Genomic DNA, 72,089 nt, shown 5'->3' on the forward strand with positions numbered 1-72,089 from the left:
TCTGCGTTGATCCCCTCCTGCATTTTTCCCATTTTATAGAAAAGCAGGAAATTAACTTTCACCATGGTCATCACTCCTATAAGAATTTTTGCTTTTGCTTCTATCTGAAACCTAGAAGTGATGATCAGTAGAGAGGGTGGCGGGTAAGTAAGCTTTGTCCTTGACAGTATAGATGACAGGGTAGAGCTAAAAGGACAGCCAGGTGCTGGGTGCTGCGTTGGAGTGGATGGGCCCCAGGCCGAGTTCCCACTTGGTCCATTCACTCCCTGCCACCAGCTGCTTTTTATCTTCTTCCCTCCCTCACCTGTGTCCTTCCCCCACTGGGATGAATATGAGACAGTTGGTCAGAAGGTGCTCTATCCTATAGGGCAGTGATTCTCACCCCAGCTGCACATTAGATTGGCAGGAAGGGTTAGGCTCCACCCCGGAGGAGGCTGGTGGTAGGACCTGGCATCAGGGATGTTTAAAAGCTTCCTAGATGATTCTAGCTCCCACTGTGGTTGGGTGACAGTTTTCGGAGTGTATCTATGGATGACCTGGGTCAGAATCATAGGGTGATTTTTTTTTTTTTTTGGCCGCACCGCTCGGCCTATGGGATCTTAGTTCCCTGAGCAGGGATCGAACTTGGGGCCACAGCAGTGAAAGCACCGAGTCCTAACCACTGGATCTCCAGGGAATTCCCCATAGGGTGACTTTTTAAAAATGCAAATTCTGGGATTCTTAAACTTGAAACCAAAATCCTAGTAGTAAACACCAGTTTTGAATCATTCCAAATTACAGTCTGCCAATATCCAGATCTTGGTTTTAATGTTCTAAGTATTAAGAAATAACTAAAGATCAAAAAGTCTTAGAAGCCCTAGATTGATAAATGATTCAGTCACTAGTTGCTGTCGAGCTCTGGTGTAAGTAACCAGGAGCTACTTCTTAGAAAATGGCTATCAGGTCCCTAGAAATCCCTTATAGTTACAAAATCAGAGGTAATGTTTAATAAAGTGCTATGTGCTAGGCACTGAGCTTTGCACTTTATTTTTTTAATTAAAAAAATTTTTTATTGGAGTATAGTTGATTTATAGTGTTGTGTTACTTTCTGCTGTATAGCAAAGTGAATCAGTTATACATATACGTATATTCACGCTTTTTTAGATTCTTTTCCCATATAGGCCATTGTAGAGTATTGAGTAGAGTTCCCTGTGCTATACAGTAGGTCCTTATTAGTTATCTGTTTTATATGTAATAGTGTGTATATGTCAATCCCAATCTCCCAATTTATCCCTCCCCCCTCCCTTACCCCTTGGGAACTATAAGTTTGTTTTCTACATCTGTGACTCTTTCTGTTTTGTAGATAAGTTCATTTGTACCCTTCTTTAAGATTCCACACGTAAGTGAGCTTTGCACTTTAAACTACTATCCCATTTTACAGATGGGAAGCCTGAGGCACAGAAACATTAAGTAATTGGCTCAAAAACACATGGTAAGTAGTGTAGACTGGATCAGAACCCAGGTATACATGTAATAACAAAGCTCATGATCTTAACCATTACTCAGTTCCTACCTCTGTGGAACCAGGTTCTAGAAAAACTTCTCTTCCTCTTTACCCTGTCTTTATGGTGAAACTAAGAGGAATAAAGGGAAGCTATCAAGCAATTGAAACTATTGTTAACTTGCTCCATATCATTTTCTTTCCTTCTTTCTTTCTTTCTGTGTTGCTGTGCGCAGGCTTTCTCTAGTTGCGGTGAGTGGGCCTACTCTTCGTGGTAGTGCGCGGCCTTCTCATTGCGGTGGCTCCTCTTGTTGCAGAGCACAGGCTTTAGGTGCACGGGCTTCAGTAGTTGTGGCACGTGGGCTCTAGAGCGCATGCTCAGTAGTTGCGGTGCATGGACTTAGTTGCTCCACCGCATGTGGTTATTCCCGGACAAGTGCTCGAACCCATGTCTCCTGCATTGGCAGGCAGATTCTTAACCACTGCGCCACCAGGGGAGTCCTCCATATCATTTTCTATACGTCCTTCTATATGTACACAAAGCAGCCAAAGATTCCTGACGTTTTCTTCAGAAACCTGGAACTTATGTTTTATTTTCATTGCTTAAATTCTTTTATGATGTGTAGTTGTTCCTGCACTTAAACAGAAGCTCTGTTACTGCTTTCTTTGAGGAGCTACAGTACAACAGAATAAGCAAAACATAATCTGATTTTATTGCCCTTGTTTAAACCTGTTTCTGGGTTAAAAATCTGGGTGTGATCATGAGCTAACTTGATGTTCTAACTTGGGAGGTGACCGTGTCTGCATTAAGTTACATGAAAGAATCATGAACTGGAGGGGTCATTAAGGAAACTGTCAGGCCAAAAAGAAAAAAAAATCTGGGTGTGTGTGTTGGGAGGTGTGTGAACATGGGTGGGGAGGACCGCCATTGGACTCGGGGAGGGGTCTTACATTTATGAAAGGCCTCAAACACATATTGTTGATTTTATCTCCAAATCAGGCCATATATACGGTCACTGGAACTGTGTGTGTGTTCATAACATTAATTATTTTTCTTTATAAAATCAGCTTCATTGAGGTGTAATTTACATACAATAAAATCCAGTAGTTATGTGTACAATATGATGAATTTTGACAAACGTATTCAGTTGGGGTTTGCATTAATTTTTAAATGACAGCTTTATTAAAATATAATTCACAAACCTTATAATTCATCTATTTAAAGTGTACAATTTGATGATTTTTAGTATATTCACAGACCTGTGCAGCCATCACCATCATCAATTCTAAAACATTTTCATCATCCCCAAAAGAGACCTCCTACCCCTCAGCATTCACTTCTCATTTTCTCTCAACCCTCCTAGCCCTAGGCAACTGCTATTCTACTTTCTGTTTCTGTAGACTTGCCTATTCTGGAAGTTTCATATAAATGGGAACCATACAATATGTAGTCTTCTGTGATTGGCTCCTTTCACTTAGCAGAGTGTTTTTAAGGTTCATCCATGTTGTAGCATGTGTCAGCACTTCATTCCTTTTTATTGCTGAACAGTATCCCATTGTGTACAGAAACAGACTCACAGACATAGAGAACAGACTTGTGGTTGCTAAGGGGGAGATGGGGTGGGGGAGGGATGGAGTGGGAGTTTGGGACGAGCAGATGCTAACTATTACATATAGACTGGATAAACAACAAGGTCCTATTTTATAGCACAGGGAATTATATTCAATATCCTATAATAAACCATAATGGAAAAGAGTATAAAAAAGAATATCTATCCTTCTATATATATATATCTATCTATCCTTATATATATATATATATATATATCCTTCTATATATATATATATATATATATCCTTCTATATATATATATATATATATATATATATATATATATATATAACTGAATCACTTTGCTGTATACCAGAAACTAACACAACATTGTAAGTCAACTTTACTTCAATAAAATAAATTTTAAAAAATTAAAAAAATACAAAAAATAAAACTACCTAACACCTCAGTTAACTTGGAGACCAAAAGGTAAATATAGTTTATAATAAAGGAAAAAAAAATTCCATGGTGTACATATACCACATTTTATTTATCCATTTATCAGTTGTTGGATAGTTGAGTTGTTTCCACTTTTTTGGCTGATAGCATTAATTTTTTTTTGGCCACACCTCATAGCATGCGGGATCTTAATTCTCTGACCAGGAATCAAACCTGTGCCCCTGCAGTGGAAGCATGGAGTCTTAACCACTCGGAAGTCCCTGATAGCATTAATTTTTAAATTAAATTAAACAGATATCTTGATTTTTATATCCTCATTTAGGCTTTTTTCCCCTACACTATTTAATATGCTAGGAGTCTGAAGTGTCTTAGTCCTTTCTTGACTTCTGAGACAATCTGATTAAGTCACCACAGTGGGATTTACAGTTGTACTAAAATTATTATTTGGAGTTCATTCTCTTTTATAGCTATTTAATATTGTAGAAAATGCTTATAGAATTGTAGATATAGAAATATATATGTGCATGTGTATATATAAAATAAGGATGACAATATGATTTTACAAAGAGTTTTAATAGTTAATTTAGAAGGACAATAGGGTGGATTCTCTTTCTTTTCCTTTAAAAAATAATACTGGGGACTTTCCTGGTGGTCCAGTGGTAAAGAATCCACCTTCCAATGCAGGGGACACAGGTTTGATCCCTGGTCGGGAACTAAGATCCCACATGCTGCCAGGCAACTAAGCCTGCATGCCGCAACTACTGAGCCCATGCACTGTGGAGCCTGCGCACCACAACTACAGAGAAGCCCGTGTGCTGCAACAAAGAGCCCACGTGCCGCAATGAAAGATCCCGCATGCCGCAAGAAAGATCCCTAGTGTCGCAACTAAGACCTGACACAGCCAAAAATAAATAAATAAATAAAAATTTAAAAAATATATTGATATACAACTAAAATTGTTTTACTTTAGAGGAGAAATCATAAACTGCACTGATTATGAAATGTCATTGGAAAGTGACAGAATTGATCCAGTGACTATAACTTTTGAAGGACTAATGTGCTAATGTGACTTTGTTCACTAATATATGAATTAACAAATAGATTCACTTGAAAGTTTACATTTTTGACCCAGAGGGAATTTATATATTATTTTAAAGCTTTATATCACTCATAAATTATCAAAAATCAGTCATAACAGTGTTGACACTTTTGCTACTGATAACTGCAGATGCTGCACTTTTCATCCCTCAGACACATGGTAGAAGGGAAGTGCTTAAGAAATAGGAAAGTGAAAGTGGAAGTGGAATAATAGCTGTGATAAAAAGAGGACTCAAGAACTAGGAACAGGCATCATTACTTATACATCTTTTTTTTTTTTTGGTAATAAGTCTTTTTTTTAATTGAAGTGTAGTTGGCTTACAATGTTGTGTTAGTTTCTGGTGTACAACGAAGTGATTCAGTTCTATATATATTCTTTTTCAGATTCTTTTCCCTTATAGGTTATTACAAGATATTGAGAACAGTTCCCTGTGCTATACAGTAGGTCCTCGTTGTTTACCTATTTTATATATAGTCGTGTGTATATGTTATTACCAAACTCCTAATTTACCCCTCCCCCTCCTTTCCCCTTTGGTAACCATAAGCTTGTTTTCTATATCTCTAGGTCTATTTCTGTTTTGTATATAAGTTCATTTGTATCACTTCTTTTTTTAGATTCCACATATAGGTGATATATGATATACCTCTTAACTACCTTGCTTATACTGTCTCCCAGTAAATGAAATTTAATTAATTTATGTTCAACTGTGAGCTTTAGTATGTATTAGTGTATGTTTGTTTATATTTTAATAGAATTCACAAAGAATTATTTGCTTACCTTCATTTTTATTACAACACCCAAAGAATGATTTGTTTACCTACATTTTTGTTAGAATTCCCAAATAATTGTTCCTCTCAATTCCCAGAATACCTTTTTCCCAAACTGTGGTGGTGGAGAATAAATGATGCATGGCTGGATGGGCAAAAGGCACAATAGGGGAAGAGCAATACTAACACTAGAACAGCTCTGGTCGAGCAGGTCTGCTCTTTAGTTTGAGCAGAAACTTGTTACCTGTACTGGAGTCGGAACTGAAACATAATTTCTAGGCACTTTTGTGGTTTTCTAAAAAAAAATTTTAAATATTTAAAAAATATTTTTAATATTTATTTATTTGGTCGCACTGGGTCTTCATTGCGGCATGCAGGATCTAGTTCCCTGACCAGGAATCGAACCCGGGTCCCCTGCATCAGGAGTACAGAGTCTTAACCACTGGACCGCCAGGGAAGGGAAGCCCCTCTAGGAGCTTTTGAATGTTTTCTTTTGACAGCTTTATCGAGATAAAATTCACATATGATAAAATGCCCCCACTTACTGTGCGCTGTTGAGTGGATTTTATTCAAAAGCTGTGCAAACTGTACCACAATCTCCTTTTTTTTTTTTTTTTTGCGATACGCGGGCCTCTCACTGCTGTGGCTTCTCCTGTTGTGGAGCACAGGCTCCGGACGCGCAGGCTCAGCGGCCATGGCTCACGGGCCCAGCCGCTCCGCGGCATGTGGGATCTTCCCGGACTGGGTTACGAACCTGTGTCCCCTGCGTCGGCAGGCGGACTCTCAACCACTGCGCCACCAGGGAAGCCCCACAATCTACTTTTAAAACATTTAAAAATCATTGTAAAACATTTTTATCACCCCAAAGAAACCTTGTCCTCTAACAGTCATTCCCCATGCCCACTCTTCAAACTGTTTTCCAAAGTGGAGGCAGCCTTTTCATCCCCACCAGCAGCATGGAAACGTTTCTATTCTCCACCTCCTGGCCGATGGTTTAGAGCTTCCCACATAATAAAAGTGGCATTAATGTAACTGAAGGGAGGTCATGAAACCCAGGATGATTCAGACTTTTGACACTCCTCACAGATGCCTAGATCAAGACAAAATCAACTCGGAATCAATCCTTTTTTCCCAGGAGGTAGTCCATGATCCTAGGCTCTCAAATAAAGTGACAATTCAGCACCAGATAATTTGGTAGTGTCTAAGATTCAAATAAAAATTTGCTGTTATTACCTACTTCTGTAATTCAAGTAGAAAATATATCTGGGACTCTTTAATGAGGTATTTAAAGGTAACATTCAAAAAGAAGTTATTAGAGAAAAATAATTATGGGGGGAACAAAGGCAAGAGGCAGCTATTAACTGAAAATAAGATCAAACAGTTGTAAATCACTCTGTATTTGGCAAAAAATAGTACAGAACATTTGCATACATTTCAGGGGCAGGAAGCTTCTGTGTCAACATTAAATGTTCATAAATGTCAAATACACAATTCTGACATCCTATATCTGGGAGAATAGAAATTTTCAGCCAGTGTAGAGTTAAGGAAATAACAAAGACTTGGCATCATTTGAACCGAACTGAATGCCGTACTAGACATTGGAGCTTGAAAGTTTACCATGAGTGAAAAGTAGACTTTCAACAGTCCTTTTCATTTTCTGAAGGAAATGTCTTGGAATTTACCTAACTCTTCTTTCCCTTTAACAAAACAAATTCTAGCTTTAAGAGACATGCTATCCTTTATACTAATGATAATAGAACGTTGTTGAATAATGATATTTTATTATGGTTTGTTTTACTTCATGTTCTCCTTTCTTGTCCATGGGAGGTTTATAATATGTGGAATATATTTAATTTTTTAAAAAAGATCAACTTTTTTTTACTTCATTAGGGATTTTATTTTTAAAAAATTTTTAAATTTTTTATACAATTTTTAAAGGTTACTTTCCATTTATAGTTATTACAAAATATTGGCTGTATTACCCCTGTTCTGCAATACAGTCTTTTTTTTTTTTTTTTTTTGCGGTACGCGGGCCTCTCCCGCTGTGGAGCACAAACTCTGAACGTGCAGGCTCAGCGGCCATGGCTCATGGGCCCAGCTGCTCCGCGGCATGTGGGATCCTCCCAGACCGGGGCACGAACCCGTGTCCCCTGCATTGGCAGGCAGACTCTCAACCACTGCGCCACCAGGGAAGCCCTGCAATACATTCTTGAGCCTATCTTACACCCAGTAGTTTGTACCTCCCACTCCCCTACCCCTAAATTGCTCCCCCCTCGCCACTGATAACCACTAGTTTGTTCTCTGTATCGTGAGTGTGCTTCTTTTTTGTTGTATTCACTAGTTATACTTTTTAGAGTCCACAAATAAGTGATATCATACAGTATTTGTCTTTTTCTGTCTGACTTATTTCACTTAGCCTAATGCCTTCCAAGTCTATTCATGTTGCTGCAAATGGCAAAATTTCATTCTTTTTTATGGCTGAATAGTATTCCATTGTATACACATACCACACCTTCTTTTTTTTTTTTTTGTTTGTGGTACGTGGGCCTCTCACTGATGTGGCCTCTGCCGTTGTGGAGCACAGGCTCCGGACACACAGGCCCAGTGGCCATGGCTCATGGGCCTATCCACTCCGCGGCATGTGGGATCTTCCCAGACCGGGGCTCGAACCTGTGTCGCCTGCATTGGCAGGCAGAGTCTCAACCACTGTGCCACCAGGGAAGCCCTTCTTCCCATTTTTATATCAGGTTGTTTTGTATTTTTGGTTTTGAGTTGTATGAGCTGTTTATATATGTTGGATAGTAATCCCTTGTCAGTCATATCATTTGCAAATATCTTCTCCCATTCAGTAGGTCGTCTTTTCATTTTATTTATGGTTTCCTTTGCTGTGCAAAAGCTTTTATTTATTTTTTAAAATAAATTTATTTATTTTATTTATTTATTTTTGGCTGTGTTGGGTCTCTGTTGCTGCGCACGGGCTTTCTCTGGTTGCAGTGAGCGGGGGCTGCTCTTTGTTGTGGTGCGCAGGCTTCTCATGGTGGCTTCTTTCGTTGTGGAGCACAGGCTCTAGGCGCGTGGGCTTCAGCAGTTGTGGCTCACGGGCTCTAGAGCACAAGCTCAGTAGTTGTGGTGCATAGGCTTCATTGCTCCGTGGCATGTGGGATCTTCCCGGTCCAGGGCTTGGACCCATGTCCTCTTGCCTTGGCAGGCAGATTCTTATCCACTGTGCCACCAGGAGAGCCCTTGCTGTGCAAAAGCTTTTAAATTTAATTAGGTTCCATTTGTTTAGTTTTGCTTTTATTTCCTTGGCTTTAGGAAACGGATCCAAAAAATATTGCTGCAATGTATGTCAAAGAGTGTTCTGCCTTTTTTTTCCTCTAGGAGTTTTATAGTATCCAGTCTTAGCTTTAGGCCTTTAATCCATTTTGAGTTTATTTTTGTATATGGTGTTAGAGAATGTCCTAATTTTATTCTTTTCCATGTAGCTGTCCAGTTTTCCCAGCACTACTTATTGAAGAAACCATCTTTTCTTCATTGTATATTTTTGCCTCCTTTGTTGTAGATTAATTGACAATAAGTATATGGGTTTATTTTTGGGCTTTCTATCATGTTCCTTTGATCTATGTGTCTATTTTTGTGCCAGTACCATACTGTTTTGATTACTGTAGCTTTGTAGTATAGTCTGAAGTCAGGGAATTTGATTCCTCCAGCTCTGTTCTTCTTTCTCAAGATTGTTTTTAGCTCTTTGGGATCTTTTGTATTTTCATACAAATTTTAAAATTATTTGTTCTAGTTCTGTGAAAAATGCCATTGGTATTTTGATAGGGATTGCATTGAATCTGTAGATTGCTTTGGGTAGTATGGTCATTTTAACAATACTGATTCTTCCAATCCAAGATCATGGTATATCTTTCCATTTATTTGTGTTGTCTTCAATTTCTTTCATCAGCATCTTATAGTTTTCAGAGCACAGGTCTTTTACCTCCTTAGGTAGATTTATTCCTAGGTATTTTATTCTTTTTGATGCAATGGTAAGTGAGATTATTTCCTTAATTTCTCTTTCTGATATTTCTATGTTAGTGTATGGAAATGCAACAGATTTCTGTATATTAGTTTTGTATCTTGCAACTTTACTGAATTCATTGATGAGCTCTAGTAGTTTTCTAGTGGCTTCTTTAGGATCTTCTGTGTATAGTATCATGCCATCTGCAAGTAGTGACAGTTTTACTTCTTCCTTTCCAATTTGGATTCTTTTTATTTCTCTTTCTTCTCTGATTGCTGTGGCTAGGACTTCCAAAACTATGCTGAATAAAAGTGGTAAGAGTGGGCATTCTTGTCTTGTTTCTGATCTTAGAGGAAATGCTTTCAGCTTTTCACCATTGAGTATGATTTTAGCTGTGGGTTTGTCATGTATGGCCTTTATTATGTTGAGGTATGTTCCCTCTGTACTCGCTTTATGGAGAGTTTTTATCATAAAATGGATGTTGAATTTTATCAAAAGGTTTTTCTGCATATACTGAGATGATCATATTGTTTTTATTCTTGTATTTTTTAATGCGGTGTACCACTTTAATTGATTTGCAGATATTGAAAAATCTTTGCATCCCTTGGATAAATCCCACTTAATCATGGTGTATGATCCTTTTAATGTATTGTTGGATTGGGTTTGCAAGTATTTTGTTGAGGATTTTTGCATCTATGTTCATCAGTGATAGTGGCCTGTAATTTTCTGTTTTTGTGACATTTTTGTCTGGTTTTTGGTATCAGGGTGATGCTGGCCTCATAGAATGAGTTCTGAAGTGTTCCTTCCTCTGCAGTTTTTTGGAATAGTTTCAGAAGGATAGGTGTTAACTCTTCTTTAAATGTTTGGTAGAATTCACCTATGAAGCCATTTGGTCCTGGACTTTGGTTTGCTGGGAGTTTTTAAATTACTACTTCAATTTTAGTATATGTGCTGCTGAAGTGAGCACTAAATTACTGCTTCAGTTTCATTGCTGGTAATTGGTCTGTTCATATTTTCTGTTTCTTCCTGGTCCAGTCTTGGGAGATTGTACCTTTCTAAGAATTTGTCATTTCTTCTAGGTTGTCCATTTTATTGGCATAGAGTTGTTCATAGTAGTCTCTTATGGTCCTTTGTATTTCTGTGGTGTTGGTTGTAACTTCTCCTTTTTGTTTCTAATTTCATTGATTTGAGCACTCGCCCTCTTTTTCTTGATGAGTCTGGCTAAAGGTTTATCAATTTTGTTTACTTAATTTTTTATTTTATTTTATTTTTTCTTGGCCATGCCACATGGCATGCGGGATCTTAGTTCCCCATCCACGGATCGATCCCATGCCCCCTTCCAAGGGTGGAATGCTAACCATTGGATCACCAGGGAATACCATCATTATATGTATACTTGTTTTTGTTGTTTATTTTTTCAAAGAACCAGATTTTAGTATCATTTTATGATCTTTTCTGTTGTTTTTTAAATGTCTATTTCATTTGTCTCTGCTCTGATCTTTATGATTTCTTTCCTTCCACTAACTTTGGGTTTTGTTTGTTCTTCTTTCTTCAGTTCCTTTAGGTATAAGGTTAGGTTGTTTATTTGTAATTTTTCTTGTTTCCTGCGGTAAGCTTGTATTGCTATAAACTTCCCTCTTAAAACTGCTTTTGCTGTGTCATAGGTTTTGGATCATCGCGTTTTTGTTTTCATTTGTCTCTAGGTATTTTTAAATTTCCTCTTTGATTTCTTCAGTGATCCATTAGCTGTTTAGTACCATGTTGTTTAGCCAACATATGTTTATGTTTTTTGCAGTTTTTTTCTTGTAGTTGATTTCTAGCCTCAAAGTGTTGTGGTTGGAAAAGATGCTTTATATGATTTCAGTTTTCATAAATTTACCAAGAATTGTTTTGTGGCCTAACATGTGATTTATCTTGGAGACTGTTCCATGTGCACTTGAAAATAATGTATATTCTAATGCTTTCAGATGGAATGCTCTCTCTATATATGAATTAAGTCCATTTGGTCTAAAGTGTTATTTAAGGCTTGTGTTTTCTTACTGATTTTCTGTCTGGATGATCTGTCCATTGATGTAAGTGGGGTGTTAAAATCCCCTAGTATTGTGTCATGGTTGATTTCTCCTTTTATGTCTGTTAATACTTGCCTTATATATTGAGGTGCTCATATGTTGGGTGCATACATATTTACCCTTCAAGACTAGCTGGTAGGCCTGGCCCAGGCTCTTATCAAATTACTGCTTTTTCCCTGGATCCCAGTGCCTGTGAGATTCTGTGTTCATCCTTTCAGTGTGAAGTCTTTATTTCTGCTAGTCCTGTGGGGCTGCCAAAATTAAACCCTGGTGGCCTTCAAAGCCAAATGCTCTGGGGGCTCATCTTCCCAGTTCAGAACCCTCGGGTAGGGAGCCCGATGTGGGGCTCAGAACCTCACTCCTGTGGGAGAGCCTCTGCAGTATAGTTATTCTCCAGTTTGTAGGTCACCCACCTGGAGGTATGGGATTTGATTACATTACAAGTCTGCCCCTCCTACCTGTGTCATTGTGGTTCTTTCTTTATGTCTTTAGTTGTAGTGATGCTGAAAGCTCGACCTCTGTGCACCAGTGTCAGATCGAATCTCAGGGACAGGGTTTTGGGTGAAGTAGGAAAGAATAGCTTTATTGCTTTGCCAGGCAAAAGGGGACACAGTGGCGTCCCACCTTCGAAAACTATGTGTCCCAACCCAGGGAGATTTGGTGAAGAGTTTTATAGCAAGGGTTCAAGGGTGGGGTTGCTGATAAGACTAGGATGTGTACAGGGCCTGCACTCCTTTAATCTGGTCTCAGGTAATCTTTTAATGAGCTTCTCTGGTTCCTTTAATCTGGTCCCAGGTGGTCTTCTCTGGAATGAAGAATGCTGACATCTTCCATTTGTTGGGGGTTTTAGTTCTATAAATTGCTCAAAGATATTGTTATGTGTATCCCTTCAGGCTGAACCAGGACCCTGCCCCAAGGCTGCACTGTTGTTTCTTGGCTGCTCCGCCTTCGTCTCTGCATCCCCTCCCTTCCTCCTGATAAGCAACTGTTTGAACCTGCCCTTTGGGGCTCAGGGAAGGTCATGGAGGTCATTCCCTACAAGGAATGGGGGACAGAAAGGGTCCGTGCCCAGGAGCCCCACAGGGTCCTGCTCGGTTTCAGTAGAAGATCTTTTCTGATAGGTTCCAGTCATTTTCATCGATAGCTGTTCTGCAGATAGTTGTGATATTGGTGTGCTCATGAGAGGAGGTGAGCTCAGGGTCTTTCTCCTCTGTCATCTTGGCTGCTCTCCAGAATACATTTAATTTTTAAGTTAAAGATAAGAAATACACTTAAATTATAAGTTAAAGTTAATTTTGTGATATCCCGTCAGACTCTGTCGTGTGACGAAACTACCCCTAAACTACAGTGCTGTTCAAATTGTCTTTCAAAATGGCTTCTATTGTTTTTTCTTTTTTTTTTTTTTTTTTTTGTGGTACGTGGGCCTCTCACTGTTGTGGCCTCTCCCGTTGCGGAGCACAGGCTGCGGACGCGCAGGCTCAGTAGTCGTGGCTCACGGGCCCAGCCGCTCCGCGGCATGTGGGATCTTCCCGGACCAGGGCACGAACCCGTGTCCCCTGCATCGGCAGGCGGACTCTCAACCACTGCGCCACCAGGGAAGCCCTGGCTTCTAATTTTGAGTTTTATAAGATGTCTTGTCATGCAGAGTCTGAATTTGTTAACACAGGTTAAAAGATTCCAAATTCTCAAAGGATGTACTAGAATATACTACAATGCATGTGTTTCCTAGAAGCATATTTTTATACAGTCATATGAATACATTCCCAAACCTTTGAATATACTCATGGAATAAAACAACATGTTCTGGTACTTATTGATCTTGCTATTTTTTAGGGAAAAAACACACCACTTAGATAATATAAATGGGTTATTATTAGTGCCAGGATTTATTACAAAAAGTGTTAAAAGAATCCTATCTTGGGGCTATAAATACAGGCTTCTTGAGACACTTTCCTGTTAAGTTTCGGTGGCGAGTGCCATCTTTCTAATCTAATTTTCCTCTGGGAGCCTTGTAAGGTCTGCCCTCTTCACTGTACACAAAACCTATTAAGCCTTTTCCTGATTCCACACCCATATTAATCTTGATCCTCTTGTCTGAGCCCCCCTTTCATGGGTTTCTACATTATTCTTTGGAACGAACCTGCTTTGTGAGGGCTTCCACTCCTGCTCCTGCCTTGATTGCCTTCATTCCCTCTGACTCCTAAAGGTTTACTATCTACCCACCTCTGTGGCACTTAACTATATACCCTCTTGTGAGTGTATCTTACCTTCCTAATGGGGTTATAAGCTCCTAGATGGCAAGGGCGATGCCTTATATTCCTTCTGATTTCCTTTGGTGTCGAGTGCAATATAATTTAAACTGAAAGTGATCAAAAAGCTTTTTCAACGAAGATCCCATTTTTATAACACTGCATTTCTGTAAATATTAGGATAAGGGCTTAGTGGAAATTTCAGTTAATTTAGACTTTTTATGTACAAGAATGCCAGGGAAGGCATTTTATCATATTGGATCATAAGTTGTCAAGAAGGAGGATTAATAAGATGAAATTTTCAGAAAAAAAGTTATGGTGTATCTATATTTCCTGTATTTTGTGGTCATAGACTATACTCCTAAGCTTAACCTTTTGCCCAAATAGGATCAAGCAGGGTATGGATGGTTAAAATAATCAGCTTGAAATTACTGCATACTCACAACATGTTTATTCTGTTGCACTTAAAAGCAACAAATACCAGCTAACTTAACAAAATAATTTACTATGTTAGCTCATAGAATGAAATGGAAGGCTGGAGAAACCAGGCTTGGGTATCCCTAGGGAGCAAAGGTAGTAGGATCTGACAGAGGGTTTCTTTAATGCACCACCACTGGGATCAATAAACTCCAAATATTTTTCTTTTATTAGAGGATTTCACTTGAGATTCAGGATCCTGGGAGAGAGGTCCTACTGGCCTTGTTTAGATCAGGTTCTACTCTATAGGTCAAGATCAAGGAACCTTGATTAACAGTCCCACCAACCATCTACCCATGAGGAAGATCCGGGTGCTCCAAAGGAAATTGAGTACCATTACAGCAGGGAGGAAAGGCTAGTCTATTTGTGAAATCACCTTACAGAACATAGAATATCAGAGAAGTGGCAGGTGAGCGACATCTAAGGAATAGCGGAAATACAGGAGAAAGGTGTTGCCCTGACACAAAACAAGAAATCACTAAATGGTATTTTTCACCATGTTCTCTTCAGGCTACAAGTATCTCACACTATGTGACAATTAAAGGTCAGAAGCTCTTAGCCAACTCTTTATAAAAACTCGTCTTTCTAGTCTAAGTTGATATATATGGAAGCTTTGTATTTCAAAGGTTTGCTCTCCCAAATATTTACTGAGAGAAGAATTTCTCTGGCTCCTGTGCTATGTGTTGAAATGTCACCCAAGGCAAGGCAAAGCAAAACAAGGCAAGGCAAAAGTACTTGGTGTATAAAGGCATTTCTGTCTACTTCAGTTTGCAAACTGGCAAGGGAGATACTCCTCACCCTTTCACTGCCTTCCCCCTGCCCTCCAGAAAATACTGGCTTTATTTATGATTGTGGTGCTTTGCCTTTGTAAATGTGTACTTTTCCTGGAGTGCTGTAATTTGAAGATTTAAATGAAGGACAGTGTCTTATGCATTTGTTTTTATACAGCCTTTTAGTCTCATTAGGTGTTTCCCTATTGCTATCATATATTATCTAGTTTAGGAAATTAAGGCTATCTTTTCTTTAAAAGGTATTCTAAACAGGAATTTCAGAGTACTACATTGTCATTGGGAGGAACAGAATTTTATTATTTACTTTTACAAGAGAGTAGGTACTGGAGAGAGTAAACTTCTGATGAAGGGGCATATCTGAACACTTCAAAGGGTTTCGATATTTGGAAGTTTAGAGTATTCTGTCTGCTAACACAATCATGTGGTCTGGGAGACTGGATTTTAGACTCCACAGTTTTGTGCACAAATTGTAATATCTTTCAGTTTTCAGTTATGAAATATTGAAAGTTAATTTGTACAAAATCCTGTGGCAGGTGGTGACGTGATTTTTGCCCAGGGCTTTGAATGTCAAAATGGAGAAATTCACTGAGGCTCAGCTAAATTGATGGGTGTAGCTATGACTCTCTTAAGGTAGCCACATGCCTCACCATCTAACTAGGGATACGCATGAATGGATGAATGATATTCCTACTCTCTTTACCTATTATCTGATGAAACTACAGCCAAGGGGATGGTTTGGCAAAATCTGTGGGCAAAGAAGATGTTGAACCTGACTGTAAAGCTGGCATGGTGAAGAGAGACAGGAGGTGAAGATTAAGTGGGAGGCCCTGTTGGGGGCAGGAAGTTCAGGCCTTGGGCCTCCAAATCCATTGCCATGTAAACTGTTTCAGAACTTATAAAGAATGAATGTTTCAAATTCCTTTAAAATATCATTTTGATACCAAAACCTAGTCAAAATTAAAAACAAAAAGAGACAAATCTCACTTATGAATTTAACCCTCCCCCAAATAGACTGACATAATCAAAGCAGAGCATGAACCAGGGAGGATTTGTCTACTGATTCAAGTATGGTTCAATAGCAGAAAATACAGATTTTGTTACATTAAAAATTAAAAGGAGCAAATCATAATTATCTCCCTATGCACTGGAAATGCATTTCAGAAAAGTGTAATAAACATTCTTTATAATAATACTCAAAAGTAGAAACTTTTTTTCTTAACTTTGTGAAATATATCTATCTCAGCCTCAGAAGCAGCACCATGACACTTGAAGGCTTTCCCATTGAATTTAGGAACTAGACAGCGATGTGTACTCTTATTATTTAACGTTATCCTAGATGCTTGTCCCGCGCAAAGGCAAAAGAAGGAAGTTAGATAGATGCATAAAAATCCAAAGTTGGGGGTAAAACTACCACTGTTTGTCGATGGTTATATAACTGTATTGTATTATAGATTGTATGTATCCAAGAGAATCATCCACAAATCTACTTCAAACAAGAGATTTTATAGTAAGGTAGTGGAGTCCAAAATTAACATACAGATATTAATAGCTTTTACACATACAAACAGAAGACAAATCAAAGAAATAAGCCCAATTATAATATTAGCAAAAAGGATAAGATATATAAAAATAAAATAAAAAGAAATGTTGGGGAAAATTTTAAACACTAAGAACACAAAAGTAGACTTGAACAAATGGAAAGATATGAAATGGAAGATAGAAAGATTCAACATCATAAAAGGAGTATTTTTCCTAAATCAATTTATAATTTAACTCAGTCCTAATGAAAACACCATCAGATTTCTTTCAGAAGCAGACAAACTGATTCTGAAGTTCATATAAAAAAGTAAACAAACAAGAGGAACCAAGAAAATATTGAAAAGGTGTGCAATGATGGAGAGAGAGGGAAAGAACTATTTCCACTGGAACTTAAAATATATTAAAAAGGCTTAGGGAATTCCCTGGTGGTCCAGTGGTTAGGACTCTGCGCTCTCACTGCCGAGGGCGTGGCTTCAATCTCTGCTCGGGGAGCTAGGACCCTACAAGCCTCATGGCACGGCCGGAAAAAAAAAAAAGACTTAGTAGTTAAACAAATGTGGTATGGTGAGTGAATAGACAGATCAGTGGAACAGAAAGAAAAATCCAGAAACACCCATATATTCTCAATAATTAGATACGAATTACAAGTGGCTTTTCACCTATGAAACGACACACATCATTCAGAGAATGTTGAGAAATGCAAATTAAAACTATAATGAAATACTGTTTTAAAGCGAACAAATTGGCAAAAATCGAGAAGTTTCACACCCAACACACCCGAAGTCGCTGGGGATCATATAAATCAGTTTAATCCCTTGAAGTCAATTTGCTAATGCTAATTACAGCTACAAATGTATATTTGTAATTGACTCAGCAATTCCTGACAGGTATGTAGAAAGATAAATGTGTATGTAAGGTTATTCACTGCAGCATTGTTTTTCATTGGAAGCCGTGGGGACTGGTTAAACAATTAAGAATTGCTGGAACACAATGTAGCAGAAAGAAAGGAATGAGGAAGGTTACTATGTATGCATTGCAAGGTATTTGTCAAGTGAAAAAAAGCAGGAGGGCTTCCCTGGTGGCGCAGTGGTTGAGAGTCCGCCTGCCGATGCGGCGGACATGGGTTCGTGCCCCGGTCCGGGAGGATCCCACATGCCGTGGAGCGGCTGGGCCCGTGGGCCATGGCCGTTGGGCCTGCGCGTCCAGAGCCTGTGCTCCGCAATGGGACAGGCCACAACGGTGAGAGGCCCGCGTACCGCAAAAAAAAAAAAAAAGCAAGACACACACCAATGTATATAATATGCTATTTTTTTGTGTAAAAAATTAGAGGAAATCTGTATATGAGTTAGCTTATTGTACTCATAAATTAATTCTGGAAGGATATAAAAGAAACAAGAAGCGTTGGTTACTGGTGGAGAGAATGGAAGTTAGGTGGGAACTAGGTAGATGGAGACTGTATATTTGTTGCCATTTTTTTCATTTTTGAACCATGTGAATGTTTTGCCTATTCGATAAGGAAAACAAACAAGTATACAACCATATGTGTGTATTTAAGAAAGAAGACTAAGGATGCTCTCTATGTGTTGACAGGGAAGCATTCCCAAGGATGTTAAGTGAATAAAACAAGGCATGGAATAGAATGTACAATATCCACTTTTTGTTGAAAAAAGGAAATCTAAGACTATTTGCTTGGTTTTGCTTGCATACTCATAAACTCTGGAAGGATACTCGAGTGTGAACATTGTGATGTGCTGCCTCCAGACCCCCCTAGGAATGAAAGATTTCTTGCTGAAGCAGCTGAAGGGCTGCTGACAGATGGCCTTCGGGGAACAAACCCCATAGGTAATGATTGCCTCTTTTGAAGAGAGTCACCTCACCTGAGGTCATGCCCCCTTCTGGGGTGGCCTGCAATCAGTGAATTAGCAACATGGGGGTGTGAAGGGCCAGCTTCCCACCCCCAACTCAGGGCAACTGTGAAGGGCCAGCCAGCTTTAGAAATCCCCTTCCTTAAGCTGCATGGTAGTTTACCTTCTCCTGCTGCTGTCTGGTCTCTTCCATAGAAAGAGAACACTTAGTAAACCTCCTCTTGCTAAGTAAGAGTGTTTCCTGGGGAACTCAAGGTGCCACAGGAAACCAAAAACAGTGATTTCCTGTGGTTGGGTTGGGGTGGGAACCTGGTGAATGGGGGCAAGTTTGGGAAGAAGACTTTACACCTACATTCTATGCCTTTTTAAAAAATTGAAGTATAGTTGATTTACAATGTCGTGTGAGTTTCAGATGTACAGCACAGTGATTCCGACTGAGTCTTTTCCCTTCTAGGTTATTACAAAAATATTGAATAGAGTTCCCTGTGCTATACAGTAGGTCCCCGTTGGTTATCTATTTTATATATGGTAGTGTGTATATGTTAATCCCAAACTCCGAATTTATCCTTTTTATGATATAAAAAACATCTTTTTGGAAACATGTGGATGTATTACTTATTCAAATCAGAAATCAAAATTTTAAAGTTAACTTGGTATATCAATGATACTTTATCCTTTTCCTCTTATATTTTTAGAGAACTTTTTTAATGTTTCAATTTGGGAGGAGATATTTTTAATCTAAAATACCATGCCTCGCCACACTCTAAATATGCTTTTCTTTTTTTCTTTTTGTTTTTGCTTAGGACCTACAGAGAAACACCGCCTTGATCTCACATTACAATGGAATTTAAGAAGCCACCTGACGGTGGCTGGGGCTGGGTGATTGTACTGGCCTCCCTCTTTACTCAGTTTTTGTGTTACGGATCTCCGCTAGCTGTTGGCGTCTTGTACATAGAATGGCTGGACACCTTTGGTGAAGGGAAGGGAAAAACAGCCTGGGTCGGATCCCTTGCAAGTGGAGTTGGCTTGCTTGCAAGTAAGTGGAGAAACTTATGCTTCTCCTCACTCGTTAATCATTTAATTACGTTTGCTGCATCATTCACATTGTGCAAGACATAGGAGGCTATTTTCTTTTTTTAAAGTATAGCACCTACTTTGCTGCCTTCACTGAGATTATAAACCACTCTTTCACTGTCATAAATCTATGTGACAATACAGGAATTCCATCAGAGATTCAGTTGTCCATTCATTCATTCCTTTATATATTTATTTGCTACTGTGTGCCAGGCAGTCTGCTAGATGCTGGATATGAAAGGATGAATGGCAAACACATCATTTCTGCCTTCAAGAGGCTCAGTCTAGTGAGACACACATGTTTCCACAAATAAGAAAGATACAGGAGTATGAGGGCAGTGATCCAGGTATGTCCGATGAATGCGGGTGACCAAAGGACCAAATATTTTTCAGCAGTCCTGGGAACAGTTCGTCTATGGTTCATAATTACTCCTCTCTGATTCGGATACACCATGATCAGATTGCATGTCCTACATTTGTGTCACTTTCTTAAGAAAAATTTGGTATGACAAAGAGTAGTCCCTTCTCAATTAAGGATTTAAATACAGTGTTATGTATAAGATGTATGTGATGCGTTTTGTGTGACCTTCATAAAATGTCTCCAAAAGTAATATTCTTTTTTTTTTAAATTTATTTATTTATATTTGGCTGCATTGGTTCTTCGTTGCTGCACGTGGGCTTTCTCTAGTTGCAGTGAGCGGGGGCTACTCTTAGTTGTGGTGCGAGGGCTTCTCATCGCGGTGGCTTCTCTTGTTGTGGCTCACGGGCTGTAGGCGCGCGGGCTTCAGTAGTTGTGGCGCATGGGCTTAGTTGCTCCACGGCATGTGGGATCTTCCCGGACCAGGGATCGAACCCGTGTCCCCTGCATTGGCAGGCGGATTCTTAACCACTGTGCCCACCAGGGAAGCCCCAAAAGTAATATTCTTGATAAACATTTATCAAGTATGATATAATAGTGATTCTTAACATCTTTAGAGAGAACAGTAGAGTGGCTTTTTTTTTAAGGACTAAAATCATATGCACTTCAATTTCTGGAGTCATAGTTTGAACTCTGCAGTAGTATTTAGTGATCATCAGTCTAACTTACTAGGAACTAGTTAAGAACAGACATGCTGTATACACACTACTATATATAAAATAGATAACTAATAAGTACCTACTGTATAGCACAGGGAACTCTGCTCAATACTCTGTAATGGCCTATATGGGAATAGAATCTAAAAAAGAGTGGATATATGAATATGTATAACTGATTCACTTTGTTGTACAGCAGAAACTAACACAACATTGTAAATCACCTATACCCCAATAAAAATGTTTAAAAAAGAACAGATATGCTAAGACGTAGCCCTGGAGTCTCATCCTGAGCTATGACCTTTACATGATTCATTGAGCAAATCACAATCTCTATTCTTATGGGGAAAATAAGGACAGTGAATGTGGTGGTTTATAAGGTATTTTTCAGCTCTAAAATGATTTACAAAGAAAATGCATTGGTCATTCCTTCTTTTAAATCTGTTATCTTTCCTGATCACTAAAGGGGACTTCTTAAAACAAAACAAAACAAAAACAGTTGCTTCCAATTGATGAATTACTTTGTTGAATTAAAAACAAGACTTGAAAAACAATGCTGGATCATCTGGCCATGTCAGGTAAGAGAACTAAACATAACTAAACAAATGAAAATAACACTGTCATTATAAGCATCAGAAAAGCAGGAAACATTTGCCAAGATTTGTTTGAAAGAGTTTTTCAAAATGTGGATTGTTTGTAAAGCTGTCAAAGTACAAGTGGATGATGATTGATATGTTTGAGAATATAATTTTTAGAAAATGATCTGGTGAGAAGAGAATTTTTAAATGTTCTCCAATTAGTCATCATTTCTTTTTTGGCTGTGTCAGGTCTTAGTTGTGGCATGCGGGATCTTTGTTGAGGCATGCAGGATCTTTCACTGTGGTGCAGGCTCTTCGTTTTGGCGTGCGGGCTTCTCTGTAGTTGTAGCGGCAGGTTTTCTCTCTCTAGTTGTAGTGGGCAGGCTCCAGGGCGTGTGGGTTCTCTAATTGTGGCGTGCAGGTTCCAGAGCACATGGGCTTGGTAGTTTGCGGCACGCAGGCTCTCTCATTGAGGCGCAAGAGCTCAGTAGTTGCAGTGCGCGGGCTTAGTTGCCCCGTGGCATGTGGGATCTTAGTTCCCCGACCAGGGATCGAACCCTGAGTCCCCTGCATTGGAAGGCAGATTCTTTACCACTGGACCACCAGGGAAGTCCCAATTAGTCATCATTTCTATTAGCAAATACAAAGTTAAACAGAAATTCAATTACCTTGCCTCCCAGCAAGGGTCAAAGGGTAATTGAAATGCTATCTCCATCAGCACATACTTGGAGAACAAAGCTCTTTTTCAGGAAGTCTGTCCAGGTAAGACTTGAGGGTTTGAGGTGTTCAGGGAAGCTGAGATCTTAGGGATGGATGGGGTACTGGTGGTCAGAGCTGATGCTGAGACTCTGAAAACTGAACTGCAGCTCTCCACTTTCTGCAAGTTCCTAAGTGGATGGACCAGTCTGTCTCAGGGCCCACAAGCAGCCACCTTCACTTGTAGGCGGGACCAGCTACATAATTTGCAATACCACGTGCAAAATGAAAATGCAAGGCCTCCAGTTTTAAAAGTTAAGAATTTCAAGACAGCAGCAGCAGGGCAGCAGACCAACTGCATGGCCCTTCTTGAGCTGAGTCCTGTGCAGCTGCATTGGTTGCGTGCCTACGAGGCCAGCCCTGCTTGGTGGGCTGGAGAGAGAGAGCATCCCATCAAACGTCCAGGGAATGAACAAGTACTGGGGGAGTGTTGGGCTGAAGTCAGAGCTAATCTGAGTCCTGGCTGTACCACCCTGTAGCTGAGGGAGCTTGTGCAAGTAACTTATCTTCAGTGTCTTCAGCTAGATGAGAAGACACTTGAAGCAGCTAATCAGAGCCTTTGTAGATAAACATAGAATACGGAGACCAAAGGGTTCCAGAATGAGGAAGCAGTGAGAAAATAATGATGACTGGAGAGCTAAGACTTATGGGTGTGTGTTTGTGTGCGTTTGTGCACATGCCTGTGTGCACTTTAGTTAGTGGCCACTGAGTATCTGTGTTGTTGGCTTCCCTTGGCTCTTCATAGCATAAATTAAGGGACAAATCCTGAAAGCTATGTAATACAGTATTAGCAAGAGGGGGTCTAGCGGCGTTTGAGCCACATTCGTCATCTACTTTGTTGACAACTTTCTTCTACACAAAAACAAACGGATCAGTACTACCTTGGAAATAGGAAAAGTACATCTCATCATGATTGTCAGTGATTCTTAACCAGGGAGATAATCAGAATCATCTATAGAAAGATTTCAGCATATAAATGCTTGGATTTGACCCTCAGACATTCTAATTCAGTCAGTCTGTAGTGGGGCCCACATATGTGAATCTTTTTCAAGCCCCCAAAGTGATTTTCAGTTGGGAGCTACCACTGGCTTAAGCCCTCTCTACTTAGGTTGCAGTCTTGCACTTCTTGATCATTCTCAAATGTATATTGGTGTTGACATATTTATAAAGGGAACTCTTGTAGGTTTCTGCTTGAATGTGTCACTGTGTATGCCATGTAAACCATGATAAATTGTGTCCAGTGCCCCCAATTCTGGGGAAAAAACACATAAACGGACATCTTTGCATCCTTTTTGATAAAAATTAATTTAATTTATACATATATATATGTATGTATATATTTACATAAATACATCTTTTATAGTTGCTCTTAAAATCAGGAGTATATATGAATTACTTGAGCTTGTCTAAAAAGCCAATTTCTTACTCATCAGTGCTGCGAGGTGGGGATGGAGGGTGGTCCCAGGAATCTTCTTTTTAACTAGTTCCCCAGATGATTCTGATGCAGCAAGCCGTATCATAGCTGAGAAACATGAGTTGTTTTCTTTACCCAGTTTTGTCCAGAGAAGGCCTGGTAGGTGTCATCCTTGACTAGTTCTGTGATCCGACCTCTGGAGATTTATAATTGAGCAAGCACAGCAGAAGTACGTTTGCTAAGCAACATACAAATTCTACTTTTCATGTACCTGTCCCTTTAGTTCAAAAAGTGCCCCTTGTGTGCCTGGCTCAATACCAGCCACCTTCACTTACTTGATCTTGGTTGATCCTCATAATAACACACTGAAATAGGCATTTTTGTCCTTAAGGTTTAGTGACCTGCCCAAGATGAACACATTGTCTAAGAGGAAGATTGGAAAAAAAAAAAAAAAAGGAGAGAAAGATTGACATCCAAGCAATGGTTTTTCTAACCTGTTAAGTCTGTTTCTTCATCTTTAAATTGGAGATAATAAAAGTATCTACCTGGGACTTCCCTGGAGGTCCAGTGGTTAAGACTCCACACTTCCAGTGCAGGGGGCGTGGGTTCAATCCTTGGTTGGGGAACTAAGATTCTGCATGCTGTGCGTCATGGCCAAAAAAATAAACAAAAAATAAAAGTACCTACCTTATATGATTGCCATGTAGAATACTTGAGATGGTGCTTGGCATATGGTAGGTACTCAACAAATATTAGTTATTAAAGAACAACAATCCCCCACAAATAAAATTACTCTCCCAGGCAGTCCCAGCCAAACTGTGGAATCTGCAAAAGAAAGGGACCCTTCAGCCTGAAAGACAAAGACATTTCTAGGGGGATGGGCAGGAGGGAGAGCTGTCAAGATTGTATCTAAGCATCTGGAATTTAAAGGCTGACCCATTGTCTTTAACAAATCCAGATTTGGACAGTAGCTAAGAATAGCGGAAAGACATGTAATTCTTAACTTTACACTCTTTATAATCTTAATTCTTTCTCTTTGAAACTTGAGTAATTGAGAAAATACTAAGAAGTAGACCTCTCATCTGAATTGTTTTTCCAGATGATCCTTAGGATGAATAAAGCTGGATATCAAGGATTTGGCCTCCCTTGGTTATACACCGTCATTACACACACTCAGAGAGTCTCTTCTCCTGTGTGTTAGGGAGGCTCAGACATCATCTCTGCTATAAGGGATTTAGAGTCTCAGGGAAGACACAGGAAAAAAGGGTAGTAATGCCTTGAGACTTCACCACAAATACCAAGAATAGCAAGAACAAGGCAGTCTCTGGAGTTTTGTAGAGATAGGCTGTGAAGTGGGCCAGAAGGGAGGGTGGGCCGGGCCAGATGCATGGGCAAGGAGAGGGCAGTCCACGCAGAGTCCCCGTATGCAAAGCCCTGGCATCGCACTGCAGGTGATGCAGTCTGGTAGAGTAAATGTGGCTGGAGAAGAAGTGATGTGTTAGGAGGTGTGATAGTCTGTGTCCACTTGGCTAGGGCTGCATTCCACAGTTAGTCAAACACTCATGGAGGTATCACTGTGAAGGTATCTTATAGATGTGCTCCGAGTCCATAATCAATTGACTTGAAGTAAGCGAGATTATCTTAAGTAACCTAGGTGGATCTGATTCAATTCATTGAAAGTCTTTATGAGTAGAAATGAGCTTTTCCAGAAGAAGAAATTCAGCCTACGGCTGTAGCTTCATCCTGTGGAAGAGAGTTCCAACCTGCCCTTCCTGACGCCTAGTCCTGTGGATGCTGTTCTTGCCTAGCCAGGTCCCAAAACCACATAAGCCAATTCCTTGCAATAAATCTCTTAATGTGAGTCTTCTTCTGGTTCAGTTTCTCTGGTCGAAACCTGAAGGATTCAGAAGGAATGGAAGGTAACTGAACTAAAGGGCGATCATGGCCTTATATTGTTTTAAGTTGGCAGAAAGCACTCTTTGGTTGGGTGTTATGCTTCACATTCAAGGAGAAGGGTGGGACCATTTTTCTGACCGCAGAGTTGCTGATACAGCAGGGAGATCTTTTGTTCTGTAGTTTTGTACTCCAGATAGATTTAACAGTCCCCTCCCTCTCTCTTTTTTTTGTCTTTAATTCCTCCAAAGATCTTCAAATCCCTAATGAGTCAGTACATCTATCTCCAGGTTAATATAATGAGTCAGTATAGCCAACAGGCTTGCTGCATGAGTTGTGAGTGTTGGCAGAGCTGGGTTTCAGCATATCTATACAGTTTTACCCCCTGTTAACTCCTTGCATAGGACTGAATTCCTGCCTCGTACAAGGATGCTGTTACATTGGCCCATTCCCAGTGTGCTAGGCAGGTCTAGGGTTTGGTGAGAATCTTGGCAGGTTTTGCTGACTTGAAGAAGGCAAATGTACATGATACACCAAAGCAACCGATGAGCAAGGTGATAGGTATACTTGAGAGCAAGGATTTGAGTGGGTGTGGTTCTGTAGTGCCTTTCTCTTCCTCAGGAAGATGAACTTAAAATTCCTGGTCTCAGGGACTTCCCTGGCGGTCCAGTGGTTAAGACTCCGCCTTCCAGTGCGGGGTGCGGGGTTCCTTCCCTGGTCTGGGAACTAAGGTCCCACATGCTGCGGGGTGTGGCCAAAAATTAAAAAAAAAAAAGGGAGGAGTAAGAAGTGAGAAACCTGCCAGTTTGTTGGGCTCCCCGCCTTGTAAGTAGAGGGATAGGACTCGTGGGCCTAATCAATCTGCTGTCTTAGGAAATCCTTGCAGTGCTCCAAGCACACAGCCTGGTTACTGCTATAATTTATTTCTCATTGTACCTTCAGCATACTTACGACAGTAGGCCTGGCCATCCTACCACTCTGGGGACTCTCTGAAACTTTTTGGGAGAGAGAAGTGCATGGAAGTTGATTTCTTTCCCAAAGGGAATAATTTCCAAAGCTGTCTTATAAAAATTACAAATTGGAGAACCACATTATGGTTCTCTTCTCTCCATTTAGAATGTATTTTTATCTCTTTTGTCAATACTTCACAGCCCAGTTCAAGGCTCAGTTCTTTGGCCCATGGTGATCGCCCTTTTCTGAAATCCCCAAACACATGATCTGAACCTTTCTTTTGTGCTTATTGCCCGTGGCCTTCGGTTTTGATATGTGTTTGTTTTGCCTTTTGGTCTAGGTCAGAAATTTTGCATCTTCTTCTCTGTGTCCTTATCTACCATGATATGAGACTCCAGTGCTGTGTGGTCCAGTACAGTAAGCACTAGCCACATGTGGCTATTGGGCACTTGAAATGTGGCTAGTTCAAGATGAGATGTGCTATAAGTGTAACAAATACACAGTGAATTTCAAAGACTCAGTACAAAACAAAGGAGTGTAAAATATCTCTTTAATCATGTTGAAATGTTGAAATGATGATGTTTTCGATGTATTTGGTTAGATAAAATATATTATTGAAATCAATTTTACCTCTTCTTATTTGTCTAATGGAGCTAGTAGAAAGTTTAAAATTCCATGTGTGCCTCCTTATCTTTCTAGTTTGCAGCAGTGCTGCTCTAATGGATGCTTGGTAAATAGTGAAGGAATGGTAATGGTCAAATATTTACTCTTCTGTTTGACTAATGCAGACCTAAATTTATGTTACTAGCAAACTTTTAAAGATGTGTATTCTTCCTCCACATTAATTTTAATAGCCAGCAAAAAATTTAACTCCGTTTCTTCCCACATGACCCTGAAGGGCTAAAGGAAACAATTTCATCCCTTAACATGTACATCATTCTGACTTCCTTAGAACAACTCATCCTTCTCATTTTCTTTCTTTTTTTTTAAATTAATTTTTATTGGAGTATAGTTGATTTTCAGTGTTGTGTTAGTTTCTGCTGTACAGCAAAGTGAATCAGTTATACATATGCATATGCATATATCCACTCTTTTTTTAGATTCTTTTCCCATGTAGGTCATTACAGAGCAGTGAGTAGAGTTCCCTGTGCTATACAGTAGGTTCTTATTAGTTATCTATTTTATATATAGTCGTGTGTACATGTCAATCCCAACCTCCCAATTTATCCCTCCCCTCCTTTCCCCCTTGGTAACCATAAGTTTGTTTTCTACATCTGTGGCTCTGTTGCTGTTTTGTAAATAAGTTCATTTGTACCATTTTTTAGATTCCACAAAAAGCAATATCATATGATATTTGTCTTTGATTTACTTCACTTAGTATGATAATCTCTGGGTCCATCAATGTCGCTGCAAATGGCATTATTTTGTTCTCTTCTACAGCTGAGTAATATTCCATTGTATATATGTACCACATCTTCTCATCCTTCTCATTTTCTAATTCACCCTTGAACATAACAAAACACTTTTTCTGCAAGAGTTTTCATGTTTATTTCCTTCATTTAATTCCCCTCATTGGCTGAGAATATCAATCAGTCTGATTTGCAGATGACCATTAACAAATGATTTTATGTTTTTGTTTCGTTTTGTATTTAAGAGGTTGTAGGGCTTTAAAGCCCTACTGCATCCTCCTTTCGTTCCTCATTCATCACTTTGGTTTATAGCAACAGTCCCTGACCTTTTTGGCACCAGGGACCAGTTTTCATGGAAGATGATTTTTCCATGGGGTGGGAGATGGTTCAGGCAATAATGCGAGCGTTGGGGAGCGATGGGGAGCGGCAGATGAAGCTCTGCTCACTCACCCACCGCTCACCTCCTGCTGTGCGGCCTGGTTCCTAACAGGCCTCAGGACCAGTACTGGTCTGCGGCCCAGGGGTTGGGGACCCTCGGTTTATAGAGTTACTCCCTAATATATAGGTTCTTACCTTTTTTAAGGGAACGTGTCAGCATTGTGCCAAAGATGTTGCCAGGCTACTGTGCAGGAGAGTGGAATATCTTTTAAGAGCCCTGTATACGTCTTAGTGCCCCACCTGCCATCCTCAGACCAGTCTTCTGTTCTGATTGCTAGCTCTGCTACTTAGCATTTTCAGTTCATCCAACCAATCAAGATTAATCACCCAGACAGAAGGTAGTAATAGTAATAATGGCCCCTAAACCCCAATACACATACAACCGTGAGTTCAAGAAAACTTTTTGTGGAAGGCAAAATGAATATAAAGGCAGTGATATGTAGTGTGTGTGTGTAACTATCTTCTTTTTTTTTTTAGGAAATTTCTTCACCTATTTATAAAAATCCTCAAATAGAAAAAACCACAAGGAACATTAGGCAATCTTTTGAACTGACTGATAATAAAAACAATATATTATTTTTTTCATTAAGCCAAAGTAGTGCTTAGTGGGCAATGTAAGCTTTAAATTTGTATACTAAGGAAAAATTATAATTTCTATAACCGTTTTCCAGGACAGAAGTCTGGCAGACTTGGCTGGGTACGCTGCTTTGGGTCTCAGAAGGTCAAAATCAAGGTGTCAGCTGTTCTCGGCCCTTATCCGGAGACTGAGGGAAAGTCCATTTTAAGGCTCATTAGGTTGTTAGCAAAATTCAATTCCGTGTGGCTGTAGGACTGAAGTCCTCATTTCTTCACTAGCCTTTGCCCAGAGGTCATTCTCGGTTTCTAGAAGGGCACACTGTCCAAACTCGTTTATAAGGTTAAAATTACCCTGACTCTAAAACCAGACTGATACATTACAAAACAAACAAACAAACAAACAAAATGAATATAAAGGCAGTGATATGTAGTGTGTGTGTGTGCATGTCTCTGTGTGTGTGTGTAACTGTTTTCTTATTGGCTTCCATTTTACTCTGAAATTGTATCCTTCTCACTATTTCCTTATTAAAATATTCCTTCTTCCTCTTTAATGAAATGGCAGTGATAATAGTTATTACATTTAAAAATGTCTTTACTTGTTAAAATAGGAAGATTGGCAACCCAGTAATGACGTTTCTCCGTCCCTTTTTTCTAAAATGTTATAGATTCCAAGGAGTGGAGTTACTGGTTCATACAAGTTAACTAACTTTTGTTCCAAAGGTCCCTCTGCAAAGTAAAAGAGCTGAAGTCTCATAAGAAATCTCCCCTGAGAGTAGTCCTTTGATTTAATGAATCTCTTGAATTGAAACTAGTCCAGTGCCGAGGAGTAATCTATGGTTTATCATCTTGGAGAACTTGCCTGTTACTAGGAAGAGCTAAACACATAAATGTGTCAGTTTTGTCAATGTGACTTAGTGGTCACTTCCAGTTATACTTTGCCCTAATTGTTATTGATGAAACTTGGGGCTATTGTGGTTTAAATCTGTGTAAATTGAGTCTAGAAATACCCTGGCTCTGAGGATGAGAATAAAATAGTTTGCTCTAAACTTTTAAACACCAAAATGAACATAAATGTCATGTTTTCATCTTCCGTAAGTTCATAAAATTACTTAGGCTGTAAGATATTAACAAAAGTACATAGGGTTTTTTTTGTTTGTTTTGTTTTTTGTTGGTACGCGGGCCTCTCACTGTTGTGGCCTCTCCCGTTGCGGAGCACAGGCTCCGGACGCGCAGGCTCAGCGGCCATGGCTCACGGGACCAGCCGCTCCGCGGCATGTGGGATCTTCCCAGACCGGGGCACGAACCCACGTCCCCTGCATCGGCAGGCGGACTCTCAACCACTGCGCCACCAGGGAAGCCCCATAGGTGTTTTTTTTTTTTTTTTTTTTTTTTTTTTTTTTTTTTTTTTTCCGATACGCGGGCCTCTCGCTGTTGTGGCCTCTCCCATTGCGGAGCACAGGCTCCGGACGCGCAGGCTCAGCGGCCATGGCTCACGGGCCCAGCCGCTCCGCGGCATGTGGGCTCCTTCCGGACCGAGGCACGAACCCGTGTCCCCTGCATCGGCAGGCGGACTCTCAACCACTGCGCCACCAGGGAAGCCCCCCATAGGTGTTTTTTAAACTGATATTTCTAGAAAAACATTAAGGTGCCAATGGAAATACATCTCAATTGGGAAGAATGCTGGGCTGACTTTGGCCGTAGCCCTGTCATTGATTAGCTATGGATTCTTGGTCAAATCACATGATCCTTCTGAACTACAGTTTCATCATTTTTTAAATGAGGTCTTTGGACCCTTTCCAAGGCCCCATTCAGCTCTAAAATTCTTTGCCTTTAACCTCTGACATCAAGATTTTTTCCTCTAAGTAAGCAGCAGGGGGTGGTGTGAAAGTAGAGATTTTTTTTTCTTCTAGTTTTGTTGAGATATAATTGACATACAGCGCTGTATAAGTTTAAGGTGTACAGCATAATGATTTGCCTTACATCCATCATGAATTGATTACCACAATAAGTTTAGTGAACTTCCATCATTTCATATAGGTACAACATTAAAGCGATAGAAAAAAATATTTTTTTCCTTGTGATGAGAGCTCTCAGGATTTACCCTCTTAACAACGTTCATATATAGCACACAACAGTGTTAATTATATTTATCATGTTGTCCATTTCATCACTAGTACTTATTTATCTTATAGCTGGAAATTTATACCTTTTGACCACTATCATCCAAGTCTCCCTCCCCCATCCCCTACCTCTGGTTACCACAAATTTGATCTCTTTTTCTATGAGCTTTTTTGTTGGCTTGTTTGTTTTTGAAGTATAACTGACTTACAACACTATATTAGTTCCAGTACACAACATAGTGATTTGATATTTCTACACATCTTAAAATGATCACCACAATGAGTGTAATTACAGGATGTTACCATGCTAAGATATTACATAATTATTGACTGTATTCCCCACACAGTACATTTCATACCTGTGACTCATTTATTTTGTAACTGGAAGTTCTAGCCTCTTAATTTCCCTCATCTATTTCTCTCTCCCCCTACGCCCCTCCCCTCTGGCAACCACCTGTTTGTTCTCTGACTCTGTGTATCTATGACTGTGTTTCTGTTTAAATATGTTTTTTCATTTGTTTTGTTTTTTAGATTACACATGTAAGTGAAATCATACAGTATTTGTCTTTCTCTGCTGACTTATTTCACTTAGTATAATATTCTCTAGGTCCATCCATGCTGTCACAAATGACAAGATTTCATTCTTTTTTTATAGCTGAGTAATATTCCATTGTATATATATACCAAATCCATTCATCTATTGATGGGCACTTAAGTTGGTTTCATATCCTGGCTATTGTATATGATGCTGCAGTGAACATAGGGATGCATATATCTTTTCGAATTAGTGTTTTTGTTTTCTTTGGATAAATACCCAGGAGTGGAATTGCTGGATCGTATGGTAGTTCTACTTTTAAGTTTTTGAGGAATCTCCATATTGTTTTCCATTGTGGCTGTACCAGTTTACCTTCCCACCAACAGTGCATGAGGGTTCCCTTTTATCCACGTCCTTATCAACACTTGTTATTTGTTATCTTTTTGATAAAGGCCAGACAGGTGTGAGGTGAGAAGTTTTTTAAAACCAGTTTTCAATTTGCTGTTTTAATCTGTCAAAGAATTTCTGCTCATTTCTTCCTTAGGCTTAATTTTATTCAAAGAATCATGTATTAGGCAAACATGATTTAAGAATTTATCACAAAATTGATGATAATATTATACATTTTATAAATAGTGGTTTTGGTTGTACATGCTGTGAAAATTATTACCCTTCACCCCACCTCCATCTTCCCAAACTTTGAGTTTCCTTGTAGAGTTAACATGCCTTAAGGAGCATAAATTTAAAGTCTTGCTTCGAGGATGAAACTTGAAGCTTTTCAAGTATGCCAGTAACAATCTCTATTTCAATTCCATGTGCCTGTTAAATTTGTAAACACTGACTGTCAATGTCAATACAATTTGGTAAACAACATAGAAGGGTCATGAGTTTATGATGTCCACATCCGTTTATGAAATTTGACTCTTAAAATCATTTCTATTTTTGAAGCATCTAAGTGTTTCTCGTTGGGTATACACATAGCTCAACTCTCAGATAAGTTTGGTCTTTCAAATGGATTTTCCTCCTAAAACACTGGAGTAGAATATTCCCCTCTGTCATGTAAATATATAGTCTTCTCTTCCATACTGGCTCACACAAGAGGGCTTGAAATGACAGGGGCCAGTTCATGACCAGGGAGGAATGTGGGATGGCTCTAGGCATTGAAAGCTGGTGGTATCTCAGTGGTCATAATGTGGTCTTAAATACGTGCTTAAGAGACTCTCTGTTATTGGTAAGAATGGGCCTGGGATCATCAGATCCTGGCTCCACCACTTACTAACAGTGAGACTGTGGATGGATGACACTATCTCTCCATTTGAGGTTTCCTAAAATGTTTTAAGATATGTACAGAAAAGTGTGCATATCATGAGAGTGTAGCTCAGTGAATTGTTTTTACAAACCAGACACACCCATGTAATGAGCACATTCACATCCAGAAACAGGACGTGAGCAGTACCTAGAAGTTGGGCTGTGTTTCCTTCTGGTTATAGCTTCCTACCCCCTACCAAAGATCCACTCTCCTGACTTCTGACTGTAGATTAATTTTGTCTGTTTTTGTACTTCTTATGATTGGAATTACACAAGGTGTACTTTTTCTTGTTGTATCTTTCACTCCACATACATTTGTGAGATACACCCGCATTACTGTGTGTAGCTGTAGATCATTCATTCTCATGGCCATATGATAGTCCATTGTATGAATACACCAGAATCTACTTATACCTTCTTCTACTGAAGAACATCTGGATCTGTGGGTGCTGGCTACTATGACTAGTTCTGCTATGACCATTCACGTCCATGACTTTTGGTGTAGGTGTACATAGAAGTAGAACTTCGGAGTTACACAGCACTGTGTTCCGCTTTGGGAGATTACGCTAGCGGTTTATGGGAGTTGTGATTGCTGCACACCCTTGCTCACACTTATTGTTGTCTGCCTTTTGCCATTCTGGTGAGCATGCTTTTTAAAAATTGAGAATAATGATTTGTACCTTGAAAGGTTGTTGTGAATTCAATTAAGATGTTTCTCTTTGCTTTTAAATGTTGGGCTCTTTCTTCTAACCATGGCCATGGACAACCCTCCTGAGCTTCAGTTTCCTTCCATGTAAATAAGACTACTGGGCTGAGTAACCCTTCATGTCCTTTTATTCCTAATATGCTAAGCTCCGTAGTTGTAGATACTGTCAAGGTACAGTGCTAGTGAGAGAGAATTTCACTATCACTTAAATCCCAGAACATGAGCAGTTGTCCACTTCCGCATAGAACTGGTCCAAGTAATGGTCCCTTTTACCTGTCAGTCAACAGTGCACTTCCTCCCCCCAATTCCAGGTTATATGTAGTATGTAAGACAGTGATACTGACAAAATCATGCCTGGGTGGGTAGGGTAGAGGCATTTGCCCCACCTGCCAAAATCTTCTCTAGGAAGGGAGTAACGACCCTCACTTCATCCCTTTATAAGGAAGCTATTGATAGCATTGAGTCAATTATTAAGTTTATTTTTATCATCAGTTATATGACTGGCCTTGTGCTGGATAGGAGCTCTGGGTAGAAAAGACGCATGGCAAGTACAGGAGACCAAAATCCTCCGAAGAGTGTGGCAGTTAAGGTGATGGACTCAACAGCCAGATGGCCTGGGTTTTTACTTCTTAATTGTTACTCTGAGGGTGGCTGCTGCTGTTACTCTCATTGAAAATGTAATAAAGTCTGACTCCAGAACCCTGATTTCTTAGCTCTGTGACCTTCCTCTTCTGACACTTTAATTTCCTTATCAGAAAAATGAGGATAACAAAAGCACCTACCTCCCAGAAATGCAGTGAGATTATAATGAAGGGAGATTGTTTATGTGAAGTAGCAGGGTGTCCAACCCATAGTGAACACACAGTGGCTCATTATTGCTGTTGTTGTTTTACGATGGAAAGAATCGTTTTAAATTTCAGATGGATGATAGGATGTGGAGAGGAGGTTACTGTTAAATAAGTGAAGGTTTCATTTATGATTTTAGGTCCTGTGTGCAGCCTGTGTGTCTCATCTTTTGGAGCAAGAGCCGTGACAATCTTCAGTGGCTTCATGGTGGCAGGAGGCCTCATGTTGAGCAGTTTTGCCCCCAATATCTACTTTCTGTTTTTTTCCTATGGCATTGTTGTAGGTAAGAAACTTGGTCCCCATGATGCTTTACTGAGCTTTGAGAGTTAAATGTTTTACCCGTGTGACGTTTCTTATTCAGTTAATGTAAGGAGTGAAAATGCTCAGGAATAATTCACTTTCAGCAACTGCTTCACCAAAAATTGTTGTTTTAGTAAAATGTTCACCCAGTGAATCAAAATACTTCAAAGGATAAATGTGTTTTAACAATGCCCATTTTGTTTTCTTGCAAGGCATGGGGAGGTTTTTTTTATTTCAGCACTTGTCTCTTTGCACAAAAAAGGAAAAGAGGGAGAGAAGCATGCAACTTAGACGTCACTGACACCTGCCACTTCTCACTGATGTAGGAAGTGGTCCCTTTCCTATTGGGCGGTTAAGCAGGGCTCTGTTGAACTGTTTGTGTTCTAAGCATCCTTGCTGTTCCACAGCACTTGTCACCAGGGCCCCAATCACAAGGTGATAGCAGAAGTAAAAAGCAGATTTTAAAGCACATAATAATAATGATTATTTTTGTTAAAGATAAGGCATGCGTGAAGAAAACTGAGCGGTGGGGATGATTAATGATGCTCTTGGTTACAGAAGAGGAAAGGGTACAGGGCTCAGGGCCTGAGAGCACTGGCAATTGTGGGGGGAATGCTTTTGTGATGTATTGTACTCATTGTATTCAGTGTCAAACATCACCAGACTCAGGATCCCTAGGAGCTGTTGGTGGGGAATTTTTAAAAGACTCCGACTTTCAAAGTTTCTTCTTAATGTCTGAAAGAACTGAATTTTTTTTCTTTTAAATAATAAAATTTTTTTTTGTAAATCAAATAATCACTTTCAAATGTATCCTGTGTGTAAGTCCAAATGTTTAGGAATTAGAATTTTTTAATAATACACCAATGTTATCATATGCAATTGGAGGGAATAACAGTTGAAATACAGTGTAGGCAGAAGTTGTTCTAGTTTTGGGCTTCCCTGGTGGCGCAGTGGTTGAGAATTCGCCTGCTGATGCAGGGGACACGGGTTCGTGCCCTGGTCTGGGAAGATCCCACATGCCGCGGAGCAGCTGGGTCCCTGAGCCATGGCCGCTGAGCCTGGGCGTCCGGAGCCTGTGCTCCGCAACGGGAGAGGCCACAGCAGTGAGAGGCCCGCGTACCGCAAAAAAAAAAAAAAGTTGTTCTAGTTTTTCATATTCAGTTTGAACAAATAGAAAAGTATATTAGTCACATAGAATGAAATATGTTATTTTAGATCATAAAAATATTATGCCCACTCTATTATACAGTAAAATGTAATTGAATATTTGCTTAAGTAATGAAAGGGTTAAGAAATGATTTGGGTTATAATCAGAGGAACATAAGTTATAAATCTGTAGAAAGATTGCTATTTTCCAAGTGAAATTCCGATAAAAGGCTAAACAGTTTCAAACATTTTATATAAAGAATGAATTAGGGCTTCCCTGGTGGCGCAGTGGTTGAGAGTCCACCTGCCGATGCAGGGGACGCGGGTTCGTGCCCCGGTCCGGGAAGATCCCACATGCCGCGGAGCGGCTGGGCCCGTGAGCCATGGCCGCTGAGCCTGCGCGTCCGGAGCCTGTGCTCCGCAACAGGAGAGGCCGCAGCAGTGAGAGGCCTGCATACCGCAAAAAATAAAATAAAAAAAGAATGAATTATTCCTGAGCAACATGTTTTTGCTTTAGTGTCAGAAAGGTCACAACACATTTGATAAACGTATGTTAAGAGCCAGTTTTCTAGACATGAGCTCCATAGTACCATCTATATTACATTTGTTCAGAAATGATGGCAAAAGTCTTAGAACACAGCATATTAGGATGGAGGCAGAGGTGCCTGCCAGCGCTGACACAGCTAATTAACAGGAGAAGCTGCAAAGGAAAAGACTGAAACAGAGCAGATCTCATTGCTACATGTGGCAGCGAAGGGAAAAGCACAGCTGAGCCGGACACAACCCAGGCAGGGACACAGACGCTGCGGCTCAGGATTTTGGTGTTTAAATACTTAAGAGACAAATTCCAGCAAGATGGTTGGTTTGAGTCAAGCCTGAAAGAATTTAATTTTTTTGACTACCAATATGCCTCTTTTTCACATGGGGATATTTCCCCAATAATAAATAATAGAAATTATAGCCGCTAATATTCCAGTAGGTAGTGTGTGCTAGGCTCTGCTTTATATGATCTCATCCAGTCTCCATGTGAGCCCATTTTACAGAGAGGGAAAGTGAAGCTCAAGCAAAGTGAAATTACTAACTAAAGCCACATAGGTAGGAGATTTGGGATTGAATCCATTCAGTCTGACACCAGATCCTGACCTCTTTAACATATTTGTAATTATTTGTAGTGCTTCTAGAACTCTTAAAGTTTATTTTAAATTTAACTACATACCCACATTCTACTCAGATCATAATCTAAATAAGCAGGTCACTTGTTAGTTCTTTGAGAACAGGTTATATGTTTGATATTTTATATTACTTATTCCCTGTAGTGCTTAATACAGTTTAAACCTATATGCAAATATGTTAATCTCTGGTGTAGAATTTGAAGGTATTCATTGAATAGTCATCTTGCATTCTTGTCTAAAATCATGAAAATAAAAATGTAATGTTTGTGTATGAGCATCAGATTATTCCTTTTAGGACAAACCCCTTTTTACATAGAAAGTTGAATCATTATGCCATTGGCATGATTTGGGCATTTCCCCAAAACTTTGGACTTAGCATATAAAATTTCATGGGGTTTTACTCCCTCACATGGTTTCAAGGTTAAGGTATAGCCTTTGTGAGTACATATCCAAAGTTGTCACTGACTTAAAAATTGACCAAAAGTGAGTGATACCATAGTATTTGTATTCCCCATAGATAAAAATGAATTTTTTTTTTTATGCGGTACGCGGGCCTCTCACTGCTGTGGCCTCTCCCGTTGTGGAGCACAGGCTCCGGACGCGCAGGCTCAGCGGCCATGGCTCATGGGCCCAGCCGCTCTGCGGCATGTGGGATCTTCCCGGACCGGGGCACGAACCCGTGTCCCCTGCATCGGCAGGTGGACTCTCAACCACTGCGCCACCAGGGAAGCCCAAAAATGAATTTTTAAAAAGAAAAAAATTAAGGTACATTGTTTAAGATTTTATGTACATTTGATTGTGTTGGAAGCATATCTAAGGGTATATAGAAAGAAAAAGACAAAATTAGGTAACTCCCATAACTAAATTTCAAAATTTCTATAGCAATGGAGAGAGCTTTACCAACCTGTGAAACTGATTTTGATTTGGCTTATGGTGTTGGAACCTTTCAATAGCTAACCCTGTCCCTTCTCCCCACAAACCCATGATCTTCTGTTAATGAGATAGGATTTGATATTGGTCTTGACTTACTCTTCTGGCTGCTGGTGGTGGTGGTGGGCTTACAGGGCTTCCACTTGGCTTTCCCCACTATGGTAACTTTTACTTCACTGGCCTAAAACAATGTAGATAGAAGGTTATACCAACTACTATGTACATGTGCTCCAATTAAATATCAGGAACTGGGGAAATGGCTAGGATGGGCCCATGGACTCAGTGGACCCACTGTGAGCCAGACCTGGGCCATGATCCCGTGTATTACCTGGCCATCATGTGACCCCCCTCTAAGGGTAGGCCATGTAAGTGCCTCAGGCCCCTAGTTAACAGTGCCAGTTCATTTCCTGTGTCCTACAGTGCTCAAAAGGCAACCCACTGTCCCTTGTGTATGATACCTAAATAAGTGATCGTAGTTCTCTTTGGGGCAAGATTCAGGGTATTATTGTCTATATATTTGCCATAGTGTTTTTTGCAACGTCCTTCCTTCTGGAATCCTGGCGTTTCCTTCACTTAATGGAATCTGGGTCAGAAAACAAGCTCACGTCTGAAGATTGTATATGACTCTGATTTGGCAACAGGTTCTGAATCCCTGTGGCTAGGAAGAGGCTGTCAGCTCATGGAGAGAGCCCTGGGCTTCGGGTCAGGAGACATAGGTCCTGTGAGTTTGAGCAAGCCCCTGGGCCTCCAAGAATGACTGTCTCCTCATCTCTGAAGGCAGACTAAGACACCTACCTCACGTAGCTCTTGTAAGGGCTAAGTGAAGTCGAGCAAAATAAAAATAAGGTAAATGAAAGAGTTGAGTTGGATTTCAATAGTAAAAAGTCAATTTAATTTTAATTTCAATAATAATTTTACAGGTTCCAGTAATTTAAAATAATTTTTAAAAAGTTTAAAGTTTTAATTTCAATACTTAAAAAGTCACGCACTGTAGTAATTATTGGGCCCCTGTGAGCTACTTCTTGCTAGGAGATTATTAACACTTATTATCATGGTTGACTTCTTTGTGGTTTTATTTTGTCAGTAGGCTCAGAATATAGGGCTCATGGAATATTTGTAGGGTAAATAAATGGGAATTTAATGAACAATGACACTTCCATTCTGTCGCCATTGGAAGTAGAGTATCCAGTTGAAAAGGAAGTGACAGGAAATTATTACACCGTCTAAACTCCTCCCTTCTGTATTATGAATTCCTTAGAAAAAACGAGAAAGATTCAGTCTAATGATAACATATATTGAGCACCCATTCTGTGCAGTATTCTAAGCATTCTCCTCTGTCTGGAATGAACTAGATGGTCTCTTAAGATAATATGGCACAGGCAGGAGCAAGCACTAACAGTCCAACTCGGGGGTTGGGCTGTGTGGGTTAAACTTATCTTACTCACTTGCCAGCCGTGGACTGTAGACATGTTACTTACATACTGTTTTCTCAGTTTTTAAACTGAACATAATAATAGTAACTGCCTTCTAGTGTTTTGTGGATGGATGAGTTAAAGCAATAAATATTCACTAGCATCACCATCATTATCAGTTTTGTGACCTTGGAAAATTATCCAACCTCTCTGAGCTTCCGTTTGTATTTCTTATGAAATGAGACTAACGTGACTTCACAGAGATATTGTGACTATTCATGAGATAATGTATGTGGAGAGGCACACGGGTGTTTAATGAGTGTTTGTTCCCTTCCCCTTAAATTCCTTTCTGATCTCTTAGTTCAAGACCACAGCAGCAGCTTTTTGTAACTGAAGAAGCTCTATTGAATCAGAAGTATTTGTATAACAGATTAAATAATATAGAGAAAGAAAATTAAAGTTAGATGGTATGTTTATAATAGAAAACATCAAAAAGAATAGTGAAGTGTATTAGTTGGCATAATTTTGTTTTACCATTTTTAAAAAAATACTGTCTTGAAAATATGATGTTATCTTGTTTGGGTTTTGTAGCTAGAATAAAATGGCAGCTTGCTGGTTTTCAAGTGACTGTATGTCCTACTGCCAAACCTGGTCATTCAGGCTCCTGTGTTCTCAATAACTTTACTAAAATCGGGAAAAAGAAAATGTGGTGGGAGACTGGGAGGAATGGGAAGAGGGGCTGCAGGAAATATGCCCTTAATGACTTGCTCAAGCTTCTTCCCAGTCATTTCCCTTTGCTTTTCTGAAAAGCACAACTCAAAATCCATTTCTTGCTTTCTCTTTTCTTCAGATTATATTGTTCCTTAGCTACCTGATTACTGTTTTCTTAATAATATCTTCTTGATTTTGGAAAACTTCAATTTTCTCTTCCTCCATTTTCTTGGTAATATCTGCATAGTCCATTGAGCTTGAGGAGGGCATAACCCACTTTCACAGACAAGCTGATTCTCCTTCTCTAGTGATGGCAAATTAGATAAAGGTTGTTTTCTGGATATTCGCTTTAGCAGTTAGTTTTATAAGCCCTTGTTTTTTGTTTGTTTTTAAGAGTTGTGCCATTAAAGATGGGCTTTTGTCTCTCATGGCTGTTCAGTTATAAAAAGGAACTATGATTTTCTAATTAGTCTTAGGCTAGAGCTATATAATACCATAATACTCAGGTGGAAAAGTGAAAAAATATTTCAGCATAAGGACTATTTTTGGGTACTTCATTATATTCCAAGCACAGATACTGAAATCTTTTACATTTTTTTATGTCTCTTAATCTTTACAACTATCTTATGAGATTGTTTTAAAGATAAGGAAACTGAAAGTCACACAGCCAATAAGTGATAGAGTTGGGATTTGAATCCACGCCTGCCTGATCCCAAGCCTGTGCTCTTGACCAGCCAGTGTCATGTTCAGGGTACTCATGCTAAGCATATAAAGTTTGTGCTTTAATCAAGCCAGTGTCAAAGCTATATGCTTTTGTAAAGCCATGTCAATCAAAAAGCTAGCCAGTTGCTTAAACTTTTTCTTTTTAAATTAATTTTATTTATTTTTGGCTGTGTTGGGTCTTCATTGCTGCACATGGGCTTTCTCCAGTTGTGACGAGTGGGGGCTACTCTTCATTGTGGTGCATGGGCTACTCTTCGTTGTAGTGCGTGGGCTTCTCATTGCGGTGGCTTCTCTTGCTGTGGAGCACGGGCTCTAGAGCGCAGGCTTAGTAGTTGTGGCACACGGGCTTAGTTGCTCCACGGCATGTGGGATCTTCCTGGACCAGGGATCGAACCCGTGTCCCCTGCACTGGCAGGCGGATTCTTAACCACTGCACCACCAGGGAAGTCCCTACTTAAACTTTTAAACTTTTTTCATGCAGATGTTTTAGGCTAGAAACATAAACAGTAATTGCATTTGGATGCTCTAAACGTATTTTTTTCAGCATCCAAAGTTCCATTCTCACAATTTTATTTCTAGAAATAGATACTTCTGGAATATTATAGGCTATTGCCTACCTTAACCTTTGGTCAAGATGATAAATCCTACTGGCTCAGCTATTCTAAGAGGTGATCAAATACTTGTTTCAGAACATAGAGAAGGGAAATTCTCCCAGATGACCAAGAGGCAGGCCCAGGAGGCACACACAGTGACCAGCTGTTCTGGTTTGCCCAGGACGAAGGGGTTTTCCAGGATATGAGACTTCCAGTGGCCAAACCAAGAAAGTCCTAGGTGCTACACCTAACCCCTATTTTACACATAGAGTCTGGATTCTGTAAGTTTACCCTCATCACTTTTTAAGATTGCCATATTAGAATGCACTATTACAAAAATATTCCCTTTTCATAGAGATAATACTGCAGGGAGAAATTTTCATATATACAAGTAGGGGCTTGATAGATGTCTGTTTAGTTATATACACAAAAATATGTATATAATGAAAGAATATTTTAAAACAATTCATAGACAATTTTCAAAATATGTACACAATTTCCAATGTTTACTGCTTGTTCGTTTTGTGTGATTTTATTCATATGCTGCTTCCTTAGAGATGCTTGCTTTATATTTCTGAATTAGATGCATTTATCATATTAGAGTGTTTTACTTCAGTTATATTTTCTTCTATCTCTCTTATCAGTTTAATTGATCTGGGTGTTCTTTAGTTACAGATAGAGATTAAGAAAAATGAGGAAATGAGGCTGTTAAGTATGATTTGCCCAAACCATGATCCTGTAATACATACAAGTTGTAAATTAGTTGTATCTTTTTTTTTCAAACCATATAATTCTAATTCTGTATTCTAATGATGCCATCCTGTTACATGAATTATTGTGAAAGTGAAAAAATCTTAAATATTTTTACAGCTAAGATTTATTTTCTGGCCTAAGTAAAAAAAAAAATCAGCATCATTTAATTGTAAAGCAGAGGTAAAGATATATTTTTAAAAATATATATTCACAAGCATACATACTACCGTGTGTGTGTGTTTGTTATATGAATAGAGAAAATGAGACACAGAGAGGAAGAGAAAAATGCAAGAGAGAGTGACAGCCAGAGTAAGAATAGATAGAAATGGTTGAAATTAGCCAATGTGACTTAACATTGGGGAATTCAAATGAGGTTTATGGGAAAAAGTAGTAGAATAACTTTAACACTCTGTGCCAGGCTCAGACCTGGAACCAGAATACTCAGATGAATAAGACACAGCCTGCCCTCAGGTAGCTCGTTGTCTAGTTGAGGGAGGAGACTTGTACATATGTAACTTGTAACACAGTAAAATAAGTGCAATTATAAAATGAAAGCAGCATTCAGTGTGGGTATAGTATGTATTTGTGGGAGAGGGGCTGCAGAAGAAGACTTCATGCAGGAATTGGTGCTTGAGCTGAGTCTTGAAGGGCGGGTGGGATGTGATCAGGTGGGCACGGGTTGGAAAAGGAGTGAGGGTGGTGGGAGAAGGACATTCCAGGAGCTCAAATGCTCAGAGGCATGAGATACAGTGGATAATAGGGGTCTTTTCAGAGATATTTGTTTAAGGAATGCACATGTCACGAGGGGACTTGCAAATATGTCAAAGCTTGGTTTGCAACAGAGACCTGATGATGGAGGGTTTATTTGGACTTTATTGCAGGAGAGTAATGTGATGAGAACTGTATAACAGTGGGTTAGACAGTAGATTGGTGGAAAAAGTCCTGGAGGCTGAGATGGTGATTAGGAGGCCATTGTTCAGAACAGAAAAGATCTGGAGGAGGTAAACTGAGGCAGTGGTAGTTCACACGGTGGGAGGTTGATAATTGAGGCAGTGGGAGTGATAAAGAGCGTGATGTCTGGTTTGATGGGAGGAGATCAGGGAAAAGAGGCCTCTGAGGTTGTGGTCTCACCCAGAGTATGTGGAATGAAACATAAGGTATGGAAAGGAAATGCTAGAACAGGTAAATATGTTTAGTTTCACCTATGTAAGTAAAGGCAAACAATTATATTTTGCTAATGATTATGATTTGAATCATTAGTAGTTTAGGTATTTCATTTTAAAAATGATTATGCTTATCCTGGAGGTCGATTCTCAAAATTTTTTCACTGATAGGAGTCTGATCAAAAATGATTGGAGGGGCTTCCCTGGTGGCGCAGTGGTTAAGAATCCGCCTGGCTATGCAGGGGACACAGGTTCGAGCCCTGGTCGGGAAGATCCCACATGCCATGGAGCAACTAAGCCCCTGCACCACAGCTACTGAGCCCACGAGCCACAACTACTGAAGACTGCGCGCCTAGAGCCCGTGCTCCGCAACTAGAGAAGCCACCACAATGAGAAGCCTGTGTACCTCAACGAAGAGTAGCCCCGCTCGCCGCAACTAGAGAAAAGCCCACGTGCAGCAACGAAGACCCAACGCAGCCAAAAATAAATAAATAAAATAAATTTAAAAAAAAAAAAAAGATTGGAGACCAGGGAAGTCCCTGGTGGTCCAGGGGTTAGGACTCAGTGCTTTCATGGCCGTGGCCCAGGTTCAATCCCTGGTCAGGGCACCAAGATCCCACAAACCACGTGGTGTGGCCAAATTAATTAATTATTTTTAAAAAATGATTGGAGATCAAAGAAGGCTTTAAGGCCGTGGTTTCCAGACTTTATATTCTTAGAACACTTTACACTTTTATTTAGGACCCTAAGGAACTTTTAATTATGTGGACTTTACTTATTTATATTTATTCTGTTAAAATTTACTGTATTAAAAGGTGAGAAATTTAAAAATATTTGTTTAGTAATTCGTTTAAAGATAATAATAACAAACCCAGTACATGTTAGCATAAATAACATACTTATTATGAAAAACAATTCTATTTTCCAAAAGAAAAAGTTTAGTGAGAAGGACAGCCTTGTTTTACATTTTTGCAAATCTCCTTAACGCCTGGCTTCATGGAAGACATCTGGATTCTCATGTCTTCTCTGTACTCAGTCTATTGCAATGTGCTTTTTTGGTTGAAGTTTATGAAGGAAATCTGGTCTCACACAAAGGAAAAGGGAGGGGTTTTCAATAGTCTTTTCAGGTAACTGTAGAAACTCTTCTTTGATACTATCCCAAAACTTGATGTATGATAGTTTTCCAAGGGTTAATTGCAATATGGAACCTGAAACCACATCAATATACTTTTTGTGCTCTGTAATATTAAATCAGTTTGTTTATTGTGTACTTTGAATAGGTCAGCATTCAAGTCTGATTTTGTAACATCATGAATTGGTTATGTGAAAAATATTCTTTCTCTGAGTTATGCAAGAACTTTAAAATGTTGACATATTTTATTAAACAACAGCTAAAAAATTCACTTTTGTTAGTATCACCAATAGGCTTATCAGAAAATCTTTATATGTTGGGAAGCTGTCAAATCATGGTGTTGGATAAAAGTTTCCAAAAGTTCTAATTTTTGCTGGAAAGCTCAAATTTTATCATTGGTAACAGTTATTGTCAGTTATTTTCCTTGTTTGTTTTCAAGAAAATGTCTGCCAAATACTCAAGTCTGAGTAACCATAGTTTGTGTCTGTCAGACATTCTTTCAAATACCTACAGGGTTACATGGAAAAAGTGGCTACTTTAGCTGGCTACTAAAACAATTGCATAAGTGCTTTTTCTTGGCAACAATTGTAATTCAGATGAAGCATTTTTAAAAAATTTGTTTGCTTTTACTGTGAGTGAGTGGTGATGAAACATATAAGGTATGAAGTTGGATACCAATATCTTGATTTGTACTAAGGCTCTTGAAGTTTTTCTCACATGTCTTTTGCACCAATAGCATAAATGTGAACACAGTGAAAAAAGCAGGAAACATGTCAGTATCATTATGAAAATAGTTTTGACTTCATGGACTCCATTGAAAGACCTTGAGGACCATCTTTTTAATAGCTGGTGGTTTAAGGTCATCCTAATACAGATGTGGGAAAGCATTATGTCACCTTCTGCTTTTTGAAAAGTTTAGAGAAAAAGCATTTCAAATTTCTGCTACTTTAAAAAAAATGAGATGATCTTATCTGAAACCCATGGCCTTGAAATAGTTTTTAAAAATTTCTTCCTTTTTAGTCTAAGGTAAAATGTTTAAAAGTTACTGTTTTAACTTTTCTAGCATTGGCATTTAGTAATCAGAAATGCCTTTTTTTTTTTTCTTGTCTCTAATGCCTACCATTTGACAGAGCCCTGACAACCAAATCACACAAAAGTAAATTCATTCCCCCTCCAGAAGCTTTCTGAAATATAGTTTTAGTTAAGGGTGATATTTTTTGGCTTCACAAAATTGATCGTTCAGGAACAGGTCTTATTTCATCGAAGTATATTATATGTAATAATGATAAATGTATAAATCAATCCAACTCATGTTTTAATGAGATGGTATCTCTTCCCTTAAATCACACAAAAGTTTGCTATATTTTAAAAGGTTTATTTAAAGTATAATTATTTTCATCTATCTCATTTCTTTAAGAATACTTTTTAATGCAATCACAGATGATCATCTGGGTCCTGAGTTAAATGCTAATTTCCTAAAATGTTTATGCATTGTATTTGTTAAACCCATGTATTCTTTCTAATCATAGTCCAGGTCGCAATTTGAAAGTAATGAAAATGACCTTAATAACCCACCTAATGAGTCATAGTTAAAATTAGTTTTTAGACGACGGCTTTTGTGTTGTTTATAGGGTGATCCCCAAGAACAGACGATGTTGCAGAAGAAAGGCAAATGTTATGAGTTAGAAGCCAGAGGAAATTTTTATGAAAAACAAAACTGGGGTTATTAGATGCTTAATAGAGAGAAAAAGATTAAGCCAAGAAACAAGAGCCTTAAATATTGCCCTGTGGTCTCAAGAAAGGGATAGTAAGTTGTAAGGGTTTTTTTTTTTTCCTAACTAAAAGAATTTCAAATTTACAGAAAAGTAGAGAATAGTATAGCAAGCAACCATATGGTCACCACTTAAATGTAACTGTTGTTAATATTTTATTGCATTTTCTTCCTCTTTTTTTTTGCAAAGATATTTTAAACTAAAGACATGATATTTTACTCCTAAATAAGGTAGTTTGCATCTCTAAAAGATAAAAACTTACAAATATACATTTTACGATGATGGTATGATCTGAGAGCGCCAGAGGGCCTTTGTTTTGCAGACTGGGGTGTGCCAGGCTATGAAGTCTAGCAAAATAGCTTGGCATGATGAAGGGGATTTTATAAAATTGTTTAGAGGACCTAGAGGAGGAAGAACACTGAGCCAAGGGTAAAGGTGTGGAAGAGAGACAGAGATATTTTAATGGGCAAGTTTGATTAAATTTTGCTATTTGGGGCTTCTCTTTTGGCGCAGTGGTTGGGAGTCCCCCTGCCGATGCAGCGGACACGGGTTCGTGCCCTGGTCCAGGAGGATCCCACATGCTGCGGAGCGGCTGGGTCCGTGAGCCATGGCCGCTGAGCCTGTGCGTCCGGAGCCTCTGCTCTGCAACGGGAGAGGCCACAGCAGTGAGAGGCCCGAGTACCGCAAAAAAAAAAAAAAAAAAAATTTGCTATTTGTTGTGTGATTTAACCATTTTCTCTATCTCTCCATAATGTCTTAATTTAAATTTACATTATTCATTCATGCTTTAGAAATTGGATTATTTTTTTGACTTGGCCCTGACCTTAGCGGGGGTGTGGAGTGAAAACCAAGGCTGCCCAATGTGTTCATTGGAACTGCACAGCTAACATCAGAGGGATCTAGGAACCCATATTTTGAAGAGTTTTAGCCAGTTAGTAACAGAATGTCCTATTAGAGTTATTTAATTACACCTCTTTTTTTTCTTCCATTGAAGTAATACGGTCTGGCTTAATTTATGCAATGTCTTCTTGTGTTTAGGTCTCGGATGTGGTTTATTATACACTGCAACAGTGACCATTACGTGCCAGTATTTCGACAGCCGTCGAGGCCTTGCACTTGGCCTGATTTCAACAGGTACATTTTCAATATAAGTACAGCATTGGCATTCTTCAGCCTTCTAATCAAAGTTAGAAGTTACAAAGCACAGATATGTTTAACCAACCATGCCCCTGCTGCCATTCAGGTAGCACAATTTATTTTACTCTAGTCTTAGAAGGAAATTTTATTTTCCCCTGTAAATATGGGTGTAGCTTTCAAAAAACCCTAAAGATACATGTATGAAAAAGCTGGGGCATTAGATGTCCAGTATAATATTGGAAAAGAAAACTTATGGGTCCAGTAAATTGAGAGTCACATGCTGGTGAGAGCCTTGCTAAAAGAAGCAGAGAGCGCTTAAGTAAAGCACCTGATCCCTGGGAAAGAGAGGAGAAATGGAAGGAAAATGGGTCCCTTCAGGCCACTGTCAGGAAGAACAATGCTGACACCTCTCCAGCTCCATTTATTGTGGAACTTACGGTTTTCCCAAAGTACTGGTTTGTGAATACATCTCGTTGGTCTATTTGCATATCCAAACAACAGACTGTTTACTCTTGTTATTCTTTTAATAATCAAGAGATGAATCACTGTGGACGGGGCGGGGGTGGGGGATGGGGGGTGGGGGGGTGAGCGGCTGTGTGTGTGTAAGTGTGTAAGTGTAAAAGCCTTCTGGACTTGCTCTGATATTGTAAAGTGGTGTTTTACTTTTCAGATGGATTTTTTTCTAAGCTATTTAGAGAACTTATCAAAATTTCTGTGGCCAGTGCTTTACGAGTTTGCTTAGGAGATAAAGCTGCCAAGCTTACTAAAACTTGTATTTAAGTTTACATTGCTACTTGTTTGTGGGTAGATATTCCTGGGAGGTCAGACTTTCAGATAAGCTGAGTACTTCAGTATTGTATCTGGCAGCAGGATCCAAACTAATGTTTTGTTCCTGAGGCCAATGCAGTGGCAACAAAGTGCTTCCAGATCAAATTAAATCGAGCTGGATATTTACCCAAGGTGGTTTAAGGAAGCATTGCCAGGAAAGAAATGTGAATCATGGCCTAGGAGGAAACAGGACTGGAGTCTGAGGGCATGGCTAAGGCAGAACTGGGAGAAGAAAGAGAAAAAACAAAAGATGGAGAATCCAGAGCAGTTGGAAGGCAGTTTAAAGAACCTGACAGCATCTCCCACAAGTGTGGGAGGGAGTGTGAGAGCAGGCCTGGCAGCTTAAAGGATAATAGGTCTTACCTATACTGTATTTTTTGTAGAGGCACTATAACGTAGTGACAAGCCTGGACCCTGGAGCCAGTCTGCTTGGTTTTGAATCCTGTGTCACTCAGTAGCTGTCTGGTGATGGACAAGTTACCTGTTCTGTGAAATTAACTGTTAAGCCTCAGTTTTCTGAACTGTAAAATGGGGATAATAATAGTACCCATCTGTTAGGCTGCACCCTGTAAGGCCTGTGCTTGCCCAGCTTCAAAACAGAAGAAAGAGCCTGGAGTCAGCGACAGAGAAATCAATGGTTTAATGGAAGGGGGGAGCTTACAAATCCAAAGCAAGATCCTGGAGTGATGCCCCACCGTGTGTGGTAGAGGGTGGGCTAGACATGGATGCAGGTTTTCGCTCCCGGGGTGGGGAGGGGAGATTGCCAGTTATAGGGGAATTGACATCAGGTTGGCTCATTGGTTACCGGGAAACTAGCAGAGAGGCACACACCTCCCCACCCCTTGGATAAGAGAAATCACTAGGTGGGGCCTGGGGCCAATATATAGGAAGGTCAGTCATGCGAGTAGGTGTAGGTGAAGCAGGCACTGGTCAGGCAGGGGATGTGCAGAGAGCAAGAGAACAGCCATCTTGGGTGGCCTGACCATACACCATCACATTGGGTTATTGGGAATATTAAAGGAACATATGTGTAAGGCACATGGCAGGGGCTCTAAAAGTGTTAGTCATTATAATTATGACCTAGGTTTCCTTTAACGTCCGAATTTATTTGTGATGAAGATGTTGGAAATTGTATGCTGAGAGAGCTGCTCTTGCTTTCACTCAGTCTAAAGAGGAGAGCATAAGAGACTGGGCTGTGGCACACTGAACCAAAATGGATTGACTGTGGACAATCTAGATTTGGCAGAATTGGGGAGTTTTTAGTTGTAACACATAGGAAGTTAGATGAGGCAAAATTAAGGAGCAGCATGAATCCACTGTCTTTGTCTATTCAGGCTGCTGTAAAGTAGCATAGATTGAGTGGCTTATACACAATAGAAATTTATTTCTCACAGTTCTGGAGGCTGGAAGTCTGAGATCAGGGTGTCAAGGTCAGCGTGGCTAGATTCTGCTGAGAGCCCTCTTCTGGGTTACAGACTGCCACCTTCTCCCTTTGTCCTCATGTGGCAGAAGGGAAGAAGAAGCTCTCTGAGGTTCTCTTTTATAAGGGCACTAATCCCATTCAGGAGGGTTCTACCCTATGACCTAATCACCTCTCAAAGGAGAAACCTCCTAATTCTATCACACTGGGGGTTAAGATTTCAACTTACAAATTTTGGAGAGACACAAACCTCACACTGTAGTATCCACCTTCAGTGAAAGTGGTGACAAGAAAAACAGAACTCACAGTAGAGTTTTTCTTTAATTGAAAAAAAACCCCAAAAGCAAAATATAGTTGAAATAATGTGACCTGGGACTTCCCTGGGGGTCCAGGGGTTAAGACTTCGCCTTCCAGTGCAGGGGGTGCGGGTTCGATCCCTGGTTGGGGAGCTAAGATCCCACAGGCCTCGGGGCAAAAAAACCAAAGCATAAAACAGAAGCAGTATTGTAACAAATTCAATAAAGACTTTAAAAATGGTCCATGTCAAGAAAAAAATCTTAAAAAAAAGAAAGAAATAATGAGACCTAGTTGAAATATAGTGATCCAGTTGAAAGAAAGAAACATGGGCATGAAATGGAGGTTTTGGGGAAACGATCTTAATCCCTGGTGAACAGGGATTGATAAACTAATGCCCATGGACCAAAACTGGTCTATTACCTGTTTTTGGACAGCTCGTGAGCTAAAAATGGTTTTTACATTTTTGTTTCATTGAAAAAAGATCAAAAGAACAATATTTCATGGCACATGAAAATTACGTAAAATTAAAGTTTCAGTGTCCATAAATAAAGCTTTATTGAAACACAGCCATATTCGTTCCTTCATGATTCTTCTCTGGCTGCTTTCACACTTCAAGGGCCAAGTTGAGCATTTGTGACAGAGATTGTATGGCCCACTATGCCTTAATTATTTACTCTCTAGCCCTTTATAGAAAAAGTCTGTTGACCCCTGGTCTTAATCAAAGCATGAGTGTATCTCTTATTGGTTCAGGTTCCCTGAACATCAATTCATATTTTCCCTCTTTGTGATAATGTATACTTTAGGCATGCATGGAAGCATAATTAGTGTTTTATTTCACTTTTTCCTTTATAGTGATGATTTTTAAATTGGGATTTTATTTTTGAAGATTAAAAATTATGGTTTTACAGTTTACACAGTTCCACAAGAGAGCTCTAATTACTCTTCACTGCCCTGAAAGAATACCTGCATCTTTTTTTTTTCTCTTCTTTTTGGCCAAGCCTCATGGCTTGTGGGATCTTAGTTCCCCCACCAGGGATCGAACCTGGGCCCTCTTCAGTGAGAGTGCGGAGTCCTAACCACTGGACCGCCAGGGAATTCCCTCCTGCATCGTTCTAAGCCATAACTACATTCTCATGGGCTGTGGGCTCTAAAGAAACTAATGTCCAAAGTGGAATTTTATTTTGCTGCCCTGTCATACACTTAGCATATCATAGGTGTTTGATAAAACCTATTGAATGGATTTTATATGTTTCCCTTATATTTCATGATGTTGACAGATAAAGTTAGCTGGTGAGCAATGGGGAATTATTTATTTTCTCAACTTAAGGTCAAAATACAGAACTTTCAAAATACCAAGAATATTTTAAAGTGTCTAATTATATGGCACTTTTATAGAACTTCTACAAAGAAATGGTGTTAGAGAAAAATATGAATTAATAATGAATGGATGCTAATGCAGTATGGAATTATATGAAAGGTCCTCTTTTCAATTCTTTCAGTTCATTTTCTGAAATGCTTTCAACTTTTGAAGTATGTGCCACTTTTAAAAAGATAAGGCAGAATTCAATTCGTCTACTTTTATAACTTCTCAGTAGTCAGCAAAGAGATACTTTCTTGGTAGCCACAAAAAGATACTATTTTAGCTGTCATTACATTATTGTGAGCTGTTAATTAACATTTACAAGGGAAGATTTTTTTCTTTGGGGATGAAGGAGTTAACTTTAAATATATTAGGAAGGGACAACTGTGATACCAAAACAAAAAAGAAAAGTTTTCTTATAACTCTAAGACAAAGCCTTTTGGTTATTTGTAAGAATTTTTGATGAGTTTTTACCATAAGCTTGGCATCCTATTGGGGTTTTGATATAATTTGGTATAGACCGTTTAAAAAGTATGATCAACCTATTTAGACTATTTTTTAAATTATAGATCTACTTATTTCTTTCCTGTGTTTTCACGTGACATTTCTCAGTGGTATTTAAATTTTAAAACAATCAAAAACTTGAAATCAGAGCCATATAAGAACACTGCAAATTAATTGGGCTAATGTAACTTTCCATTCCAGTGTGGTTAGTGTGATCTGTGCTTTAAAAATGGAGTATTTACAGTGTTGCCCAAATGTGCAACCCAGGCATATTTTGTAATTTTAATACCCTATCAGAGTTCACTTTACTGTTCTCATAGTTTATTAATATCAAGCATCCATTCTGGTGATTAGCAATGGATTTGAGCTATCAAACCACTATAAATATCCTAAAACTAAAATATATCCTTCATCTCAAAAAATAAAACGTGAGAACTTTTCTTTTCCAAAAGGAATGCATATATAACATGGAGCCAGAAAAGTACTTTTTTAAGTACCCAAAAAGGAGTTGCATAGGTATTTGTTAAGGACGTTGGGCTCCTGCTGTCAGACTGGGTGTGAATCCTTCTTAGGGCATTTACAGCTTTCTGATGTGTGGCAAATTTCTCAAACTTTCTAGCCCTAGGTCACTTCAAGTGTACACTGGGAATAATAATAGGACCTACCCAATAGGGTTATTGTAAGGATGAAACAAGATGGTGCAATGTAATGTGTTTAACACAGTGTCTGACCTACAAATGCGAATTCTTAAAATAAATTGTCACTATTGTTGTTGTTATTATCTTCAGCATTCTTGCTGTGATTTTAATATGAAGGCACACACATGAATGCCAGTGTAAAAAAAGAAATCAAATTGTAATACTAATAATGCTTGTCCTGAGAGCCCCAAATGATAAGAGATTAAACAGTTACCATTTCCTTTTTAGGTTCAAGCATTGGACTTTTTATATATGCTGCTCTGCAGAGACTGCTGATTGAGTTCTATGGACTGGACGGATGCCTGCTGATTGTAGGTGCTTTAGCTTTAAATATATTAGCCTGTGGCAGTCTAATGAGACCCCTTCAGTCCTCTGATTGCACTTTGCCTGAAAAATTAGCTCTGGAAAATATACCAGATAGATACTCGATTTACAATGAAAAAGAAAAGAACCTGGAAGAAAACATAAACATTCTTGAAAAGACCTACCGTGGTGAGGAAGCATGTAAGAGCACTTTAGCCAGTGGTGACTGGAAACCAGAGAGTCTGCTTCATAAAAACCCAACAACAATGGCACACACAAAAGAGACTGAAACGTACAAAAAGAAAGTTGCAGAACGGACATATTTTTGCAAACAGCTTGCCAAGAGGAAATGGCAGTTATATAAAAACTACTGTGAAGAAACTATGGCTCTTTTTAAAAACAAAGTATTTTTAGCACTCTTCATCACCATCTTTCTTTTTGACATCGGAGGGTTTCCACCTTCATTACTTATGGAAGATGTAGCAAGAAGTTCAAATGTGAAAGAAGAAGAGTTTCCTATGCCACTTATTTCCATTATTGGCATTATGACAGCAGTTGGTAAACTCATTTTAGGGATACTGGCTGACTTCAAGTGGATTAATACCTTATATCTTTACGTAGCTACCTTGATAATTATGAGCCTGGCCTTATGTGCAATTCCGTTTGCCAAAAGTTATGTCACATTGGCACTACTTTCTGGGATCCTAGGGTTTCTTACTGGTAATTGGTCCATCTTTCCTTATGTAACCACGAAGACTGTGGGAATTGAAAAATTAGCCCATGCCTACGGGATATTAATGTTCTTTGCTGGACTTGGAAATAGCCTTGGACCACCAATTGTTGGTAAGATATTTATCATAAAGTCAATCCATTTTACTGTTCTTCTTTGTAACATCTCTGGATACAGAAATTCATACCATAATAATAGCACAGATTTATACAAAATAAATCTGCGTAGAATGTCTCCTGGTCGTGATTTATTCAAAATCACTTTGATGTAGTTGGAAAAGCCAGTACACTTGCTCAGGAATTTGTGTTTATTCTTCATCTGGGAGAAACCCAAAATGCCTGCTTATTCTTGTCCAACTATTTGAGAAATTCTCCTCCTCTAACTCCCATTAGGCCACTTTTTGGGAGTGGATTGGGTAATATATATCCTAATCTGCACTGTGTATAAATTTTTTAAATTAATTTTTTTATTGCAGTATAGTTGGTTTACAATGTTGTGTTAGTTTCTGCTCTACAGCAAAGTGAGTCAGTTATACATACACATATATCCACTCTTTTTTAGATTCTATTCCCATATATATAGATCATTACAGAGCACTGAGTAGAGTTCCCTGTGCTATTCAGTAGGTCTTTATTAGTTATCTATTCTATATATAGTAGTGTGTATATGTCAATCCCACGAACTGTATATAAATTGATGAAATTAGAGTATTCCTATTCATACTATGTCTATCAAACTCACTTTTTTCTTCCTCTCTTTTCAGGTTGGTTTTATGACTGGACCCACACCTATGACATTGCATTTTATTTTAGTGGCTTCTGCGTCCTGCTGGGAGGTTTTATTCTGCTGCTGGCAGCTGTGCCTTCCTGGGATACATGCAACAAGCAACTCCCCAAGCCAGCTCCAGCAACCTTTTTGTACAAAGTTGCCTCTAATTCTTCTAATGTTTAGAGGAATATTGGAAGGCACTGAAGACTGTTTTCTCATAGCAAAATTGCACTGTGGCTGATCTGAATGAATTTTTTTTTTTTTACATATCCTATTCTCTATGTACTGTATATGTAGCCTCTATCTCCTGTATTTTTTTTTTCTCTTTTTTCCTCTTTCCAAGAAGTGGGACTCTTCTGTTTTACTGTTATTCATGAGTTCTGGACGTTGTGGTTATTTTGGCCAGCCTCAGAAAGCTTTCTCTGTGTAAAGAAATATGATTTCTCTGCAGACTCCATTAGTTCCATTGCAAGGCAGCCAGAGGAGACTCTAGCTATTTTAAAACTGGTGCAAGCAGCGTGGCGAGATATGTGTGTAGCCTGCCAGGGTCTAAATCACTCTCTTCTCTCTGCTAGCCTCGCTAGTAAATAGAAGACTTCGAGCCAGTCAGGAAATGAAAGGGGTTCCTAAAACAGCGTTAAGAATTGCAGTGGCACAAAATTGATCATTTTTAAAAAATGATATTTTAAACTGCTGTCACCAGTTTTCATTACAGTAAGTCCCCTACCTATGAACCTTCAAGTTGCGAACTTTCAAAGATATGAAGTGTGTTTGTATTTTTTGTGTGTTTTGTTTTTTGGGTTTTTTTTTTTTTCTGGTATTCGGGCCTCTCACAGTTGTGGCCTCTCCCGTTGTGGAGCACAGGCTCCAGACATGTAGGCTCAGCAGCCATGGCTTACAGATCCAGCCACTCTGCGACATGTGGGATCTTCCTGTACTGGGGCACGAACCCGTGTCCCCTGCATCAACAGGCAGACTTTCAACCACTGCGCCACCAGGGAAGCCCTATGAAGTGTGTTTGCATGTCTAATCACATAAGTTAGTTCACGTGTCTGGCGTAGATTGTCATGTGCGTGCATCCTCTACAAGTGGTTGTGCTTTTGTGTACAGTACTGTATAGAGTACAGTAGTACAGTATCTTTATTTCAAGCCCAGGATGTCCAAAAGCAAGCATCAAAGCAGTGATGATGTAGCTGGTACTACTGTACTTTTCAAAGTACTGTACTGTAAGATTAAAAATGTTTTCTTTATTTTTTGTGTTTGTTTTTTATGTATTATTTGTGTGAAAAAGTATTATAAACCTATTACAGTACAGTACTATAGAGCCGATTGTGTTAGTTGGGTAGGTAGGCTAACTTTGTTGAACTTACGAACAAATTGGACTTCACATGCACTCTCAGAATGGAACTCATTTGTATGTAGGGGACTTACTGTGTTCTGTTTACCTTGATGAACCACCCACACGTTTGGTGCCCACTGAGGATACATCCTTTCAATTCCCAAGGTGTTTGCTGAGTTGCAGGCAATCTCCAAACAGAGGAATAGAGTCACTGGAGCCTTTCTTCATGGTTGGCCACTGGAACCTCGCTCACTTTTGTTTGTCAGCATCCACTCAGCTGATGTTTCCCAAGAAGTGCTGATTTTACCTGTTTCCAAATTGGAAATGCATATTTAAACCATTCCGTTCTGGCAAATGGGAAACATCCATTTGCTTTGGGCACAGTGGGGATGAGTTGCAAGTCCTTGCATGTCTTGTCAGTGAAGCATTTATTTGCTACTATCAGATTTTATCACGATCCAATTTTAATTCAAGGGCAGAACTAAAAATTTGTGTGTGTGTGGATGTGCACACGTTGTGCTCTGAGCCTGTGTGCTATTCAGTACGTGGGAAGGGAAAAAGGCAATAAGAAATTGATACCCTCCTCCAACTTTATTCACTCTTAAGAAAAATGTTCTAGGAAGAAAATCAACATTTAATATGTTGACATTTTTCTAAAGAAATGTTTTAAAAACTTTGCTATGCATCAGAATCTTCTATAGATCCTTTTTAGAATGTAGTTGCCTGAGTACCACTAGTAGAGACTTTGATTATGTAGTTCTAGGTTGTGGGCTAAGCATCTGTATTTTTTTTTTTTTTTCTTTTTTGCGGTACGCGGGCCTCTCACTGCTGTGGCCTCTCCCGTTGCGGAGCACAGGCTCCGGACGCGCAGGCCCAGTGGCCATGGCTCACGGGCCCAGCCGCTCCGCAGCATGTGGGATCTTCCCGGACCAGGGCACGAACCCGTGTCCCCTGCATCAGCAGGCAGACTCTCAACCACTGCGCCACCAGGGAAGCCCAAGCATCTGTATTTTTAATGAACTCTTTAAGTGATTCTGAGAGCACAACCTGAGTTGAGAATGACTGTTTTAAGATTGACAGTAGAGAAACATTTTTTTTTCTCTTAAATAAAAAAACAAACAAAAAACCCATTGAGGTGAGGGGTTTTTAATAAATAGCCAAGTTTGGTTCTTTAAATAGGAGGCACTCTTCCCATTGTGCCAAAATTGTCTTTTCATTTCTTTTGAAATATGTAAGGTTATTTTATACTTCTATGTTGCCTTTCTTCAAAGGCGCCTGAAGCACTTTATAAGCATGAATCCCCACAGCACCTCAGTGAGGTTGGTAAATAGTGCTTTTCTAGGCAGTAAACCTGGAGTGTGGGGAATTTCATAACTGAGCGAATCCTATTCAATAACCCAATAATGGGGCTCCAAAGCACCTTGGACTTCTCCATATTCAGACTTCTGGAAACTTTTCTATGCCTCACTCTTTAGTCACTGTCAAGGTTAGTAAGTAAAATAAATAGCATTCAAAAAAAACTAAAGGAAATGTTTTTGTGATAAAAGTTTCTTTTGCCAATATCATGTTCGGGAAATCCAATAACCTTTTCTTAACTTTTATGCCATCCCCACATACATCAATGTTGATACTTGTCCAAGTGCATCTTTACCATGTCTACTAATGTCTTCCAGCATGTGCATTATCCATTGTCTAGGGAATGAATTTTAAGTTACAATAAAATACTTTTTGTTTGTTTTGCCTCAGTGTGGTTGCTTTTTCTCTTCTTAGCCCCCCGAATTACAGTCATACTTTACTTGAATGTAAAAATATGAATTCTCTGATTTCACTTCAGATCCAGAATCTGGTGATATAGATATTAGCACATTCAAAAGTCAATTTGCTAAACCATATAGACCATTGCCTTCCAAAAAGCTAAAATATCAGTCCTACAGAATCCTTTTGAGGAAAGGGAGATGGACGCCCCTTTGGAATTATTAGTATTGATCTTGCTACTCATTAATGGAATTCTTGGTCTGTTCCAATCACATTATATTATTCATCCCTCATAATAGCCCTGTGAGATGGGGTTTATGACCCTCTTTGTATGGTATGAAACATAATTGCCATGACATAAACAACATACACAAGTAATTTCCAAAAGCAAAATGAGAAAGGTTTCTAGCAAACCCTTTGATTTCTAACGTGGCTAGGAAATGGGGCCTAGCTGGGAGGGTTGCTATAAAGCCAGTCCTTTAGGGAATAGAGGGGTCATATTTATGTAAATAATTATTCTTGACTTGCCTATTTCCTAAGCATTTAAAAAACCCATTTAATAATGAAATTTTATTGATTAGAATATGATCTTTCTTTTGTGACTCAAGATATTTCTTGACATTCCAAGTGCCTGGGGCTGATTTGGGGAAATATATGAAATAAAGTCTTCACTGACTCTAACATCTTCTCACTTCAGCTTTCTGCTTTCTCTCCTTCTCTCTCTCTCTCTGATGGGCCTCCTAGAAGCCAGTTGGTGATCTGATTTTCTCTAGGGTGACCGTGTCTTCAGGGGAGAAGTTTCAGCCACCAACTTTTAAAGTCCCCATGAGAAACAGTCCCAAGAATCAGGAGTTCCTGCTCTGGGAGGTCATGACCGAGCAGGATGGCAGTTGTCTTGTACTGGCTAGAAGGGCCCGTGACCTCAGTCAGCCTCAACTTCTAGTAATCACTGTAGGATTATCTCATCTCAGCACATTACAGGAAATGAAGAGGTCTGTTTTTAATAAAAGAATGTCTCCTTTTTTCTTTGACTTGGAAGGAGTGTTATATTAAACACATAAATACACAACTTACATGAGCAAAGCCGTACAATTTCTCCTTCATTAATATTAACAATCTTGGGACCTTTTGTTCTATAGTTGATTGTGTCTGAAGAATGCCAGTTAGTAAGATGCCTCTGAGTAAGGAGTTTAATGACAATCAGTTAAAATGATCCGAGATCTGTGAATAATACATGGATAATACTTGGAGAGACAGTGTACATACTTATTAGGGCTGTGATTCCTGGGTTCAAATCCCAGCCCAGTTCCTGTGGCTGGGTGATTGTCAGCAAATTATTTAGCCTCTCAAAACCTGTCTTCCCATTTGTCATACACGTCATAGGGCTATTGTGGGAATTGAATAAGATAACCCATATGTATACCTGGCACATGTGCAGTAAATATTAGCTATTATTATTTTTGTTGTGGTCATTATTCTTTAGTGAGTGTGTGGCTTCTCAGTACCCAGGAGAAGTATCCAGTGTTCCTGGGCCCAGGTGTAGGGTATGTGTTTGCCCTGAAGAGTCTCATTTAGAAGAAGGAGAATGAGCCTTCTGTCACAGCTCTTGCCCTCCCCCATGCATGTTCTTGTCAAAATCTTGCATCCTTAGGGATTCATGACTCAGCACATTTTTCTGAAATTGCCATTCAGAAGCCCTGACACAAAACAAAACAAAACACATGCTGTTCCTCCACAAATCACATAGAATCCACTTTGCAAATTGAATTACTATGGGAATTTGAACTTTTATTTTTTTCCTTAAGAACTGATCACAAGCTGCTTGGAAGGCGGGACTGAAATTGGGCAGAAAGCAAAATGCTCCCGTTTGTTTACTGAGTACTAATTGGCTTCAGCTCAGGGCCCTTACCTCACTGCCTGCCCAGTATGCCTTTGAGATTTACCCTTGAGGGAGTGTAATTCCTTGCCAGATCCTCTGGGATTCTACTCCCAGCAGATTCTATTCCTAAATCATGTTAGTTGCTTTTTACTACATACATTCCTTGTCCCACCGAGTCATTTACTTTTATTTTCCCTTCAAAAATAAAAAGATATATATCTTTTAAAATTTCATCAGTTTTCTCTATGTGATAGTCTAAAATCTTTGGTAAGCAGCATGTTTTTGGAAAAGAATAATGAACTGCTGTCAAGGTGCTGAACTGCTGTAGGTCACCTTAAAACTACATAGCCACAGAGATAAGCCTGGTTTTTCTTCCCGGGAACGTCCCTAATGAGATAAGGCAAGTTGTCATTCATTCAGCTTACATCTGAAAACTCCTGAACATTGCAGCGTTAAGAGGGCATTTCTAGGACTAGCCCAGATGACTCTAGCACCATAACAACAAAGGAGACCAGGTGGGACTGGTTAGATCAACCTCTAAGGAGTGATGGACGAGGGTCAGCAGCTCATTTGCATACAGTCGCCAAGGCTGCCGGGAGGGTGCCATTTTGAAAAGTCCTGGGAAATGTATCTCCCTAAAGGTCAAAGGTGAACAAGAACCAGGTGGAGGAATCATTTGAGGCCGGTGAGAGGGCCGTGGTACACACAGAGTCGGGATGGGCTCAGGCCCCTGGACAGAACTGTATGTAGAGTGCAGGTTTGTTCCATTAAATGGGACCGTCCATTTTCCAAGACTAAAAACGACTGTAACTTTCAAGGGGCATTTAGCCGTCACCAGGTGAGAGGCATAAGCGGGGGAAAAGAGTTCTGTCTGCGCCTAATTCTCAAGGCTCTGGGAAGTGGTGTGAACCAAAGAAAGGTGACAATAGAAACACCAAGGAACCCAAGCAGTCAGCTCTGATGGGACTAGGAACGGATGTGCCAAAGAAATCTGAAAGTGTGTGTGTGTGTCCATGCATGCACGTGTGCGTGCGTGTGTGCGTGAAAGAGAGGTTGAGAGAAAGATGGGGAGGGATGTGTCTTCATTATCTCAGCCCGAAGCCCACTATGAAACATCTCAGGAAGATCTTGTTTCAGGACCTGGGGCATCCCAGTCTTTCCAGAAAGACCTGAAAATTGAAAACCTCTGGGTTGTTTTTAGGCAAGAGGAAGATTCTTTTCAGCTGGGCTTCTTTAGGAAGTTCGAGGTAGATTTCCTCTGTGGGTTATTGGTTTTGCCTTAGAGGGGTTTGCGTAACCCCGCCCTCCTCAAAGGAACTTCGGGAAGGGTGTGGGCTCTCCGTAATGAGACGGCAGGTCAGTGCCTAGTTTGCTAGGCCAGGTCTGTGAGTGCGAGCATACCCCTAGGAAATCTGGTGGAACGCCGAGGGCTGCCGTAAATACCTGGTAAGCTGGACATCAAAGATAGGTGGTAATAAGAAAATAGCCCGGCAGTGGGGAGGAAGCATGGGCTCTGGAGTCCAGCAGAGCAGGTTTTGACTTCCTAGGTCCTCCGTTTACCACCTCACTTGATGGGTAATCTTTTGGTTTGTTAAACTCTCTGAGCACAGTTTTTGTTATTGCTGAATGTATTGTTGGAATGTTTAGGAATAATAGATGCAAAATGTCCAGTGTGTAGTTGTTTCTAAAAAAATAGAAATTGGGCTTCCCTGGGGGTGCAGTGGTTGAGAGTCCACCTGCCGATGTAGCGGACACAGGTTCGTGCCCCAGTCCGGGAAGATCCCACACGCTGCAGAGCGGCTGGGCCCGTGAGCCATGGCCGCTGAGTCTGCGCGTCCGGAGCCTGTGCTCCGCAACGGGAGAGGCCGCAACAGTGAGAGGCCCGCGTACCGCAAAAAAAAAAAAAAAAAAAAAAAAGAATTTATTTTTAACCCCTGCTCCCGAAAGGGGCATCTTAGAAAGTGAACCCCAATATCATAAAAGGAGGAAGTATATGGTAAAATAGTAGATACACAATATATGGTAGATTGAATTCTTGTCTCACTGGGCATAGTAACAAGCTGTTGTTCTGCAAACAATTTTGTGTGTGTGCTGATGGTGGTAGGGGACAGTGTATTACTACTAGGACTTTTCCTAGATGCTAGAAATACAGGAATAATTAAGAAAGCCTCTTGCCCTGAGTAGTTCATGATTTAACAGGAGGAACTAATATCCAATTAAGTATAAATGCATCAACTGCTTTTAAAAACTTACTTGTTAAACAGTTTATGTATCCATTCAACAAATTTTTTTTTTTTTTGTGGTACGCGGGCCTCTCACTGCTGTGGCCTCTCCCGTTGCGGAGCACAGGCTCTGGACGCGCAGGCTCAGCGGCCATGGCTCACGGGCCCAGCCGCTCCGCGGCATGTGGGATCTTCCCAGACCGGGGCACGAACCCGTGTCCCCTGCATCGGCAGGCGGACTCTCAACCACTGTGCCACCAGGGAAGCCCCATTCAACAAATTTTTATTTCGCATACACCATGTGCCAAGTACACAGGCGTTGAAGTAATGCTGATGAACAAGACGGACATAGTCCTTGTGTTCACAATGATTTCTTAAAACAAAAGGTAGATCCCATGGTACTCTAACTAGTATTTGGGATTTAAGAGCAATTGTGTCAACGAGGTTGTCCTGGGAGAGAAAAAGATATCCATGTTTGCTGCTATAGTGGATGCTGTGGTTTGTCACCCTAATATCCCTGCAGCACTTTGGCACTCCTTCCCTCAGGGGCTGGGACTGGCTGCTGAGGGCTCACAGCTGAGCCGTGCTCCGGGCACTGCCTTCAGCTGAAGGGATTACACTCCCTCCTCAGGGCAAGCCAGACTCCATTATCCCTGGCCTCAATACTAATGAATGGCCTTCTTGACTCTATTGGGACAACTCTGAAATGCTGTTCTCTCTCTAGAGTTTTCCTGTAGGAACTGAGGCCTCTTGCAATTGCATCACAGCTCAACTTTTCCTACTGCCCAATGCTGCTTCCCCTGCTCTCTTAAAGATGCTTTTCTGGAAAGCACACTCCAATCAACTTCCTGTGTGTAAACTCCCTTGCATAGTCAGCTTTTCATAAGGAAACCTGACTGAAGACACCTGTGATCCCAATACAGTGGGATAATGGTCTGCTCCTCAGAGCAGAGGGGGAAGGGAGACATCTTTCTTGAGGGCCTATATGTGCCCAATATTGTTCCAGATACTTCACAACCAAATCTTGTCCTGTTTAAGTTCCAAAGACTTTGGCAAAGATTGGGTGTCATCAGGCAGTGCTGGCTATTTAACTATCAAGATGCCACAGAGATGCCTTTTAACCTGGTACATTTAGGGCCCATCTTTCTTGTGGCAGATCCAGATTCTTCATTTCTTATTCACCCAACACATATTAACTGAGCATCTATGAGGTGTCAGGCACTCTCCCAGGGACGAAGGATATAATTGTGAGCAAGATGGGCAAGGTCCTCAACCTCTGTGAGCTTGTCAGGGCCCCAGAGCTAGTTTCAGCAGAAGCCTCAGATCTTATGGGAAGCCCTGGATATGAGATGGCCCTTCAGCATTGTCCCAATTTAGTTAAGTCACCTCTGACTCACACGAAGATTCCCAAAAGAATGGATATAGGGGCTAAAATGCCAATTCATTAATTTGCATGAGAACTTTCCAGTTCACTTGCTAGTCACCCTTTCCTGGTAGGTAAGTCCAGTGGGAAGCCATATACTAATCAGAAGGTGTTTGAGGTTCTTGGGATCAGGGCCATGGTGGCTTGTTGAGTGACATGAGTGTTTAATAGCATCACGAGAAGATAGCCAGGTTCAACTTTGGCCTCTCTAAGGCACTGCCTCTGGACCATGCACAGTTGAGCACAGAGACTGTTTGCCTCCACGGCAATCAGCACCATGGCTGACCAACCCCTGTTCTCTCCCCTGATGTGTTAATACCTTTAATCAGGCCACAGCCAAGTGCTGCTGGTCAGAACCACTGTGCAAATGTCTGCTCAGAGGCATGATGTTTGATTCATGCTGCTCAGAAAGGAGGCTACTTAGGCTATACATAACTTTTGCTGAGGGAGCCACCATCACCATGAGACAGGTGGGGAAACCGAGGAGTCAAGGGAATCAAGCCACGTGCTCCAGGTCACCCTGCCACTGCTCAGGCCCAGCTCCTGTCCAATGATGGAGGTGGGGAGGTGAGAGCACATTCAGAAATGATCTGATCCACCCCTCTGAGCTCACAGAAGAAAACACCGTGGGCCAGAAAGAGACAGGGTCCAGAACAGAACTCTTCTGCCTCACTCTTTACACCTGGAAATTCATGACATCACTCCCTCCCCTTGAAAACAAACAGGCATTTACTAGATAACCAGAACTTAATGATTAGTAAGCACCTTCTGCTATGTTGTCCAATGGCGTAGCCACTGGAAACATAGCTACTGAGCACTTGAAACGAGATTTACCTATTGATAAATTGAGATGTGTTGTATGAAGTACCCACCAGATTTCAAAAACTTAATGCACGCAAGAAAATTAAAATACCTATTAATAATTTAAAATATTGAGTATATGTTTAATGATTATTTTAGAATTAGATAATATTTTGGCTATATTAGGTTAAATACATTATTAAAATTAATTTCACCTGTTTCTTTTTCCTTTAATGTGGCTATGAGAAAATTTAAGATTACACATATGGTTCATATTATATATTTATTGGGCAGTACTATTCTAGATATTATCATCCAAAAGCATATTTAAGCAATCTGAACACACATTATATTTGGTTGATATGAATCTTTTTTCCTTTTTTTTTTTTCTTGTGGTACGCGGGCCTCTCACTGCTGTGGCCTCTCCCGTTGTGGAGCACAGGCTCTGGACGAGCAGGCTCAGCGGCCATGGCTCACGGGCCCAGCCGCTCTTGCGGCATGTGGGATCTTCCCGGACCGGGGCATGAACCCATGTCCCCTGCATCGGCAGGCGGACTCTCAACCACTGCGCCACCAGGGAAGCCCTGATATGAATCTTAAGTCTTTTAATTTAAGATTTTTCTTTGATTTATTTGTTAAACAAATCAGATTTTTTTGGCCTGTAGTGTTTCCCACATTCTGGATCTTGTTGATTGCACACTCCTGGCATCATTTAAATTTATTTATTTATTTATTTATTTGGCTGCGCAGGGTCTTTGTTGCAGCATGAGGGGTCTTTTAGTTGTGGCATGTGGGATCTAGTTCCCTGACCAGGGTTCGAACCTGGGCCCCCAGTATTGAGAGCTCAGAGTCTTAGCCACTGGACCACCAGGGAAGTCCCCTGGTGTCACTTAATATATTCCTTTGTAGCCTGTATTACCTGGAAACTGGGAGTTATATCTAGAGGCTTGGTCACATTGAGGTTTGATTATCTGGGGAAGAAAAATTCATTGGTGGGTGTGTACTTCCATCAAGGTGCACTGAATATCTATCTGGTTGTATCATTTTTTTGGTGTTAAGATTGAGCAGTGAGTTCAGCATGATTATCCATTATACATTTTCCCATAATACTTTCTTCACGTAATGGTTATTGTAGCTGTTTATGATCATTGCTTATGCTCATTATTTCATTAGAGGTTGCAAAATGGTGATATTCTATCGTTCTTTCATTTATTAGCTGACATCCCTCTATAAAGAGATGATCTCCTTGTCAACTACCCACTTCCCCAAGGAGCAGCAGACACAAGAAAAGTAAGGTACATATTTGATTCTTTCTCTTTATTTATCAGTTTCAGAAAAATAGGTTGGTTTTCTGACATCCTCCACATGTCCAGTGAGTCCCCCTGCCCTGCCTTGAGAGAAGACCTCATTATGAACTCATGGATTTAATATTTTGCAGGGTGTTAAGTTTACAGTAATTGCAATGTTTTCTTTTTTGATGCTCAAAACTTCCCATCAAGTTGACTCCTGAGTCCTAAGGACACAAACTCGGTAGTCTTTGCTAGTTTCTTTACTTTTTGAGATACCACGATGTTTTAGACTCATCTTGTACATTTTCTGTCCCAGATCTGGAATTAGTCATTCCTCCAAGGAGCCCTGCAGGATGGTTTTTAGACCACAATCTGGGCACTAGGGTTGTTCGTCACTAGTGGGTTGGAGATCATTTCTACAAAATAGATATTTTGTTTTTCAACAGAAAGTGCATCATGAGTTAATACCAATAATTCTAATTTAAATTGAGAATCACATATTTTTACCTAACTTCATTCATTTTCTTTGATGCTTTAAATACTGATTTTCTTTTCTTTTTTTTTTAAATGAAGTGTAGTTGATTTCCAATGTTGTGTTAACTTCTGCTGTACAGGAAAGTGATTCAGTTATATGTATATATGTATACATATATATATACACACACATTCTTTTTTAATGTTCTTTTCCATTATGGTTTATCACAGGATATTAAATATACTTCTCTGTGCTGTACAGTAGGACTTTGTTGTTTAACCATCCTATATGTAATAGTTTGCCTCTGCTAATCCCCAAAACTCCCAATCCATCCCTCCCCACTCCCCTTCCCCCTTGGCAACCACAAGTCTGTTCTCTATGTCTGTGAGTCTGTTTCTGTTTCGTGGATAAGTTCATTTATGTCACGTTTTAGATTCCACATATAAGTGATATATGCTATTTGTCTTTCTCTTTCTGACTTAACTTTACTTAATATGATAATCTCTAGTTACATCCATGTTGCCACAAATGGCATCATTTCGCTCTTTTTTATGGTTGAGTAGTGAAAATCCTAATTTTCTAATGACGGTATTTGTTCTATCCTACCATGTATATAACATTTTCAAAATAATGATATAACTATTATGAATAACATGATTACTGAAAATACTTTAAAACTGCTTTGCAGCTCTTTTTGTCCTTAGGGTAACCTATTCAGGATGTGAAATCAGATTGTTACGCTTTAGTCCCTTGAAATAATTCCTCTCCATGTGATTAAGTCACAACTTGATACTAGGTTTACTTGTGCAATACTAATTTGCATTTCTCCTATTATGAACGAGGTTGAGCATCTTTTCATATGTGTAAGACACATTTTAATTTCGTTCTTTGTAAACTCTGCTTTTCTATAGGGTTATTGGCCTTTTTATTCTCTATTTTTAGAAACTCTTTATATGTTAAGGATATTTGCCCTTTGTGATTTTTCCAGTTTGTCATTGTCTCTTTACTTTGTTTATGATGTCTTTTGCCATGGTGAAGCTTTAAAATTATTATGTGTGGCTCATTTTTATTGTATGTTTTCAAATTGATTTTAATTAAGAATTTGTATATTTTAGATATTAGCTATGTGCATGTTTTAAGTTTTTTATTTACTTATTTTTGTAATTATAATATAAAGTTTATGAGTAATGGAGTGAACATTATGAATACTTCCACTTATGCCTTATGAGTTTTGTGTCATGCTTAGGGAGGCCTTCTCAATTTTAAGATGATTAAAAAAAAAGGATGAGAATATTTTTGGCTACAAGCTATAGAATATCAAATTAAAGGTTGTGAGTATATTAAGAATATGTATTATTTTGCATAGCAAAAAATCTGGAGCTAGGAAAATCACAGCATTGATTAATTTTGTAGCCCAACAGTGTTATCAAGGACCCAGTCTCTTTTCATCTTTTAGTTTTGCAATCGTAAGCATAACAGTTTATCCTCTTAGGCTGAATCTTCTCCTGGCCTCAGAGAGCCACCACTTTTCCAGGTATCACATGCAAACAACTACAGACATAGGAAAAGGAGGTACCTCCTCAGATTTCAGGTTTTGAGAATACAGAAAATCGTTCTGAAGAAGCCCTGTGGCAAATCTTAATTCTGAATTGTGTCCTGTGCTCATTTCCAATGTAGTCACTGGCATTGGTAGTAAAACTGGCAAGAATGACTAATGAAGATTTAACCCTGGGACTTGAGAAAAGCCTAAAGCAAATGATCATCACATATCTGAGCCTGATCTGGATTTTGTGAGCAAGGAAAAAGGAAGGAATCACTCCTGTGTAGTTCTGCAGATTTATTTCTTACATATAAATCTTTGATCCACCTAAAATATATGTTGGTATAAGCAGTAAGCTAGGGATCAAGCTTATTATTTTTTCCTTGAACAACTAGTTAAGTGTCCTACTTATTAAATCATTTATCTTTTTAATCGGCTATCTTATGACAGTTTCTAAGAGGAAACATTGAGGAAAATCTGCTGACACCATGGGAATGTTGGGTCAAGCTTTTTCAGTTCACAGTCTTATATAAAACTCCATGAGACAGCATTTTCAAATCACATTCTGACACATACCAAATCCATAATGTAGGAACTTGATCACTGATGTTCTCTCTCCATCTAAAATCTGGACAGACAGTATGGAACATAACTTAAAAATCTTGAATCCTCTGCTGAGAAGTCACATGATATGCTAGCTTTTAAAAATATCAAATCTTTAAATGTACCTGTATCTTATTTATTATAAAAATAACTAAATGCCCACTATGTGCCAGCCACATGGTGTCCTTAAAAAGCTTAGGCTTTAGATAAGGAGGAGAGACGAGCAAATATATTCCGTGTGTGTGTGTGTGTGTATGTGTGTACATTGTATGTATACAGTGGAAGAAAAGCAGAGTAAAAAAAAAAGAGGGATGAGAATGCTAGAGAATGGGGAGTGTTTTAAAATATGATTTTTAGGGAAGTTTCCACTAGGAGGTGACATTTGAATAGAGGTGTGATGCAGAACAAGCTATATGGCTATATAGGGAGAAAGCAGTCTGGGTGGAGGAACCAGGTGCCAAGGCCCTTAGGCAGGAGTGTTCTTCGGACTGGTGGGTGGAGTAGCGTGAATTGAAGAGAAGTGAAGGAGCTTATAGGCTTTCATTCTGGGCCTTATAGGCTGTTGGAAGGATGTTGGCTTCTCCTCTAAATGAGGCTGAGACAACTCTAGTGATGAGGGGAAGGAAGGAAGGGAGGAGGGAAGGAAGGAGAGAGGGACAGAGGGAAGGAAAGAAGGGATAGATCTGAATAATGTTTTAAGAGGATCTATCTGGTTTTTGAGTTGAAAATGGACTATAAGGAAGGCAAGGGTGGGAAGCCGAAAGATGAGGTAGGAAGCCGTTGTCATTCAGTTGAGAAATGACTTGGAACAGATGAGAGGTTGGGAGAAGGAACCAGATTCTGGTTTTACTTTGAAGGTAGAGCTAAGAATAAATGTTGACAGGTTTGGTGTGGGATACGAGAGAGGGAGGGGGAGGGGGAGGGAAGGATGATTCCAAGGCTTTTGGCTTCAGCAGCGGGAAGGATGGAGTTGCCATTTGCAGAGATGTTTTTCAGGCTGTAAAATAAGAGTTCTGCTCTGCACACGTCAAGCTTGAGATAGCTACTGTACATTTGTGTGGAGCTGCTGAGCAGGCAGTTGGATGCACAGGCACGATGTTTAGGGCCGCTGTCTGTGCAGTTGGAGTAAAGCCAGGAGTCAGGGTAAGATCTCTAGGGAGTGGATGTAGTTAGAGAAGAGGGTAAAGGACTGGGTCTGGATATTCCATCACTTAAAATTTGGAAGATAAGATGAAACCAACAAAGGAGGCTGAAAAGGCACAAGTCTGTAAGACAGGAGGAAAAAGAGAATAGTGTCCCTGAACCCAAGTGAAGGAAATGATTCAAGGAGGAGGGAGTGATCAACTGAGTTACTGATGCTGATGGGTCAGGCAAGGTGAGCACTGCAGACACATTGTTGGCTTGATCAGTGTGGAGATCCTTTGGTGGTCTTCTTAAAAAAAAAAATTTTATTGAAGTGTAGTTGATTTACAATGTTGTGTTAGTCTCTTGTGTACAGCAAAGTGATTCAGTTATAGATATTCTTTTTCATATTCTTTTCCATTATGGTTTATCACAGGTTATTGAATATAGTTCCCTGTGCTCTACAATAGGACCTTGTTGTTTATCCACTCTATATACAATAGTTTGCACCTGCTAACCCCAAACTCCCAACCCATCCCTCCCCTATGGCAACCACAAGTCTGTTCTCTATGTCTGTGAGTTGTTTCTTTTTCATGGATAGGTTCATTTATGTCACGTTTTAGATTCCACATATAAGTGATATCAGACGCTATTTGTCTTTCTCTTTCTGACTTACTTCACTTAGTATGATAATCTCTAGGTCCATCCATGTTGCTGCAAATGGCATTGTTTCATTCTTTTTTATGGCTGAGTAGTATTCCACTGTATGTATATACCACATCTTCTTTATCCATTCATGGACATGGACATTTAGGTTGTTTCCATGTTTTGGCTATTGTGAATAATGCTGCTGTGAACATTGGGGTGCATGTTTTGAGTTATGGTTTTCTCCAGATAGATGCCCAGGAGTGGGATTACTGGATAATATGGTAGCTCTATTTTTAGTTTTCTGAGGAACCTCCATACTGTTTTCCATAGTGGCTGCACCAGTTTACATTCCCAGATCCGTTGGTGGTCTTGATAAGTTATTTGGAGAAGCAATCAGCATACAAGGGTATTATTAGAGCAGGTTCAAAAGAGAATGGAGAAAAGTGATAGGAGACCATGAATATAAATGACTCTTAAGGAGGTTTATTCTTATGTATGATGAAAATATGTTAACTCTGTTGAATGACTTGGGCCTGGAGCTAATTAGCCCCAAATTACTGTTTCTGTCCCTCTGTGAGCCTTAAAGACAGGGCCAATTTGTTTTGCTTTGTTTCATGGCCAAAAACAAATTCTTGACTTTGATCACGCATGTTAATCACCTCTGGGGATGACCTGAGAGAGCGTGAACAAATCACTACAAACTCACCCACAGTCCTAGAGAAACAACTTGAAATGTCTGTCTAACACGTGACTCCTGGCCTTCTTTGCTGTGAAAGTTATCTCTACTCGGTGAAATAAACTGGGACAAGGCATTCGCGCTGGGCCTGCTGGACAGCAGGTGCTCTGGATGAGTGTGGAAAATAATAACCCCCTTTGATTGTACAGCACTGCCTCATTTACAAAGTGCTTTCTTATCTAGTATCCCATTTGATCCTCATAAAAACCACGTGATGTTGGCCAGGCAGATGATGATCTCACCATTTTACAGAGGAGGAAACTGAAGACTTCGGTGGCTGAGGCATTGCTTTAGAGCTGGGATGAGCACCTAGGACTTCTGACCATCTTATTCAGTCAGATTCCCCTGGCTAAGTCAGCCCTATTCCACTTAGCTCGAGTGATCAGCAGCCTAGATCTGCTTCCCTGTGTCATGTGTTCCTGCTAACAGGCAGGGACAGAAGGGCAGCGTTTAGCTCTCACCGTTGTCCTTGAACAGCCTGAGGCTGCCCTGTCCTGCCTCAGTGTCTGGAAGTCATCAACTCGAAACTCTGCTCTCTTCTCTTGGGCCCTTCCAGATTGTTTTTCATGGGTTATGTCTCAAAGTTTGATGGGCTGTAACAAGCCTATCAGATTGTGCTGGATGACATCCACTTCTATTAAAATCAAATGTAGCTCCTTTTAAAACCAAGAGATTAAAGCATTAGATGAAATGACCTATTAGATGAAATGACAGAGGGCCCTTCATTTTGTGTTCCTGAAATTATGTAACTTCTCTTCCAAGAATGTTCCAGAACTAATTTTAGAGAGTGTAATTATCCATGTTCCTAGTCAAAACAAATGAAATGCATCTATATGTTATGCTTGGATAGGAGGGCATTAAGGGGCAATTTGGAACTGAGGTGGTGGAATTGACGAAGCTGAACTTTTTTCTGAAATGGATCATGCCTCCTTTGAGATGTTAGTTAAAAAGGCCTCAAGGTGAGATTGCTGGTATCCTGAAGCGGAAAAGCCATGTAGAGTGTCTGAGAGTCTGCAGAATGTGGGGCAATGGTCTGATTACTAATTACACAGTAAGGTGCATTTACACATGCCAGCTTTCATTATTCCAGGTTAACTTCCAGTTTTCTAGCTCTAGACACCTGATGGAATTACTAAGGGCATCCTGAACTCTGAGAGGAGAGAGAACAGATGGAAATTCCTTCACTAATCACACTTGACACTGTAGCCCTGAGGGCCAAGCATCATAGGTCAATCTACCAGAATGAAAGGCAAAAAGACGGTGGGAAAATGGGTGGTGAAGCCATGCTTGTCTAACAGTGGTCGCCCTCCAGCCCAGCAATGAGCATGTATCCAAAGAGGCATGTTGGCTGGGGGTGGAAGAGAAGGGTAAGAGGATCCAACAGGCGCCTTGAAAATAGTGAACACACATTTGATGAATAAGTGCTGATATAGCCACTCTCATATGCTTATGATAACAGATAATGAAGTAAACTCTTCATGGACAATTTGGCAATATCTATCAAAATTAAAATGGACATACTCTTTGATCCAGCAAGTTCACTATGAAGAATTTATCCTTGTTGACGTGTGCAAAGATGTACACAAGTGCTCATTGCACCATTTTTTGCAAGAACAAAGCTGGAAATAACCTCAGTGTCTAAGAGAAGTTGCTAATTGCATTATATTATACTGATGCAGTGAATCATAGTGTAGCCATTGGATAATTATAGACTTAGATGGAATGTGTTTCAAGACATATTAAGTGAAAGTGTAAGTGTATGTGTGTGTGAGTGGGTCAGGGCTTGCATGTATTTTGTGTGTATCAGTCAGGATCCCACTGGGAAACAAAATTTGCCTCTGATGTTTCAAATATTGAGACTGTAATGAATGGACTGTTTACAGAAGTGTGGGCAGAGACACTTAGACACCAGCACCAGTGAAAGAAGCCACTACCTCCCTATAATGGAAACTGAGGTTCTCCACCCAGATCTCCTTTCCAGGGCTGAGGTACCCATTCCCAGGGACTGGAAATATCAACTGTTGTTGGCTCACAGCTGACCCTTCACTGGGTTGCCTCAGCCACCACAAGGGACAGCTTCATTCAGGTTACACTCCCTCCTGGGGGTGGCCACGGCCAATGACTGTCTGATGCAGGAACACAAAAGCCCAACCCCCTTTTCTCAATTTGGGACATTTCTGAAGGGCCACCCCAGCTCCAGAGCTCCAGTAGCATCATCTGAGGCCTCACTGAACTGTATTTCATGTTAGCCTCTCCTTCTGGCCAGTCCTGCTTTCCTCCTTTCCTTACAGGTATGTCTCCCAAGACATTCCTCAGTAAGCTATGTGCATGCACCTCTCCATCTCAGTCTGTTTCCAGGAAACCTAGATTAAGGTAC

The 72,089-nt window shown here is 39.8% G+C and overlaps 1 protein-coding gene across 1 annotated transcript; it reads left to right on the forward strand.

The window, feature by feature from the left end:
• Positions 1-19,190: 19,190 nt before the first annotated feature.
• SLC16A9 (solute carrier family 16 member 9) lies at positions 19,191-54,063 on the forward strand (the record flags this gene model as incomplete). Its single annotated transcript, XM_079697685.1, has 5 exons — positions 19,191-19,386; positions 34,168-34,311; positions 46,874-46,969; positions 52,308-53,225; positions 53,876-54,063. 5 exons carry the CDS (start codon positions 19,191-19,193, stop codon positions 54,061-54,063), a joined length of 1,542 nt encoding a protein of 513 aa, XP_079553811.1.
• Between the last annotated feature and the right edge of the window lie 18,026 nt (positions 54,064-72,089).

This window comes from Hyperoodon ampullatus, assembly GCF_949752795.1.
Source record: "Hyperoodon ampullatus genome assembly, chromosome: 1".
NCBI classification, from domain to species: Eukaryota; Metazoa; Chordata; class Mammalia; order Artiodactyla; family Ziphiidae; genus Hyperoodon; species Hyperoodon ampullatus.